Here is a 72,089-nt window from a genome sequence, read left to right on the forward strand (position 1 = left end):
GAAATACATTACAAAGCCAGAAACAGTAAAATATCTCATCAAAGTCAGCTACTGGCATCGTCTGTCTTTAGGCAAAATTCTCCTCCGGTTCTGGATGGACCTGTAAAACTCAAAACAATTTATCTGCTGCCAACATACAAAGGAATAACAGTCATAGAATACATATACTATTTCCATAGGGAGAAATTGGAAGGAATACAGGGGTCACCAGACCCATGCAATTCTGGAAACCTGAAGGGAAAAGACCATTAGATTACAAAGTCTGAGAATCATTTATCCTTGGTACTTTGGAAAGCAATAGTACCACCCTTTCCAAAAGTCTATGCAGAAAGAGGCCCACCTCTCTCTTAATGGAGCTTTGGGCGACATTAGGGAGACCACCTGTCATGGTCAGTTTCATGTGTAAACTTGGCCAAGTGGTGGTACCTGTTTGTCTGGTTGGGCAAGTGCTGGCCTGTCTGTTGCAATGAGGACATTTCATAGAATTAAGTCATGATCACGTCAGCTGCATCCACAGCTGATTCCATTTATAATCAGTTAAGGGGAGTGTCTTCTGCAATGAGTGATGCTCAGTCTAATCACTGGAAGCTTTTTAAGGAGAATTCAGAAGAGACAGGCTCTCTTCCTGCTTTGGCTGGCGAGCATCTCTTGTGGTGTTCTTCAAGACCCTCCATTGGAATCATCAGCTTCACAGCCTGCCCTGTGGATTTTGGATTCTGTGTTCCCATGGCCATGTGAGACACTTTTATAAATTCTATATTTGTGAGTGTTCCCTGTTGATTCTGTTTCTCTAGAGAACCCTAACTAATACACCACTTTTTTCTTGGTTCCATCCTCTCCAAGTATCAGGGCTACACCCAGTCTCTCTGCCATCTCCAGGGCATATGCTCGACTTTACAGCAATGTGGTGGCAACGAGGCTCTCCCCAATGTCCAAGGAATGCTTCCACTCTCTCCAAAGGCCTGAGGTGGCACAACTTTCAGTGTAAGGCCCACCCTCTGCCTTTGGGGAAAACTCACCCTCTCCAAGTGCTTGGGTGGGTCCATTCTTCTGTAGCATGGCTTCTTAATTTCAGACCTTACCTTCTATTGTTCTGCCTCTGAGGTTATTCTACCACCAATGTGTCTCTTTTCCACTCTTCTTAGTCCAGCCTGGCAATGATTCCATTTATATAGATCCCACAAACTCTTGTTGGTTTCCTATGATGGGCTTGGATCATGCTCATCAGACAAAAGGACTTTCCACAGATCTTTATTGGATTGCTCCATCTCCAATCCTGGCTTTTTCTGAAATGGATGACTGGTTCCATGTTTGGTTAAATCCTCATGTGGGCACTATTCTCTGGGTTCCCCCTTTCTGGAAGCTCAGAAGTTTCCAGAACACTAATTTCCATTTTCTTTGTGCCCAACTGTTCAGTTCTCAATTTATCTCTTTCTTCTCACATTTAATATAAGCTTCAAGGAGCGGCCAGGTTGCATTTTCCATATTTAGTTTGGAAATTTCCTGAGCTAAGTATCCTGGATTGTTACTTTTAAATTCTAACTTTCATCCAACAGCAGTACACAATTTTGGAAGATGTGTGCCACCTTAAAGCAAGGGTAAACTTGTTTCCAGTTTGCAGTGGCACAGTCCTCATTTCTCTCTAAAGCCTCATTAGAGATATCTTCAGAATCCACATTACTACCAACAGTCTCTTCAAAGCATTCTAGGCCTTCTCTATCAAGTTCTTTGCAACTCTTCCAGAATCTTCCTCTTATATATTTTAAAAGCTGTTCCAATATATTTGGTGTTTGTTAACTGCAGCAACACCCCACTTCTCCAGTACCCAATTATGTCTTAGTTTGAAAGCTGTCAGAATGCAATATACCTGAATTGGAATAGCACTTTAAAAGGTGAACTTATTAAGTTGCAAGTTTACAGTTTGAAGTCAGTGAAATGTCCAAATTAAGGCCAGGCTATGAAAATATCCAAATTAAGGCATCCAGGAAAAGATATCTTGGTTCAAGAAAGTTGATGATGTTCAGGGTTTCTCTTTCAGCTGGAAAGGCACATGGTGGCATCTGCTAGCTTCCTTTCCAAGAATCTTCAATGGCTTACTGGGGGCCTTGTCTTTTCTATGTCTCTGTTGGCTCTGGTGGCTCTAAAGCTTTTTCCAAATGATTTTCTTTTGAAAGTCTCCAGTAAGCAATTCCACTTTGAATAGATGGAAACACATCTCCATGGAAACCATCTCGTCAAAAGTTACCACCCACAATTGGGTGGGTCACATCTCTATGGAAAAAATCAAAAAGCTCCCACCCAGCAATATTGAATGAGGATTAAAAAACTTGGCTTTTATGGGGTACAAATTCAAACTGGCACAACTTTCCTTGGCTCTCTATGAGTTCTGGCTTGCTTAATATCTTGTGACATCTGCTGGGCTCCAAGCATCTCCAAACATCCATGCCTCTGTGCTCTGAAGCAACTGTTCTCCAAGCATCTACATTGGCTCACTCCATTGGATCTGAGGCTTCTGTCATTTCTGTAGGCCTGTCATTTCTGTCATCTATGTCATTTCTGACTCTTGTGAAAATATTTCTTTCTTTAAAAGATTCCAGTAAATTAATCAAGGCCCACCTTAAATGGGCAAAATCACAGCTCTATCTAAGCAAAAGGTCACACCCACAATTGGGTGTTACATCTCTGTGGAGAAAATTTAAACAAAAGCTTCCAACCTACAGTATTGAATTAAGAAATAGTAAAGAAATAGCTGCCTCCACAAGATTGAATCAGGATTAAAAAATGACTTTTCTGGGGTACAAAATACTTCCAAATTGATACTTGGAAAGACACATGAGGACATCTGCTATTTCTCTTCTCCTAGCATCTGATTTTAATAACTGTCTCCAAAATGTCTCCGGAAGTTTCTTTCTCTTAGCTTCTTTCTCCTGGGGTATTTTCTTTCTCTGTTTCCAAACATCTCTGGCTTTCTTTCATAAAGGGCTCCAGGAAAGTTTTAAGACACACCTTGAATTGGGTGGCTTCACATCTCCATGGAAACAACCTAATCAAATGGTACCACCCACAATAGGTCTGCACCCCAAGAATGGATTAGAAGACCTGGCTTTTCTGGGTTACGTGGTTTCAGACCAGCACAATGAATGCCATTCTGCTGTCTTTCAATTTTAGATTGTGACAATTGAGATTTCAGCACTACTACTGATTATTCTTCTTCTAGAACTTGCTACTTGTCATTAATCTTTTCTAATTCTACAACTAGTTTCCTAATCACAATCCTCAGATACTACTGGGCTGTCTTTCCATGGAAATTTTTTTATTTTCCCAAGAATTACAGACTTGCCCTTCTGCTCCTTCTAATTGACCCATACTTATGATCATGACATCTGTATCTCTTCACCAGTATTTTTTCCAGCATATCAGATATTACCAAATTCCTGCCATTCATATTCACTTCAATATTACTTTCTTGTGTCATACTCTCTGTTTTTAATTTTGAGTCCATTATCTCCCAATGAGTTTACTACTCTTTAATATTTATACCCAGCTTGTAACTTACTCTCCATGTTCTTAGTGATGTTCCTCATGTAAGTCTGACCTAGGAATATTGTTGTAGAAGGGAAATGGGTGAGTCACAAAAATACTTGCATTTTTTGCAAATATGCATTCAGGAATGCTGGGACAATTTTACATTCCCACTAGCTATTTAAACAGAAGTTGCTTTCATCACATTCTCAAAAGCTCTTAATAATACTCAGTAGATTTTTCAAATTTGCAGACCCACTTTACAAAACATGTTATCTCACTTTTATATTAATTTTCTTTTTCATGTTGATTTTGGAAATTGTCTCATATATTTATTGAATATTCATTTTTCTCTTCAATGAATTGCATTTTAATAAAATGTAAATAATTTATTTTTTGTGTAAGCAAAATTGTCTGTCTTTTTTTTCACCTTTTTAAAACAGGTGTAACTATATCTGTGACCACTGCCTATCCTTTCATTGTATGTTGGGTGTATAGGTAAGCCAGGTAATTTTCTCTTTAGTTTGTAAGTTTTCAGATAATAAAAATAATACTTCAAAAGCTTTATTGTAAGAATAATACCTGTGTAGCCTCATCTAACTTTAAACGTGATTCATATTATTACATTCAAACCTCTTGCTTGTTAAGCCTGATGTCATAATTGTATGAGACTTTTGTTGTGTTGATGGGGGGAAAGGAAAATGTTGAAAGAAGCATAACTGTGGTTTTTTTTTTTTTTCTAGGCTATTCAGGACTTTATTAAATAAATTACAACTAGAACCACAGGGAGCTTTTTTGACTCATACCTCACCAAAAAAAAATTAAAAAAAAAGAAGTTTTAGCACTTTTGCTTGCTGATGGATGCTCAAACCCGTTTTTTGATAACAATGGTGGTAAAACAGTCACAAAACAGGACAGGAACAGCTTTGAAGGAAATACAGATCTCAGAAGGGTACAGTTAACACTTGAAAAGTTCATGGCTGGCTTCACCACCTTCCTGTTTTCTCTGCTCTAGCTGCCCTCCCTGCCCACCTACCCTAAGCTATGGTTCTGATGTTGCTTCAAGTAGAGAATCAATCTTGGGTAGTAGCCATTTGGAGATGCACGGCTGAGCAGTGTCAGTGGAAGGTGTGACAGGGTCTATGAACCAACAACCCAGCCAGCAGTAGGTACTTCCACTGCATGGAGGCTGAACACCTTTTCCAAACCATTCCCCACATTCTTGATTCAACCCAACGCCTTAGTGATTCTGGTTTTACATCTATGGACCATAGGATCACAAGGATAAAAAAGCCTTGTGTTATGAAGACCTGGGTGGCCTATAAACCTGGAACGAACCCAGGATGAGGCTCTCACTAGCCCCCATAAAAGGACTCGAAGACAAAAGAGCTGGGAAAACTTGGGCAGAGGAAGTCTTCTCCAGACAAAGTGGACAGAGACAGAATGAGAAAAAACAGGAGCTCTACCCTTAAGTTTGCCAAGGCAATACTTTTTCCTTGAGAACAGGTATTGGAGTAGGAAAACTGGCAATTGTCTTTGTTCCCAGCACCTCCGGAGAAATCAGGTAACTTCTGTTCCAGAGTGGACAGAGCTGGTGTTGCTATTCTTCAAGGCAACACAGCCCGTCCCTGCTTCCTCACTTCACTTAGCCAGGGCCAAGTTTGTGGACTATAGCCGCTCCGTCTCCTGGCAGATGTTCTGCTCCACTGTGTCACACTCAGCTAAGAATGCCTGAACCTTTTTCACCAAGCCCTTCCTTTTCAGTCTACTGTCTTTGAAATTTTCTGGCAGAATCAGTGTGTCAATCTCCTCTAAGATCTTCATAAACTGCTCGATAGTTGCTTTTACTCTCCTATCGAGTTTGCTGAGAGCTTCAGCCTGCAAATCCTCGGCCAGAAAACCCTGCTGGATTCCAGTGAGTTCTTTATTCAACCCTTCCAGTTGGTTAGCTATCTTCTCCACAGATTGCTCCAAATCTTTCAACTTCTTTAATTCAACCTCTTCCTCCAGACTGTTCTTTTTCCCAATTAACATGACCCGGCAACCATTTGTATTCCAAGTGCTGACAATGGCTGTTCCATTTCCTTCAGAGATTTTCCCTTAAATATGAGTTTCTGGAGAGGCAGTGGAACCCCTGTGGTCTCTTCAACAAGTTGGGCCAGGTTTTGCACAATCAGTTCACTACAGCCTTGCTGTGGGGTAACGTGAAGGCCGTGCTTTTCATTGCTGTGGGTAACTGTCACGCTGAGCCCAGCGGCCGCTTTGTCCTCACTCCGGGTGCGGCGGCGCGAGGACGTACTTTCTTATTCACCCGCGGCCTACAAGCTCCGGCGGCGGTGCTCCTGGTGGATCGGTCATGCCCGCTGGCCCCACTCTGACAGGGAGCGCGCTGAGAGGGGAGATGGCCGAGCTCGGCCGGGAGTCCTGGTTGGCTTGGCTCCCAGCCTGACCGAAGGGCTAGGCGCCGGGGACCCCGCCGCTCCCCGTGGCCCCGCAGTTCCTGCGCACCGCGGCGCTCCGCCAGGCCCGCGTTTTCAGCATAACTGTGTTTTGCACGTGTATAGTTGTGGCCAGGGGATAGAATGTGATAGATTGTGTTTTCTAAAAGTGTCTACCACTATTCGTAATTTCACAGCTTTTCTAGAAGTTTAACTCTCCCTTCAAGAGAGATTCCATGGCCCCTACACCTGACTCTGGATAGGACATTGTGAATGCTTCAACAATTAGAATATGGCAGAAATGGTGTTTTATAATTTCTTAGGATTTCCCATAAATACATATGCACTTCTACTGTTTTCTTAATAATATTTATTTTAGGATATATGCTGCCACATTGTAAGGAAGCAAAAATTGCCCACATGGAGAGACTAAGTAGAGAGAGAAAAAAATGACCATGCAGTTCCCTAAAGCTCCAGAACTCCAGTGCTCCAATACCAGCCACCATGTGGTCACATGGGAAACTCTGCACTGGAGCCTCACAAATGAGCTCCTCCTGAGTTTCCGACACACAGAAAACATCAGGGATACAATTATTGTAAGCTACTAAATATTGAGGTGATTATTAATGAACAAGAATATTTGATCTTGGAAACCAGCATCCATCTCACATATGACAATCATTTTTTGCATTTATTTTATTATACCTTGTTAGATTTTATTTGCTAATATTTTGATTAGTTTTTTTTTATTTTTATTAATGGTTGAGTAATAGCATATATTTCTCAGAATGTTCTTGTGTGGCTTGGTAGCAATATTTCTATCCTCATAAAATAACTCAGATACTGTTGGTTCCTTTGACATTCAAAATACTTTGAATATCCATAGAACATTTATTTATGCATAGATATAGAGCCACTGTGGTCTTTATTTTGGTAGATTGTTATGTCTGAAAAAGTTTATTTTATTATTATAGTAAATAAATTTCACTTCATCTATTTTCATCTTTATCTTGAATCTATGTTGGTAAATAAAATATTTTATGTGTAGCTTCAAAATGTATTTTTAGCAACTATTTCACAATACTCTTTTTCTAAAATAAATCTGCTCTTATATCCTCTTTTCCCATTCAATATATTTTTGGCTATATTTCATTTGCTTAATGACACTTGCATAGGTTTTTAATGTCTGAAAACAATAATTGGAGATTGTTGAGTTTCTCTAATGCATCTTTTTTCTTTTTTTTTTACTATATCCATCACTTACCATTATTATTCTTTTTATGTCCTGAATTAATCCCAAGTTGTAAAAAGCACAGAAAATATTGAATTTCTCAGATCCAGAGTGAGCATACAATCAGCTCTGTGGTTTTACAGTTATATCTGTCTTTCCTTTGTGAGGTCATTTTTTTTTTCTGGCACATTTGATTCCCATGAATTAATATATTGGACCCCAAGACAATTTCAAGTTCAACGATTTACTAAAAGTTCTCACAGACCTCTGAAAAATAATTTATACCTACAGTTACGATTCACTACAGTAAAAGAATAGAGATTAAAATCAGCAAAGGATAAAGGTGCATAGAAAAGAGTCCAGAAAAGACAAAGTGCAATTTTTCAGTTTTCCTCTTCCCCTGAAGTCATGCAGGCAGGACCTATGTCTCCCAGCAATAATCTGTAACAATAGCCAATGATTATTGTCAATCAGAGAAGCAAATACATGCCTTGTTGTCCAAAGTCCTTATCAGGGGTAAATCACATATGAATGGATCACCTTGTAACTAAGCTTAATTAATCAGTCTCCAGTCCTCCAGAAGTTAAATTGATACAGCATGAAAGCTATCTGGTATGGCACAAAGCCCCAGTTAAACATACTTTCATCATGCAAGATATTCTAAATGCTTAAAGATTTTCTCCAGAAGCTGGTTAAAGACCAGTTATTTCTTTAGAATGAGCAAGTTTGAAGCATTCTGAGATTGCTGAATTAATTCTGCTTCACAGTTGGTAAACCATTCAAAATCTTAACCTGAATGTGAAGTTATTTAATACAGGTCATGCCATCATTTTCTCAAACTCATCTCCTAAAATCCAGAGGCCAAACCTGTAAATTTCACTGATGCCCCATGTCTCGACCTCTGAGAATATTTCTGTCTGTGTGTGTGTTTGTGTGTGGCTAGAGAGATTGGTAGGTTATATATTTATATAATTTATATATTTATATAGAGATATAAATATATGTATACACATAGATGGATGGATAGAATAAATATATATATTTTATAGAGATATAAATATATATATATACACAAATAGATGGATGGATAGAGATAATTTATAGAATTAAGACAGTAAATTTCATCCTCTACAGCAGGATGTTGGGACAAAATGGAATTTATGTTTTAATCGTCATCTACTCAATTAAGTTTTATTGTCTCCTGTTCCTCATATGTACACTAGAGATGATTGTTCGACCAAGTGCTCTGGAGTGGGTAAATGAGAAAACGTGAACATTTAGACAATTGTGCCAGATAGAGAGTAAATATCATGGGCATTGATTTCCTAAATATTCTTCCAATGGAACTCTACAGAAAATGGAAATTTTCATTGGTTGGGCCAATACTCTTAATATTTTAATTGTACCAAAGATTTTGTGATAAAATGCAAGAGTGTCAGGGAAAGTATAAACATGTAAACCTCATGTTGTTGCATGATACTTGAAGTGAAATGTAAGGGGAACAAGAAGCATAAGTGTCCTTCAGTGGACTGACTACCACTTCTGGATGAAGGCATATATTCAATAAACATATCCAACTACAAAACAAGAGAAGGTAAAAAAAGATGATGTGTACTACAACAGGTAATGCAGGAATTAAAAATGTGGCTATTTTCTAAGTATCCCTCACAAATTTGTATGATCTTTTTACACCCAGATACTAAAGTGTAAAATGGGAGAAAACTATTACCAATTATATATTGCTATTGAATGGTCACATAAGATAGAATATTCAAAGAGCTTCTCATAGTTCTTGCCACAAGCTGGTGTGATTACTATGGATTGACACTATTGATTATGATGTATTGTACTATCAGGCTAATAATAATTGGATGGGCCATAAGGCATGCATAGTCTGGCATTTTAACCTTTTACTCAGAGAAACATTGATCATTCCTAGTTCTCACTGCATTTGGAGATTCTCATGCCACCTTCCAGTGATAGCAAATGAGTCCATTTGACTCATTTCTCCAATAAAATATGACTAGTGGAGATATAAAGAACTGGCATACAGTTTTCTATGTTTTTTTCCTCTGTGCATCAGTCTCTGTACTAAGAAAATCCACTTTCTCGTGCTCAAGATGGTGATATTTTATAAATTTTAAACCTCCATTATAACTTCTTTCTTTCCAACAGAACTTCTTTTTCATATTTGCCTCATCTTCGTGTGTAGAGACTCTCCTTGATGTCAAAATGTACATTTTGATCTCTTTTCAAATGCAGACAATTATCAATATTTACAAATTCTGTAATTTTAGTTTACTTATTTGACAAGATGTATTTATAACTGCAAGATCAATACTTGCACCTTTGTGGTCATTCATGAACATGTGCAATATGTAAAAAAAATTGAGTTGGTGTTGATTAAAACAACTCTCTACTTTCTTGTTTCAACTTTTTACTGTAAACACTGGTACTTTTCACAATGCTTTTTCATGTTTTGGTGCTTTTGTGTTGATAATTTCACTCCATATCATGGGCCCATAGCAAAGTGCAAAAGTACAATCCAGTGCTCCTAAGCACAAAAAGACCGTTATGTGCCTCATGGAGAAAATATGTGAGTTAGATAAGCTTCATTCAGGCATGAGCTACAGTGTTGTTCGTTGTGAATTCATTCTTAATGAATTGATAATATATTCTGAAAACTGGTTTCTTTAAACAGAAACACACATCAGTCAAGGTTTGTATTGATTGGCTGATGGAAATGTTACCAGAGACTTGCAAAAGACTAACTTTTATTTCCCCTTATATCAGTGGTTCAGTACTCACTATTTCCAGTGATCCCAGAACTTTCTAGAACATAACCACCACAAATAACAAAATTTGACACTCTATGTCACATTTTTCACTGTTGACCTCCTTTTGCAAAATATATATTGGATCATTTTAAAAATATTTACTATAAGTTTGTTTACTTTTGAGCCAGTCTCTCTCCACTGTGGATGCTAAAAATTCCTCTGGAAAGTTGTGGAGAGGGTTGCAATGGCTTATATCCATATTTGTGAAGCAATTCATGAAGCTGACATGTTTGGATCTGAGATGAATAGTCACTTGGCTCCCAGTTTGTGTGTCCTCCTATTATTTCTTCCTACTTGCAAATATTTTTAGTAAATGCTCAAAATCATATTGCAGCATGAATGGGTTCTTATTTTTGCAAGAACTTTAAGTCTCCATCAAGGACAGCCAATTCACAAAACACCCCTGCTGACCCTCATTGGCAGATAATGTGAGCTACAAGTATAACTTTGTTCTATTAAGCCATCAAGTGTGAGGGTTACTAGTCACTGCAGTATAACCTAGCAAATACTGATTGATGCTCTTGACAAAAACATAAATCTTCCATTTATATATATGACATTGTCAAAAAGTAAATGACATTATTTTTTACTCCTTGTTGGAGTTAATGGATGTATGAAGAGGCATGTGATAATAAGTATAAATAGAAAATGCATACATTTCCTTAATCAATCTTGGAAATTCTGCGTGTGTATGTGTGTGTGTATATGAAACAAAAATTTTGTTTTGTTATCAGAATAATTTATCTGTATATTTAAAGGAAGCAGTGTAAAGTGTTTCTGACCCCCTCATGAGTGACCCCTCTGACCCCAAACTACTTCTCTTTTCACAGATGCATTTAAGTCATGATTTTATGGTCCACAAATTAAAATAGCTTTCCACAATTATTTTGTGAATGAATAAATGACTGAATGCTTTCACTTCTCCTACAATATAAATTATGGAATATCAAACATTATCGACAGAATATTCATTTCAGGTTGACCAATATTTAAAGAACAGTAAATATAGAAGATAAATTTTAGCCTAAAATATTTATAAAGATAATATTTTAAGCTTTTTAAAACAATTTTACTGAGAGAAATTAGTGGGTTAAACATGCCTGATTGTGCCTTCTTCTTTTCTCTTCACTGGATCAAGAGAAAAAGCCAATTAAAATCACACAAAAATCTCAAAAAGGAAAGATTTAGATAAGCTATATATTTGATTAACTTATCTCTTGAACTTATGCCAATTGTATATACATAATTCCAATCAATAACCTCAATTTAATGGTGAAAACATGAGTTTCAACAAATTACTTCATAATTTGAAAAGACAATGTTCTTTTCACAATTTTCCGTAGGGCACATTTTATTTGATCATTTCTAAGGCTGTAAATTATTGGGTTCAAGAGTGGGGGAATGATGCAATAGAACACAGTAAGGACCATGTCTTGTATGGTTGCAGAGATTACAGATGGTTTCAAGTAGACATAAAAGCCTGAGCTGAGAAATATTGAGACCACAAGGATGTGGGGAACACAAGTAGAAAAGGCTTTTGCTCTGTCTTCTCCATTTGGAAACTTGAACACAGTAGAAAATATGTGAATATAAGACCTGATAATGAAGATGAAACAGCCACCACCAATGCTTAGACCTGAAGCAACAATTAGGATCTCATTGCTTAAGGTGTCAGAGCAGGAAAGCCGTAACAGAGAGGGGATATCACAGAAGAACTGATGGACCACGTTGGACTGACAGAAAGGCAGCCGGAAAGTGTTGCCTGTGTGTAATCCTGAGTATACCAGTCCACTGAGTATGGAAGCCAGTGTCATCTGGACACAAACCTGAGGGCTCATGATCACAGGATAATGAAGGGGCTGACAGATGGCCACGTAGCGATCCTGAGCCATAATGGTGAGGAGCATCAGCTCCACGTATACAAAGAAAACCACTAGGAAGACCTGAGCTACACACCCTGCCTTTGAAATGGTGATTCTGTCAAGCAGAGAATTGACACATGAATTTGGGACAGTGACTGAAATGTAGCATGCATCCAAGATGGACAGATTCCTGAGAAAGAAGTACATGGGAGTGTGAAGGCTCCTGTCAAGGGTTGTGACAATAATAATGAGAACATTCCCAATGACAGTCACCAAATATATCAGGGAGAATGACATGGCATGCAGAACCCGTACTTCCCACACATCAGAAAATCCCATGAGGAGAAACTCTGTCACCGTGGAATTGGGCATCTCTGGGAAACAAGGAGAGCTTGTACCTGGGAAGCAAGGAGAAAAGCCCTGAATATATAAACATTCAAATTACGGGAAGATGGGTCTAATTCTTAATTTAATTTAGTCCAATGGTGCTAATATTTTGGAAGGGAAATTATGTGCTGCTACATTAATTAGCTTCCATAATATCCTATTCCTACTGTAGAAGTGAAGAACAGATCACAATCTAATTACTCATAATCAGCAAATATGAGTTTAATATATATATATTAAATGATATTTATTTCCATGGAAGTATGCAATTTTCTCATAATGAAATAGGTATATATTAAATTATATTTATTTCTATTGGAGTATGTAATTTTCTCATAATACAACAGATATGTACATATAGAGACTGTATAGATAGAGCCTTAATGATCTTTGAAGATAATGTTGCACACTAGAAAACTGGACTAAAATCTTTTGGATTTTTCCTAGACTTTCATTTTTATTTTGGGTGTGCAGACAATATTAGGGAAAAAAAGAACAAGTATTTTATGGACAATAATGTAAAAATTATCTTAATTTACCTTCTGCCACTAGGACATTCATTACTGAAATCAGATGGAATTTTTCTTACTCCAATATATGAAACAAATCACACATTCTCTTTACCTCTTTACTTCATTTACATCATAAAAATTTGCTCCACATTTTGCCATTGAATTCTTATTCATCAAGCTATTTTTTCTAGCCCTCTATCTCTCCTTTTAAAGAGAGAGATGTTCCTTCCATCAATAGAGCCAAGTATTCTTGTTTCCTCTTTCTCTTACAGCCTCTTGTACCTGTTCCTTATGATCCCTGATTATCCTCCTTAGTTTTCCACTTTTCCAAAAGAAGGTTTGGTTCCTCTTGCTGAAAAACAAAACAAAGCAATACAAAATTGAATCACAATTATTGCAACTGTAATTTTTTGCAGAAATAATTTAGCTTTTCTTTCATCCTAAATTACTAATTTTGCTCTGCCTTCTTTATTCTTTATATTGTTCAAGAACATTTCTGAACTTTCTTCTTTCATTTCTGCCCCTCTAACCAACTTCTGATAGATATAATTGCTGATTTCTTCAGTATTCTGATCTATTCACCAATAGAAATATTGAACAGTTTTGGCATTTGACTTACGATTGTTACTGGCATGCCTCCAATTCTCTATCATTCTTTTAAAATCTTTATTCTCACTCCTTCAAAATAATAGCAATAACAACAATAATAATAAATAGTAACAACAGCAATGACAATAATAATAATGGACAGTTGGAACAACGAACAACGAACTTGTCCACAGTTAAAATGACTGAATGCTACACTTTATTTGGAAAGAAAGATCTGCCAATTCTGCTCGAATTTTTATCAGATAAACTTATTACCTACCTCCAAAAACACTTGTGACCCTACATCTGTTCATGTTAAACTGTTCCCCCGAACATCTTTCTGCCAATCGACTCTGTTGTGAATTTATCAAATAACATGCACATGAGTTTTTCAAGGACTGTCTCAGTGAAGACCATGGCTACTTTTCATTGAACAGACTTATGATACTTTTCACAAACTGCTTCACATTGAAGGGAAATTGAGCAAATACTTTGTCCTACCTGTTGTTCTTCATAACTTGCCTAAGATTGTGTCTTATGAAACTTCGTGCCCTCCCTATGTGAAGTAAAGTTCTTTACCCATATTTGGTGCTAAACAAAGATTTTTAATCATTGACTATTGCCACTTCACTGTAATATTCACATCACTATATCTTTATCTGAACATCTTTTGTTCCAAAGGGTGAAACTGTTCAGCTCTATCATCAAGATATTATCTCTGTATGTTTAAATAATTGAGCTAACATAAATCATATATTTTTATATATTTTTGAGGATGATTGAACAGCTAGACAAAAAACAGTCTTTTTCTTTTTATAAAGTATTTTTATTGAGATGTCTTCACACACATACAGTCCATTCAGGTACACAATCAGTGGCTCACAATATCCTCATATAGTTGTGTGTTCATCACCATGCACAGCTTTAAGTGATAAAGAAACCAGCTCTGATTTCCAGTTTTCTAGATCAGCATATTGGCTATATCATTGTATGAAATAAGTTTTTTTCTAAATGCCTGGTTTTAATATCTTTACTAAGGTAGAAAGAATGGCCTTTCTCTCATAGCACATGGACAGGATTGAATGAGACAATCTGTATAATTCATATAGGACTGTGCCCAGGAAATTGTACACATTCTATATTCCCTAAATGTTCCTTGTCATTATCTTCAGAAATAAGTATAATGATGATATTGCAACTAAGTATTGCTTTGTACAATTTTCAAAACATTTCAGACACTTTCTAAATAAGTGTCATGTATTATTTCTAAATATCTCAATGATACTGAAAAGTAATATTGTATTCCTTTTTTTACAAAGGAATTTTTTTACAAAATACCAGTCCAACTTAACAGCTGCTGTTTTCACGATAACAGACTGCGTGTTTTTGTCTGGTTGTCATTCTTTTGCTGCATTCAATGGACAATTCAGAAACCTCTGCTGGATTTAATGACTCTATCAATTTTCAAATAAGGTTCTCATATTTTTATGAAGATGAGCTAATTAAAGTCTTCTGTAACATATGTTTCATCTTTATTACAATCGGTTCATATAGTAAGTGCGCAACATACTTTTAGATAAAATTGTAGAATATGTACAATTTCCTGGGCACAGTCCTATATGAATTATATAGATTGTCTCATTCAATCCTGTCCATGTGCTATGAGAGAAAGGCCATTCTTTCTACCTTAGTAAAGATACTAAAACCAGGCATTTAGAAAAAAACTCTTATTTCATACAATGATATAGCCAATATGCTGATCTAGAAAACTGGAATCTTCTATTGCAGAATCACCAGGACCAAGTCTACAGAAAAAAGAAGCATGAGATTTGGACCCTATCACCATCATTTACTATAAAAAAAAACTATTAACTCTCTTGAGCCCAGATGTATTTCCTTCATCTGTAAAAATAGAATAGTGTTATTTAGTGTTGTGAACAACTTAATTCATATATGATCATTAATTGATTTATTCATTGATTCCACAAATTCCTATCACTGGTGCTAGGAAACAGAAAGGGTCTCTACTCTTGCGAATAATCTCAAATGTATTATTAAAAGATATAGATTCTGATCAGTTAAGCATTTGAGGAAAACACATACTTTAGATAATTTTAAGTGCTTTAAAAAATTTTTGATTTCCCAATACATTGATTTGCCTGAAAGTGTGAACACTGGAATTTAAATCTTAATCAAAAAGCATGAAAGTAGTTTTTTATGTAATTTGCTAATCTTGAGAGAACTAAGATCATGTTAACAAATAATTGTTTTCAAATATCCCCCTGATTTTTAGGCTAGAATTTCATATTCAAAAGATTTTCCTCATTGTTAGTGAAAGTTAGTTTGGCTAATCTGAAGAATTTTGCACCACAGTAGAAAAACCTCCTTTTACTAAGTAACATTTAAAATAAAAACATTTTGATTATATTGAATAATGTCTTCCATAGTTCTACAAAATTGCTCGTAAGATATATTAAGTATAAATAAAGAATAGAAAATAATGTGTATGGTCTATCTCTATTTTTGTAAATAAAATGGAATAGCTAAAAATATATAGATTGAGAAAGAGAAAGGAATAGCTGGAGATAGACCAAAAATATATTAATAACATAAACACAGATGCACCCACAGGTCCTTAAAAGAACTTATCTCATTTTTAAATCCTTTTGAACTGTTTACAATTTAAAATAATCATTTTTAATTAAAAATATAAAAATATGTAACTGGTTTGTGAAGTTTCAGATTTCATTACATACTTCTCTTTATTAAAAATTAGTAACTGTGCATGTGTGTATATATATACATTTTTTTAAAGAAAACTTCAGAAGAATTCCCCGTAATTGCATGAATTAGCATACTTTTCAGCACTGCCATTCTGAGGATGTTTTCTAAGTTTAACTGGAACACCTTTCTAAAGAAGTCATATGTGTTTAATTGAAATAACCTTATGTCCTGCTCACAGATCAGTTCATTTAAGGAATATTAACTTAATCTCTTTGGTTTAGGGACAAAAAAATTACTACAAGCATTAGCACTAATTGCAAGATAACGTTGATGGAGTTACCCAGTTACTACACCCAGGGTATACACTACACAGAATTAAATTTGTATTTCATTACCATGTTAATTTGTGTTCAAATTTATATATAAAAAAACATATGCATCTCTATTTTGAATAAATTATAATTTTGTCCATATTAATCATTCCTATGTACCAGATTGTAGCAACCTAAAATGTCTTTGGGACAGCACAACTTCTTGATAATTTTACAAATCTAGAAATTAAAAGAGATTGAATTTGTATAAGTAAGCAAATCAGACTTTTTGCTGAATTAGTCATTCATCATCAGTAACTAGCCTGTTCATCCATAAGTTATCTAACATAAATATATAGTTGGTTTTATCAAAATAAGTCATGAAACCTGTAAAAATAAGAAATGCCTTTGATTCTCTTCCTTTATATTAGATGTTTGAAGGTTTCTGCAAATGGATTTATGCTTTCCACACTGGCATCACCTCAAATCTTCACGAATATATTAAGCAGTTAAAATGATGCAGACTACCTTAGGTTGAAGTCATTAGATATTTTGAGCATTGATTTACTACTTGTAATTTTTTTATTTATAAAGAAAATTCTGTTTTAAACATGATTTTCTATGTGACAAAGTAACATTCTACCAAGAACAGAAATTTCTGGACTCAAAAATCTGACTTTTCTCTCATCTCATCCACTGACTAGTTGCATATATTTAAGCATAGAAATGGTATATGCTTTTATATATATATACATATATATATATATAATTAGCATTTTATAAAGCCACCTTATATCCCAACTAGTACATACTTAGAGTGGTAGCTATTTTATAGGTCACTCTTCAATTAATTAATTATGTGATATATACAAGTGATCCCATTACTAATTATTATTCTTACCTCAAATTAATAAAATGATGATCAAATTTTACAGTCAAAACCATTCCCTACATTTACCTACTAAAAATGATCTGTCAGTAAATTTCTCCCCTCCGCTTAGATAATGATTTAGCATTTTTCAAAACTAAAGGGATAATTTTTATGAGTTCTTCCAAGTGAAAGCATGAATCCAATTAAAATTAAATAAATATTTATATAGCCTTTTGTTATGTATTATATAAAAGAGCAGTTTTTTTAACTTTAGATCATAAGTAAAAAAATCCATTGATTAATGATATAATTGGGTTATTCATGGTATTATCCATTTATCTATTCACTTATTGATTCAGTCTTTGAAGAAATCAGTATTGAGAGCCTGACATTTTTCAGGTTTCAATTAGGTACAAGGGACTCAACAGTGAAGAAGATATACCATGTAGTTTTTAACATTGTATTGAAATCCTGGAGCTCTGCATAAAATGTAGGACATTGAAAAAATTCTTAGAATTTGTCTAACTAAGAAATATTTTAATTCAAATATTCTACATTATATACTTTATATTTATGTTCCTTTATAATGCTCCTAAATTATTATTCTGCTTTTCAGGGTTAGTTTTCAGCATGTACAGTCCCTGAACACTTGCTCAGATATTTGCATGAGTCAATAAATGATGGTGGGTTTTTTCATTTTCAAATAATAGTTACCACAATGAAAACTATGCTTTTTTTATTTTAGACATTTTATCTGATCTAAAATACCATGTTTTTAAAAAATGGTATGAATGGCAGTAGGAATTTGCTCACTGGTTCACTGCCTTCCAGCTGACATTTTTCTTTACATTGAATTCATCATCTATTTTTATGGAGTGATTGGTTTAACTGCTTTTTTCATTGAACTATTAACCAGAATGAGTTGTGTCCATGCCTATAGACAGGCTTGTTTGAAATTCTAATTCATTTGCTTTTTTAAAACAAGATAGTAAGAGATTTTAAAGAAGTGAGGGGAAAGCAACAAGTTGAATGCAAGAACATGAGGTCAGTATACTATTAATGATGAAAAGTACTTACTATGTCTGTACCCTGGATACAGGATCAGTGCCTTTAGTGATGGCTTCTCCTGCAAGGTGATCAACTGTAGCTTAACTTGTTTTTCAAAGCACTGGCAAAAACATTGGTATTTCTTCATTTGAAATCTGCAGCAGGAATGTTATTGGCTAACCATGGTCATCAGGCCATGTTTATATTAATAGGTGGTAATTACTATGTCTTCTGAAGCAAGACTTTAGGGATCACACTCCTGAACGTCTAGTAATCACCAGACTGCTCTGGGGAGATCATTGCCTCTCAACAGCCAATCAATTGGACCCAATAGAAGTACATATGTATTCACTGTTGTTGTACATCTGGAAATACTAACATATATGAACCTCATGGAACATCTTTCAAATTAGTGATCTTTCCTCACTCATAGAAGTAAGAAAATAATGGAAACCTTGACTTTCTCATATTCAGAGGGCGTTTAAGCATTATGGAGGCTCTGTGGTTTGGAAAAAGTTCTTGATAAATATCAACAGAACTACTTCAGCTGCAAATTGAGCAAATTCTTAATTCCTTATTTCTTCACAACCCTGTCTTTACAGACGTGAGGCAGAAAAATTAGTATTCACACAGGTAAGCAAGAGTGTACATAGCTACAATAAAGGATAACATTAAAGTATGATGTACAAGGACCCACCATTGGGAAGGGAGTGGATATGGCTGTCCAGGGATTGCACTGGCATGACCACAGCTCCCCTAAGCTCAGCAGGACTATGAGGGCATCACAGGGGAACGATTCTGAATCAGAGGAACAGTGAGACTCTGTATTATCTAGGGTTTATCCACGACCCACTAGATGGCCACCTTATCACTCAAATAATGTCAGCTGAACACAAATTTGTCATGCACTTATTTTAGAAGCTATAAATAAATCAGGAGAGGAAACAAGAGAAAAATATCTCTGACATCATAGAGCCTTAATTTTTTTGTAGGGTGTAGGTGAGGAGGAAGAGATTTTAAATTATATAATAAGTAAAATATCATTTTAGAAAGTGTTATTTAGATAGATATTTTAGATCTGTCTAGATAGGTAGAAGGAAATTCTTAGTGAATGAGATTGCAAGTATCTCCTGCATCACTGGGACACATGAAGTTCTGCTTATACCACAAAGGCTAGAAATGTTTTAATCCTTAATTTTACTAACCCAGATAGGGGTTTTCAAACAACTGGCTTCCCATATCTACTGGAGTATGCAAATGTATTATCAATTGTGTTCGTGTCACAGGATTATTAAAAGGTTTAATTAAGTAAAGAACACTTTGAAAATTGTACAGCTAGATAAATTAATTATGAGCTCTATCCTTGCATTCTTCAACACTCATTATGCCTGTTATAAAATTATGTATTAGAAATAAGTCTGAGGATGACAATTTCATCATATTTCCACTCTAAAATATGAAAATTGATTAAAGTACTTTTGATATGTTCATTCTACTGAACTCCACTTACTCTTGCTTTTCATAAAATAAAATGTTTTTCTTCCCAAAATCAGATGTCAGTATGTGTGTTCCATAATTAATTGACAAAGATTTTTACAAAGAGGACAAATGAATAGGACATAAGTTAGTATGGAATAATAAGTTTATATTGACAATATTCTAGGCATTTTTGAGAATGTTCCTTTTTGTGGGAGTCTTCAATGCCTGGGTGATTGCGACTTCAACCATTTCTTAGCCACTTCTATTTTCATCATCAGTGACTTCAAGCATAAAAAACTGAATTAATCCAGTGAATTTTCATAGATTATATTCAAATTATATAAACAATAATGTCTCTATATATTCCTATAATCATGAACATCACACCTTAATCTGAGGGAAGTGTCAGCATCTTCCTGTAAACTGACAGAGTACAGCAGTGTCCTCATCATTACATTATATATTTTGCCTTCTACACTCTAGCAGGAGAAGTAAAGACCAGATAGGAATGATCGAAGAAAACAGGAATAGGGTTGCCTACTCAACATTGTAGAAGTCATAGCTGACGTAAGGAGACACAGCTCTGAACTGAGGTAGACTGACAACAAGAGAATGGACAATACGCAAAAATCAGTTTTTGCCATGTACAAATTTCAACAAAGTATGACTTTGAGTAGATTTAGTGCACTTTTTCATTGCTCTAGTATTGTTACTCATTTGGGATGGGAATCTTTAAAATATAATTATGCAGGAGAAAGTATAAAATAGGGTTTAAAAACAATGGGCCCTGGAGAGAAGGGCTCAAGTGTTAGACACTTGCTCTGAGGGGAATAAGCAGCCACCAGTCAGACAGACCTTATACAGATGAAAAGATGTTCAGCTGTGGTCAGTGTGAAAAATGCAATTAAAAATTCATGAAACATCTGTTAACCACTTCAAAGATTCACATACCTTCAAGGTGGGCCAAGCACTCTGTGCTTCCCTGTCAGAAAGCAAATGGAACAACCCAACAGAGCAGAATTTATCAAGAACTATCAAGCAAAATGGCATGTGTATTTACCCATCAGCCTAGAAATACAAGATCCAGGAATCTTCTGCTAATACTCATTTGCAGAAATAGAAAATTTTTTTCATTTCAGCCCAATTTTTGATAGCCAAGAACTAAAAATAATCCAAAAGCTCGCCTAGTAGGATGCTTATTAAGGAACTCCCCATAATGAAGTACTCCAGAGCTCAGTAAGAAAAAAAGAAAACTATGCATATATTTGAGGAAACTTCCCCAGATATTATGTAAGGACAGAAAAGTGGAGAATAGGATAAACAGATTTCTACTGTCAGCCACCTGTGCAGAGAGGTGAAAGTATGCATACATACTGGTTTATCTTTTTAAAATGGAAAGAAACTTTAGAAAACATTTACTCAAATTTAGTTTTGACATTGAAACATGTAATTTTACACAAATATAAAAATAAATAATTCTCAAAGAATAAAAATAAAGCAAACATGTTTAAGTGTAAGCCAAGCTAAAGTTAGAGTCTTTAAGAAACGCCTTCAAGTGACTTTAACATAGAACAATTTGATATATGTCCTTAGTGGAAAATAACCAGAGAAAGGGAAATGGAAAAAAATACTGGACCTTTTGATTGGATATTTCCATGGAGATGTGTCTCTACCCATTCAAAGTGGGTCACTTAGTAGAGTCCTTTAAGAGGGAACCATTTGGGAAAAAGCCTCAGAGCTGACAGACTCCACAGTGCCAACACAGAGAGACATTTGGAGATGCAGAAAGAAAATGCCCTGGGGGAAGCCATGTGAAGAAGCCAGGAAAGAAAGTTAGCAGACATCATTATGTGCCTTTCTAGCTGGCAGAGAAGCCTTGAACTTCATCAGCCTTTTCTTGTGTTAAGGTAACTTTCTCTGGATGCCTTAGTTTGGACAATTTTCTGGCCTTAGAACTCTGAACTTCTAATATAATAAATTCCCTTTCTAAAAGACATCCCATTTCTGGCATATTCCATTCTGGCAGCTTTAGCAAACCAACACAGTGTTATTGGGAAGTCAGATTTTCAAGTTAAAATAAGTTAGGTGAGGTTAAGAAAAAAATGGATAAAAAACAGGGTCCCGCATTTAATTTTAAAAATATCAGTATTAACTCATTATTATATTCTATAATTGAAAATATGTATCTCTTAGCTTTCTTTACTTATAGGGTCTAGGAGCAAGGCCAGCAGCAATGACAGTCTGTTAATATTTCACAATAAATTGACTCCTGGACATATAGCTAATACCAGGTCTGTGGCAGGAAGAGAATGCAAGCAGAGCCTGAAACACCACATTGCACCAGATAGGGGGCAAGGAAGCTATCAAAGATCACTTGAAACATGCAAAAAGTATCCTGAAACCAAATTGAAGGGGCTCATAAATGTAATAATATGAACCAATGCATTTAAATCCATTACTTACAGTCAAAATAATAATGACAATAACAACAATAATAATAGCAGCAACAATATGTTCATTAGTCTGCCTTGGAAGATGCTAGAAAACCAATTTCCTATTTAAAAATAATAATTAAAAAAATGATATTATTGGAGTATAAGCAATATTCACTCTTTAATGAAATATTGGATCTAAGCAATGATTTCCAAAGATTGATAACATTACAAAATGAGGCAGCCACACAGATGTATCTCTCAGTAGACATACTCAATATCTATGAATTGGTCTTGCTAAAACTCAAATTTGAAGTTTGTGGTGGCTTGGAGATGTATCCATTCCAGAGAAATATAGTCTTAATCTTAACTAAATCTTGTGGTTATGAACCCACTGTAAGTAGGTCCTTTTGATGGGGTGGCTTCAGTTAAGGTATGGCCCAATTGAATCAGAGGGGTCTTAATCCTATTACTAGAGAGAATGAAATTCAGAAAGAAAGTGAATAAATCACAGAGAGAGCACCAGAAGCTGAATCAATGGAACCCAGAAGAGAAGGTAGAGCCAGAATAGGCTATCATGTACCTGGCCATGTGACAAGCTAAGTACCAAGGATTATCCCCAGAATGACACAGTGTTTAGCAAGAAAGCATGATTTGATGACCTCCTGATTTGGACAGTCTCTAAGCCTCAAAACCATGAGCTAATACATTTCTCTTGTTTAAGCCAAGATATTGCATGGTATTTCCTTGAGCAGCCAAGGAAACTGAAACAAAGCTTATATAGAGAACTCTTTAGTGATGATGGGAATCATCTACTTCCTCTATACAATCCAGTAGGCACTGGCCACATGCAACTTCCTAAAACATGAAAGGAAATAAGGAATTGATGAGTCTGTACTCATGATTCTGCACTTTCTGATTGAACAGAGAATAATTTATTAGGTACACAGTTTTCGTGATTTGGGAGTTATGAATTATATGAGCTACATGAAAAGAGCAGATAGTTATGTCACACCTGTATTAATCATGGTTCTTTAGAGAAGTAGAACCAGAAGGAGAGATCTGTAAATATGAGATTTGTATTTACAACCACGGGAATGGAGAAGTCCAATATCTGTAGGGCATATTGTGAGGCTGGCAGCTCTGATGAAGGTTCTGGATGAACTCCACAGGAGAGGCTTACTGGCTAAAGAAGCAGTGAAAGAGCCTCTCCTTCCTTAAAAGCCTTCAATTGACTGGGTTATCTCATTGTGGGAAACACTCCTTAGTTGACTGCAGATGTAATCAGCCACAGATGCAATCAACTGACTTATAATTGAATACATCAGACTTCTGGTTTATCAACCAGACATGAAATATCCTTGCAGCAATTGTTAGACTGGTGTTTGCCTAACAGACAACTGGGCATAATCATTTGACCAAGTTGACAACAGAGCCTAACCACCACAGGGGGTAAGGTCTTGGTAATCACTGCCTACCAAAAGATCCTTAAGATATTTCCCTACGTTTTCATTTAAATGCTTTATTTTAGCTCTGATGTTTAGATCTTTCATCCATTTTCAGTTGATTTTTGTATAAGGTGTGAGATAGGGACCTATTTCATTATTTTTAAGACTTTTAAGGAAGGAGAGGCTCTTTCACTGCTTCTTAAGCCAGTAAGCCTCTCCTGTGGAGTTCATCCAGAACCTTCATCAGAGCTGCCAGCCTCACAATATGCCCTACAGATATTGGACTTCTCCATTCCCATGGTTGTAAATATAAATCTCATATTTACAGATCTCTCCTTCTGGTTCTACTTCTCTAAAGTAGATATCCAATTCTCCAAGCACCATTTGTTAAAGAGGCTACTCTGTCCAAGTCGAGTCAACTTGACTAGCTTATGGATGATCAAAAGGCCAATAGATGTGAGGGTTCAACCTCTGAAGACTCAATTCGATTCCACAGGCCAGTACACCTATCTTTATGCCATTACAGGCAGTTTTGACCATTGTAGCTTTGTAATATGCTTTAAAGTCAGATATTGTGACATTTCCCACATCATTCCTTTTCCTCAAGATATATTTAACCATTTGGGGCACACTGCCCTTCCAAATAAATTTTATTATTGGTTTTTCTATTTCTGCAAGTAAGCTGTTGGAATTTTATGTGGTATTTTATTGAATCTATAAATCAATTTGGTTGGATTTGACATCTTAAGTATATTTAGTCTTCCAATCCATGGACACAGTATGTCCTTACATTTTTTGATCTGTCATGATCTCTTTGAGCAGTTTCGTAGTTTTTTGTGTATAGGTCATTTATATCATTGGTTAAATTTATTCCTGAATGTTTGATTCTTTGGTCGCTAAAATAAGTAGAAATTTAGTTCTTGATTTCCTTCTCATATTGCTCATACATATTGCTGGCATACAGAAATACAAGTGATTTTTGTATACTAACCTTGTATCCGGACCCTTTGCTCTACTCATTAATTCCTCCTATTTTAGGATTTTCTACATACAGGATCAGGTCATCTGCAAATAGTGAAAGGTTTACTTCTTTTCCAATTTGGAAGTGAAATTTCTTTTTCTTACTTAATTGCTCTAGGTAGGACTTCCAGCACATGTTGAATAACAATGGTGGCAGTGAGCATACTTGTCTTGTTCCTTATATTAGAAAGAAAGTTTTCAGGCTTTCCCTATTGTGTATGACATTAGCTGTGAAATTTTCATATGGTCCTTTATTATGTTGAGGAGGATACCTTCTATTGCTGTCATTTGAAGTGTTTTCAACGAAGAAAGGATGCTGAGTTTTGCTGAATTCTATCTCGGCATTGGTAGAGATGACCATGTGGTTTTACTTCTTTAAGTTATTGATGTGGTGTATCACAATAATTGATTTTCTTAAGTTGAGTCACCCTGGCATAACGGGGATAAAACCCACTTTGTCATGGTGTATAATTCTTTTAATGTGCTGCTGGATTTGATTTTAAAGTATTTGGGGGATTTTTTTCTTCTATATTCATTAGAAATTGATTTGTAATTTTATTTTCTTGTAGTACTTTTGCCTGGCTTTGGTATTACGCTGGTTTTGGTTTCATAGAATGAATTAGAATAGTTTTCCATCCTCTTCAATTTTCTTGAAGAGTTTGAGCAGGATTGTTGCAAATTCATTCTTGAATATTTGGTAGTACTCACATGTGATATCATCTGGTCCTGAGCTTTTCTTTTGGGGAGGTTTTTTGTTTTTTTTTTTATAACTGGTTCAATCTCTTTACTTGCGATTGGTTTGTTGAGGTCTTCTATTTCTCCTTGCATCAATATTGGTTGTTCATGCTTTCCTAGAAAGTTGTCCGTTATGTCCAAGGTGTCTAGTTTTTTAGCATATAGTTGTTCATAGTGCACTCTGTGAGACCAATATTTATGCCCCCTCCCATTTCTGATTTTTTTAAAATTTACCTCTTCTCTCTTGTTTTCTTTGGCAGCCTAGCTAAATGTCCATCTTTTTTATTGAGCTTCTCAAAGAACCGTCTTCTGGTTTTATTGATTCTTTCTACTGTTTTCATGTTCTTTTTGTTTGCTTTGGGGGTTAGTTTGTGTTTTCTAGGCCCTCCAAGTGAGAGATTAATTCTAGAATTTTTTCTCTTTCTTCTTTTTTAATATTGGCATTTAGGTCAATAAATTTCCCTCTTACCATTGTCTTTGCTGCATCCCATAAGTTCTGATATGACATGTTTTCATTTTCTTTTGCCTTGAGATATTCACTGACTTCTCTTGTAATTTCTTCCTTAACCCACTGGTTGTTTAATAAAATTCCATAAATTTGTGAATTTTCCAGGTTTCTGCCTGTTCTGTAATGTTCTGTAAATGTCTGTTAAGTCTACTTCATTTATCATATTATTCAAGATATCTGTTTCTTTACTGAACTTGTGTCAAGATGTACTATCCATTAATGAAAGTGATGCATTGAAGTCTCCAAATGTTGTTGTAGAAGTTTCTACTTATTCTTTCAGTGTTGTCAGCATGTGCCTCATACATTTTGGGGCACTTTGGTTCAGTGGATTAATATTTATGATTTTTATACCTTCCTGTTGAATTACCCTTTTTATTAATAGATAGTGCCCTTTTTATCTCCTCTAATTGTTTTATATTTGAAGCCCTTTCAATTTCAAAATGTTTTTTCTATTTTTGCATGGGCAGGTACCAGGAATTGAATCTGGTATCTCTGGCATCAACATGATTTTATCCTTGTTCTTAAGTGACTCTCTTGTAGACAGCAAATAGACAAATCATTCTTTTTATCCATTCTACCATCTATTTTTTTATTGTGGAGCTTAATCCATTAACTTTCAATATTTTTACTTTGAAAGAAGGCAGTGCTTTCTTCTGCCATTTTGTCTTTTGGATTTGCATGTAATATCTTGTTTTTTTTCTATCTCTTTATCCCTTTACTTACCTTTACTGATAATTCTCATTTCTACACTCTTCTCCATACCTCTCTCTCCTCTTTTCCTATCTTCTTATAGTACTCCTTTATTATTTCTTATACAGCAGGTCTCTTCTTCATGAACTTTCTCAGTGTCTGTTTATTAGTAGATAGTTTAAACTCTCCCTCATTTTTGAAGGAGAGGTTACCAGATATATGATGCTTGGTTGGCAGTTTTTCCTCCTTAATTATCTTAAATACATCATATCACTGCCTTCTCATTTACATAATTTCTCCTGAGAGACCCACCCTTAGTCTTTTCTGAAGACCTTACAGCTGTGAAAGACCAAACTGGGAAAATAGATGCTAGGGTGAAACTGCTCCCAGAATTTGCCTTCCAGCAAAAAAGCCTGAGTTAATGAAAGGAGTATAAAAAATTATAGAGGTTTACAGTATGAGATGAAGTCCTGCCAGTGTCAGATGCTGCGCTAAGGAGATTTGTATCCTGGGGGACAGAGGGGACAGCCAAATTTCTGTAAGTGGGAGAACTCTGTAAGGACCAACAAGCAAAGTCCAAAATCAGAGAGAGGCCCAGCAAACCAGGGGAAACTCTGTTCAGTGCATTTTCACTGGGGAGACCTTCCTGATAGGAGGGCTGAAGCTCAAGAAATTGTTTCATCACCAGCTTGCTACAGTACAAGGAAACATACATCTTGGGCAGTAAATCCAAAAGAGAACATTTAAACATTTTTAAATATACATTGCGCATTAAAAGAGTACAAGACAAATAAAGAACCAGGATATGATGGCCTATCCAAGAAGAGGACAAAAACACAGAAAATACTAATGGAGAAGACCAGAACGTGGACACACTCACAAAGCCTTTAAAAAATAATGATTTTTTAGAATGCTTAAGAGAATGAAAGAAAATACAGAGAAAGAACTAAAGGATATCATGGAAACAACGAATGAACAATATGAGAATCTAAATTAAAAGATATAAATTTTTAGAAGAACACAAAGAGAACTACATGGAGTTGAAGACCACAATAACTGAAAAAGAAAAATGCCCAAGGGGGTTTAAGACCAGAACGGAGCATACAGAAAGAGAATTAGTGAACTTGAGCATAAGACACATAAAATTAGTTGGGCTAAGAAGCATGAAGATAAAAAAAAAAAGAAATATTAAAAACTAAAATAACTTGACAGCTAGGGAATACCATCAACCCCACCAATTTATGTGATAAGGGAGCCCTAGAGGGAGAAGAAAGAGAAAAGGACAGAAGGAATGCTCAAAGAAATAAGGCACAGCACTTCCCAAACTTAGCAAAAGACACAATATACAGTTTTAAGAAACCCAGAGAATGTCAAACAGGAAAACATGAAGAGAAATACACTCCATCATATATGGATTACACTATTGAATACAAAAAACAAGAAGAATGTTCTGATGGCTGCACAAGCAATGCAGTATGTTGCATGCAGGGAATCCCAGTAAGATTGCATTCTGATTTCTTATTAGAAACAATGGAAGCAAGAAGGTGGTGGGTTAAAATACTTAAAGTGCTGAAGGAAAATCACTGCCAGCTAAGAATTTTTTATTCAATGAGTCTCTTTCAAAAATGAGGGAGAAATTAGCAGATTCTAAGATAAATAAAGGCAGAAAGATCACACTACACCAAACTTTCTTTATATGAAATGCTCAGGGGAGTTCCTCAGATTGAAATGAAAGGACACCAAACGATAATTCAAGGAAGCATAAAGAAATAATGACCTGTGGTAAAGAAACCATTTGCATGAATATAATTCCAGTATTACTCTATTGCACTGTCTGGTATATAACCCCATTCCTTACATCCTACATGTGCAAAGATACAAATGCATAAAAATTAATAATAAATATAGGTATTTGGATAAATGTACAAAGATATTAATGGTAATACAAGTGCAAAAACAATAGTTGTGAAACAGAGGTCTAAAGGAAATTTATATATGCATGCTATTGAAATAAGTAAGTATGTCAGTTTGAAACTGTTGTAGACCCCAGAAAAGCCATGTTCTTTAATCTTCATTCAATATTGTGGGGTGGAATCATTTTTTATTGTTTCCATAGAGATGAGACCAACCCAATTGCAGATGGCTCCTTTTGATTATGGTGATGGGTCTCCACCCACTCAAGGTGGCATTGCTAACTGGAGTCATTTAAGAAGGAAACATTTTGGAAAAAGTTTCAGTGCCAACAGTGCAGAGAGAGGCCACACAGCCAGAGATCTCTGGAGATGCAGGAGGGAAATGCCCCTAAGTAAGCCCTATGAAATGAGAAAAGAAAACTAACAGACATTGCCAATGCCTTCCTAGCTGGCAGAGGTGTTCTGGATGGTATCAGCCTTTCTTGAGTTAAGGTAATCTCTTGTTTGTGCCTTAATTTGGGTATTTTCACAGTCTTAGACCAGTATACTGGCAACTTAATAAATTCTTTGTTTTAAAAGCTGTTCCATTTTTGGCATATTGTATACTGGCAGCTTTAAAGAACTAAAACAGTGGTACCAAACCAAATGAAATTGTTATATATTTAAAATGTTACATTTTAACCCGAGGGTAAGAATAAGGTAAATAGATGACTAAAAGGTATCCAAATAGAAATGAGAAAGCACTGAATATAGTTTACTCAAGAAACCAAATAAATATAAAATTAAGCGTTAATAGATGTTAGGGACAAGACAAGTAAAGACTTAAATGATAAATTTCAAAATGGCAGGAAAAGGTCCATGTTATCAGTACTGACTTTAAATATAAATAGATTCAATTCTCAAGCCAAAAGACAAATATTGGCAGGATGGATAAAAAAAAAAAACATGAGCCAACTCTATGCTGTTTGCAAGAGACTTACCTTCAAATCAAAGATACTAGTGAGCTGAGGGTGAAAAGATGTAAAAAATATATACCTTGCAAGTAGTAACTGAGAAAGCTGGGTGGCTCTACTAATATTATATAAAATAGACTTAAAATAAAATTAAAAGCAGTTATGTTTGACAAAAATGGTCATTACATATTGATATAAGGGTCAATTTAACAGGAAGATGTAATAATTATACATACACACACACACACACACACACACACACACACACATATGGTCTATCCTGGAAAATGATCTATGTTCACTACATAAGAATGTGAATTCTGTTTTTGTTGGGTGCAGTCTTCTATGTATGCTTTTTAGTTCTTGGGTTAGTATATCCTTTGAGTCCCATACCTCTTTATTGCTTTAGTGATCTTCTGACAAGGTGCTCTACCCATTATTGGGAGTGGTATTTTAAAGCATCCCACTGTTAATGTAGACCCATCAATTCCTTCTTTCAAATCTGTCAGTATTTGTTTAATATATTTTGAAGCTCTGAAGTTAGGTATATATACTTATACCTATAAGTATATATACTTATAATTATACTTATATATATAATATATATATAATTTGGATTTGTTGACTCCTTCTACTGAGGCTTTTTAATGCAAGAACACATTTAAATTTGTAGTGTTAATCAGTGGGACTCACTAATTTCTTTTCTGGTTTTCTTCTGAATATTATATATTATATATAATATATATACACATTTACTTATTAGTATTAGCTATGACTTTAATAAGCTTTTCCTTCTTTTGGAGCTTCAAAGTCAGCTTGTTCATATATGAGGCAATATCCATGACAAAATATAAACTGCCTTGGGAGTTCTGGGAAGATATCTGAATAGGGTAGATCTAGCTCAGCCCTGATCCAAGGAATAGTCAGAAAAGGTATGGGAGGGCAGTTGAGATGGCAATTCAAGAATGCAACTGACCTGGGAGAGCCTTCTATAGCATCTAGGGTGACACTCATTGTAAAAGCTGAGGAACTGAGAAGCAGAGAACCAGAGCCTAACATGCAAGCATGGAGCCCAAAGGAGAGTATGGATGGGGAGACAAGGACCAGAAAGGAAGCTATACTGCACTCCTTGAACACACAACCCTTACCAGCACAACCCCATCACCCCACACCCCATGCACCTGAACCCCATCAAACACTCCCTCCCTGCACTCAAAGCACCCATGCCCCACCAACCCCCAGTACATGTATCCACCCCACCCCAAGTGCAACCCAGCCCACCTATCCTGCACCTCTCCTGAACACTACCTCCCCCCCCACCTTGTTCCCTGCAGGCTGTCACCAGCACTTAAAGGCTGTGGGTTCATTCTTCCATACCCAGGCTACACCCACCTTCCACCCATAGTGTCACACAACTTCATTCTGCCCCCCCCCCAAGCTCTGCACACCAGTTTATGGCACTCTTAGACACTTGCTTGCATACTCAGTCCCCAGTCATGCCCTTCAGCTCTGGGAACATCAGTTTACTGTACCTTTAGACCCACATATGTACATGGCCCTCAGTCATGCTTCAGAGCTCTCAGAAAGTCCTGACTTGTGCAACCAAGTCGCATTCACCCCCAGCCCTTGAAGGCATACTGTTGACCTGCTGCCATGGCTCTGTGCATATGCACAAAGGGCCCCACACCCTAGACCAGTGCACACCAGGGTTATGCCCTCAGACCTGTGCACCCACACAGCTTCATTGTCCCTGGCCACTGGGTGTTCACATTCACAAACACCAGAATAATATCCCCAACCTGTGCCTATAACTGCATTGCAATGCATCCCTGCACTATTGTGCCCCACCCCATATCCTGCATCTTACTACGCATCCATCCCTCAAACACAATGCTTTAGACTACTGAAGGAAATCACTCCCAAAGTAAATCATTCAAGATCTTTACATGCAATGAAACAACAAAAGATCACTAAGCATATCACAATGCAGGAAGATATAGCCCAGCCTAACAACTGAACTAAATACCAGACGAAACACAGATGTTGGAACAATTTATCAAAGATGTTCATACAAGTCTACTTAATAAAAGAACTGGTATGATTTAATGACATAAAGAGAGCAGAAGACAGTAGAGGAGCATAAAGAGGAATTTGAAAGAATAAAGAGAAAAGTTGCAGATATCACAGAGATTAAAGACTCTGTTGTCCAAATAAAATCATACTAGAGGCACACAACACCAGATTTGAAGAGACAAGAAGAAAAAATAAGTGATACAGAAGACAGGATGACTGATTTTTAACACTCCAAACAGCAAATGAGGGTGATGTGATGGTGGCTCAGTGGCAGAATTCTCGCTTGCCATGCCAGAGACCCGGGTTCGATTCCAGTGCCTGCCCATGTTAAAAAAAAAAAAAAAGACAGAACACAGCATGGAAGAAAGACAGAAAATTTGAATTGGATCTCAGGGAAATGATAGATAAAACAAAGCATGCGTATATAAGAGTCATTGGTATCCCAGAAGGTGAAAAAGGAGCAAAGGGCTAGGAAGGTAGTTGAGGATATAAAGGGAGAAAACTTCCAAACCTTCATGAAAGACATAAATACACAAGTCAAAGAAGCCCAATGAACTTCAAACAGAATATATCCAAATAGGCCTTCCCCAAGACATACTAATCAGTCTGTCAAATGCTGAAGAGATGCAGAAAATTCTGAAAGTAGCAAGAGAAAAACAATCTCCTAAATACCAGGGAAACCACAAAAGACTGAGTTCAGACTACTCAACTGGCACCAAAGAGGTGAGAAGGCAGTGGTATGATATATTTAAGATCCTGAAAGAGATAGACTTCCAGCCAAGAATACTGTACCCAGCCAAACTGATCTTCAAAACTGAGGGAGATATTTAAATTTTTGCTGACAAACAAATACTGAAAGAATTTGACAAGAGACAGGCCCTACAAGAAATACTAAAGGCAATTCTGCCAGATGAGAAATAAAAAGGAGAGGGAGGTCTGGAGGATGGCACAAAATTGAAGAGTACTGGTAAGGGTAACTTAAAAGTTAAAAAAAGAAAGAGGGAAATGAATGTACAGATCTGACAAATAAAATTAAAAAGATAAGATGGTGGATTCAAGAAACACCTTTTCAGTAATAACTTGAATGTTAATGGACTAAATTCACAAATAAAAGATACAGATTGGCAGAATGGATTAAGAAGTATAGCCAAGCTACATGCTGCTTACAAGAGACCCATCTTAGATGCAAGGATACAAATAGATTGAAAGTGAAAGTATAGAAAAAGATTTTTATGTAAGTTGTAAGCAAGAGAAAGCAGGAGTAGCTATACTAATAGCTGACAAAATAGAATTTAAATGTAAAGGCATCTTAAGAGACAAAGAAAGACACTATATGTTAAAGTGACAGTTCTCCAAGAAGTTATAACACTCATAAACATACATACTCCCAATCAAGATGTCCAAAGTACATGAGGCAGACATTGACAAAACTGAAGGAAGTGATAGATGCTTCAACAATAATTGTAGGAGACTTCAATACACCACTCTCTGCTATAGATAGAACAACCAGACAGAAGATCAACAAGAAAATAGAGTAGTTAAACAACTTGATAAATGAATTAGACCTAACAGACATATATAGGTCATTGCACCCCAAACAAAAGGATATGCATTCTTCTCTAGTGCTCATGGAACATTCTCCAGGGTAAAAAATATGCTTGGGCACAAAACAGGTCTTTATAAGTTTTAAAACATTGAAATTATTCAAAGTACTTTCTCTGATCACAATGGAATGAACCTGGATCACAATAATCACCAAAGGATGAGAACATTCACAAATATATAGGGATTAAATAGCACAATCTTAAACAATCAGTTGGTCAAAGAAGAAATTGCTAGAGAAGTCAGTAAGTATCAGGAGACAAATGAAAATGAGAATACAACTTATCAGAACATATGGGATGTGGCAAAGACTGTGCTGAAAGAGAAATTTATTGCACTAACTGCCTATATCAAAAAAACAAGAAAGAGGAAAAATTGAGGATTTAACTGCTCACCTGGGGGAACTTGAGAAAGAAAAACAAACTAATGCTGAAACAAATAGAAGAAGAGAAATAACAAAGGTTAAAGCAGAGTTAAATGGATGTGAGAACAGAAGAACAATAGAAAGAAAAAATAATAATAATCAATGATATTGATGTACCGCTAGCAAGACTGACAAAGAAAAAGAGAGAGAGAGGATGCAAATAAGTAAAATAAGAAATGAGAAGGGATGCATTACCACTGACCTTGAAGAAATAAAATAAATTATAAGAAGATACCATGAACAACTATATGCCAAAAAACTAAATGACTTAGATGAAATGGACAAATTCCTGAAAACACACAAAGAAGCTGCACTGACTCAGGAAGAAATAGAAGATCTCAACAAACCAATCAAAAGCATAGAAATTCAATCAGTCATCAAAAATCTTCCTACAAAGAAAAGCCTAGGGCCAGATGACTTCACAGGGGAATTGTAGCAAACATTCCAAAAAGAACTAACACCAATCCTGCTCAAACTTTTCAAAAAAGTTGAGGAAGGGCGGGCCGCGGTGGCTCAGCGGGCAAGAGTGCTTGCCTGCTATGCCGGAGGACCTCGGTTCGATTCCCGGCCCCAGCCCATGTAAAAAAAAAAAACAAACAAACAAACAAAATATAATAAAAACAAGAAAATGTTTAAAGATGTTTCCCTTTCTTCCTCCCTTCCTTCCTTCTATCCTTCCTTCCTTCTCTGTCTTTCAAAAAAAAAAAAAAAAAAAAAAAAGTTGAGGAAAACAGAACTCTTCCGAATTCATTTTATGAACCTAATATCATTTTAATACAAAAACCAGGTGAAGATGCTGCAAGAAAGGAAAGCTACAGACCATTCTCCCTAATGAGCATAGATGTAAAAATTCTTAACAAAATATTATCAAATTGATTCCAACAATTTGAATTGAATTATACACCACAACCAAATGGAGTTTATACCAGAAATGCAAGGGTGGTCCAACACAAGAAAATCAATTAATGTAATATAGCACATGAACAAATCAAAAGTGAAAAATCACATGATCAAATCGATTGATCCTGAAAAAGCATTCAACAAAATTCAACAACCTTTTCTGATAAAAACACTCCCAAAGATAGGAATCAAAGGTGACTGCCTCAATATGATATAAGGAATATATGAAAAACCAATAGCCAGCATCAGACTCAGTGGAAAGAGACTGAAAGTCTTCACCCTAAGCTCAGGAGCAAGACAAGGATGCCCACTGTCACCACTATTATTCAACATTGTGCTAGAAGTTCTAGCTAGAGCAATCAGGCAGGACAAAGAAATAAAAAGGCATATAAATTGGAAAGGAAGAAGTAAAACTTTAATTATTTGCAGACAACAGATACTATACTTGGAAGATCCTGAGAAATCTATAACAAAGTTACATGAACTAATAAACAAGTTCAGCAATGTGGTGGGATATAAAATTAATGTGCAAAAATCAGTAATGTTTCTATACACAAGCAATGACCTAACTGAGGAATCAGTTAAGGAAAAACAATCTATTTAAAATATAAATTGCCTTGCCATTTATTGTTTGATAATTGCATATTTGAATATATTTCCTTTGTTTTCAGAAAAACTTTAATTGTAGTTAACATTACAGTAACAATTCATGAAAATTTCACAACTCAATCATCCTTCTCAACAGCTGAATAAACTGGCTATGATTTTATAGTATTTGCAGGTATATGCAGAATAAATTTCACAACAGTATACATGACATTTGTTGAGGATTCTACTTCACTAAACTGATCATATCTATATTCAATACGAATCACCTAGTGGCTTGAAGAAATGGGGAACTATTTATCTCATATTAGAAAATTCTGATAAATCTATAATAGTTGATGTAATAGCAGGAAAATCATTTACCAAGATTAAAACTAAATGTTTGATACTTAGAAATTCTTTTCAGAAAGATAAAATAGACCTTGAATTAAATTACCGTACTGTGCTCTTACTCATTTTACATAAAAAATTTTAATATATTCAAATAAGTATGTTAATTTGATATATTTTAATTTTATTAGCACAGATAACTATGCTGTCAGAATAAAATTATCAAAGAGAAACATTTTATGTTACATTTATGAGTAGAAACAATATTTTAACTATCTATTGGTGTTGAATAGATCAGTGATGTGTTTAAGTGTAATAATAAAAGATATCCATCTTGGCATGAAAACTAAAAAACAACAATAATACCTTAATGACACCACAGTTAAAGTAAAATGAATCCAGACCAAAATGATAGTTTTCAATGAAAAATTGTTTGCCCCTACTTGAAATTATAATTTTAAATAAATTATTTTTAAAAATTGTATTTATAATTTATTTAAATATAAAATTATTTAAAATAATTTTAAATAAATTAAAATAATAATTTGTTTCATCAGTTAGATATGACACATTTCAAGTGTTCTATAATTGCACATAGCAACTGACTACCATACTGGACAGATAATATCTCAATCTTTAAGAATCTTTCTAATTTTTACTACCTGCTCTGTTACAACAATTTTTTTATCATCTGATCTAGCTGGTATTGGGAGGGAAATTAAGAGACTTCCATTTGATTTTCCAATTCTCCAAGTTTCTTAACACACAAAGACTCATTGTGTTAATAGTACAATTATAAAAATGTGCTCTCATCAAACGTAGCAAATGTTCCATAACAACGCAAATTTTAATAACAGGGTTGTATATGGGAATCCTGTTTTTTATGTATGATTGTTCTGTAAACCCATAGGTTCTATAACAAAGAAAAACAATAATGTGTTGATTTTGCCCACCACGAAGAATGTATATTCCATTACATCTTTGTGGAATGGGAAAATACTACTGGGCAAACCCAGTTAATGGGTGCCCTCTAAGTTGGACTTTGGCCAGGACTCCATTTCTTACTTGGCCTTTATACACACTCTAACTGAAGGGCACAATATTACTTCTTTTCTCTGAGTTTCAATATTAACTAGGATATTTTAATAATTTCAAAATGTTTCATGTTCTTTTTTTCCTAATGCACAGTTAATTAAATACATGGGTGTAATAGGTTTGGGATGAACTGAGAAAATAATTACCATGTACATCTCCCTTGTCATTGCCAGGCACTTTCTCCTGGGAGCAAAATCCTCTACTTTCAGCCAATGATCTCCAGTTTGGAAACCTGACCCAGTCCAAGAAATTGATCACAAATTCCAAGCTTTTATTTCACAACTGATCTTATCCTCTAGAATATTTTTTATTATTTAATTGAGTTGCTTTATGATTTATATTTATGGTAATTATTGATAGTGTAGGATTTAAATTTACCCACTTACTACTTTTTCCTATTTCTTGTGCTCCTTACACCTTTTCTCCTTTTTTTTTTTTGCCTGATTTTGGATTACTGAAAAAAATTCTAAAATTATTTCCCCTATCATCTTATTAGTTATACCTCTTTTCTAATTTTAAACAGTTTCCATAACATTTACAATATACATATTTTATTTAGCATAGCCTGTTTTCAAATAACATTATGGCCCTTCAGATATAGCATAAGAAAGTTACAGTAATATACATCTGCTTGTTCTTCCCATCCCTTGTGATATGGTTGTCGTGTAGTTTATCTCTATAATGTTATGCATTCTGCAATAATTGCTATTGTTTGTGTTTGGGGGCAATTATACCTCAGATTAAAAATTAGAAAAGGAAATTGAGTGTATATACCTGAATTTATTCCTTTTCAGAAGACCTTTGTTTAGTTGTTTTTTTTTTGTAGACCCTGATTTCTGTCTGCTCTCATATTCTTTCTGATATGAAGACTCTATTTGATTTTTTTTTTTTGCTGGTAATAAACTCTCACTTTTAGTTTGAAAAATTATTTTACCTTCATCTTTGAAAGATTATTTTTGTTAAGTATAGGTTCATGAGTAGAGGGTTTTTTCCTTTTCTTTTCTTTCAGAACTTTAAAGAGGTGCTCATGCAACATGTCTTATTTCTTCTGGTTACTTGCAAGATTTTCTCTTTAACTTTGCATTATAACAGATTAAGTGCATTATGCTTAGAACTGTGATTTGATAGCTGCCATTTTTTCTTCATTTTGAAATTTCCTGGAAATTATTTCTTCAACTATTTATCATGCTACATTTTTTCCCTCTCCCTTCTCCATCAGGAATACGAATACCAGTATATTAGGTTGTTTGATAAAGTTCTAAAGCTCTGAGTGTTCTCTTCTTCTTCTCCTTTAATTATCAGTTTGAGTAGCTTCTATTGACCTGCCTCAAAATTTACTGATTTTTTGGAGATACTGCATCCGATAATGATGTCATATAAAGTTTTTGTCTTCCCTAATACCCTCTTTTTTCATTTTATGGGTTTCCATTTCCTGTTTATCATAGACTTAATGTTGACATTGGAATTGTCTACCATTCTAACTTGCCATTGCCTTTCTGTCAAGGTCATTTAACTGATTAATTACTGCTTAAAGTTCTTGTCTGATAGTTCCAACATCTGTATTGTTTCTGAGTCTGTTTCCCTTCCTTGATTTATCTCTGATGGGGAGTTATTTTTTCCTAGATATTTAGGAGTCTTGTGTTTTTTATTTGAATTCCATATGTCATGTGTAGAACACTAGAGACGGTCGTCAACAGTATCAAGACGTCAACAGTATCAAGCAAAGGGTTGCTTTCTTTTCTGCCAGGCTGTTGTTTTTAGTGTCAAATCAATCAATCAGTGTTCAGCTGGGTCAGGTTTTCTTGTTGTAATGGCTAACCTTTAGTTTTTATTCTATTAAAGTGTGAACTGGGGTGCAGGAGAGATTTTCTAATACTCCTTTCTCAGCTTCTTCCTGACTCTCTCTATACCTGCAACAGACTAGAGATTTCTCTCCATGCACCTTTTCCTCTCCCAATTATAAACTGCTGTTGCCTCTTGCTTCGTGTTTTACTATGCTGATGGTTGGTAGGGGTACTTGGGATTTTCTATTGTCTCCTTATAAAATCAGCCTAAAGCAAACCTTGAGTGCCTGGTTCTCAGATTATCAGTTCCATCACTCCCACCCTTCCACATTCCTGCTCCCTCCTTTGCTTTTCCTGGAAACAAACTCCACTTTGCAATGGTGGCAAGGCTTTTGTGAGAGAGATTTTTCTGGCTCCTTTCCCAGAAACAGTAGCTGTTAATCCAATGCAATTGATATAGAAATGTAGGCTAATGTTGCCAGATAAAATAAAGGATATGTTAAAATTGAATTTCAAATGCATAATAAATAATTTATTGTTTAAGAATGGAACAATATTGCATGTGATATAGTTATACTACAAAATTATCCTTCTTTGATTTTTAATTTTTTTTAGGTACATGAACTGGGGACTGAACCCAGGTCTTCTGTATGGAAGGCAGGCATTCTACCACTGAACTACCCATGCACCCTCCTTCCTTGATCTTTGTATAAAACAGCAGGGCTACATTAGGCCTCTGATTGTTTTGTGCCCCTAAATCAGTCCTCTGGGGACTGATGTTTTGGTCCTCTGTCCTTCTCCTAGTAGCTTTTTGTCATATCTGTCCAATTTAGGAATTTTGTTCAATGTGAGTGGAGTTCTGGGTTGGGGCAGCAGTAGTAGGTGTTCCTTTCCTCTGTGATTCCTCCAATCACCCCCAGTTGCATATGAGCACCTGGTGGAAGATCCCAGAAGCAAGACAGCAAGTGAATCCATGCACCCCTGTTTCTGAGGCTCCCATATATTCTATGTCATCATGCTAACCCATTTCATCAGCCTTTAGTAGTTCGTAAAAATTGCAACAGCTTTCTTATATCAGCTGACATAACTTCCTCCTATTCCCTGTTGAAACGACCTGAAATCCCTGTTTCTCCCTACTGTTTTGAGGGAAGTTGACTCAACTTGGATTTCAGGCAACTTGGTCACACAATCTCACCTCTCTGATGTGTTCAAGAACCACTCTGGTTTTGTAGTTTTTACAGGTTTTCTTCAATATTTGAGTGGGATTAATGCATTTTTCTAACTTTCAACAAGCAAGGTAAAAATGGAACAACTCCTTTTATTTAAAGGTCCAAACTAAATGTTACTCGTATTTCTGACCATCTATTTTGTCCTTAGGAATGCCAAGTTCTATTATTATTTTCCCATAACTCTTTAAGTGTCAGACCCCCCCCCCAGGGCACTTTTCAACTTAGCCTTTCATTATGATAATTATAATTATCTGATCTTTTAGTGTAGTCATTTGTCTTCTATTATTTTGATGATCTATCATTTCCTTTGCTATCAGGATAACCTAATTCTGCAAAGGCCTTTCTTATAGTTAACACCAGAGGAGCTGCCTTCACTGAATATTATTGTGATGCTGATGCCACCTTTATTAGTCCAATTCGATAAATGTTGTAATTTCTTAAACTTTGTGTAGAATATAATCGCCTGATTAATAGTCTGCTGTTGCGTATTATATCCACTCCAACATTTCTATGCCTCTGAGCCCCTTAATTCCCTTTTCCACTGTTTTCCACTTTAATTTTGCCATTTCTACCTCCTTATTGTGAGTCATAACATTTTCTGTGTTTCTAGGTGATATTTAAGTATCCAGTTTCTTAGGGGAGTGTTTACCAAACTACATTTGGGCTTACTTGATCAAACCTCCTTAGGATTCAATGCCACTTGGACTATACCAGCCCATAATGGTAAACGCTGGGAGAATATTATGGCTAACATGGGTCTATACTGCATTTCTTCATTTATCAGACTCATTGACCCTCCATCTGGATAATGTCACAACAACCCAATTTATCAATCCACTGATGAGACTGGGAAATGGTTGTATATCCTGAAAAGGCTTATGATGTTTTGGAGGGAGAAAACTTTGTATAGCCTCTGATTCAGTGCTAGATATCTGCTACATATTGATAGGAATTGTAGGGAACTTCATCCCATTACAATAGTGCAAATGAAAAAAGAAATTCAGGCACAAAATCACAAATGTCTCCATCACATGTGTGATGATTAGGTTCTGGAATCAACTTGGCCAGGTGATGGTTATCTGGTCAAGCACTAGCCTAACATTACTGCAAGGATATTTTCTGGCTAGTTGATAAGCCAGAAGGTTGGTTTATTAAATCTTCAGTTAGTTGATTGAAACTGTGGCTAATTACATCTAAAATCAACTAAGGGCACATCATTCACAAATGACATAATCTAATCAATTGGATATGATCCACAAAGTTGAAGACTTTGAAGGTAGAAGAGAGAAGTTTCACTGTTTCTTAGCCAGTGAACCTCTTCTGTGGATTTCACTGAGACCCTTTGTATTAGTTAGGGTTCCCTTGAGAAACAGAATCAACAGGAAACACTCGCAAATATAAGATTTATAGAAGTGTCTCACATAACCATGGGAATGCAGAGTCCAAAATCCACAGGGCAGACTGTGAAGCTGACGATTCCGATGGAGGGTCTGGATGAACTCCACAGGAGAGGCTCGCCGGCCGAAGCAGGAAGAGTGCCTGTCTCTTCTGAATCTTCCTTACAAGGCTTCCAGTGATTAGATTAAGCATCACTCATTGTAGAAGACACTCCCCTGAGCTGATTACAAATGGAATCAGCTGTGGATGCAGCTGACACGCTCATGATTTAATTCTATGAAATGTCCTCATTGCAACAGACAGGCCAGCACTTGCCCAACCAGATAAACAGGTACCACCACTTAGCCAAGTTGACACATGAACCTGACCATGACACGCTTCATGGGAGTTACCAGCCTCACAGCCTGACACATGGTTTCAGAACTCTTGCATTCCCTTGATTGCATGAGACACTCTTATAATTTTAAATTTACAGCTATCTCCTGTTGGTTCAATTTCTCTAGAGAACCCTGAATAATACAGCTGGATATTAGGAGTGCTTCTTGAGAAATGGGATCTTAAATGTGGCTTTTACAATTAGATTTGTATTCTGATTAGATTCAAAGGCAGTAATGACTCTGTTTCTAATAAACAAGATGGCACTGAGAGTCCATGGCATGAGGTGACAATAAAGACACACAAAATGTCATCATTTGATTCTGTTATTTGTACACTTAAACAAGGCAAGGCTCTGAAGGAGGATGTTTTTGACACCTTAATGGAGTTTTGTAGAATTGAGAAGTGTAATTAAGTTGGCTGATTGTTCTTAGATACACTGGATACAGTTATGAGGGACAAAAATAAGATGGAGGTCTCAAATTCACAACTTAAATGCCATATGAAAGATGTAAAAGTTTCTATATGTTCCTTAAAAGAAAATTTTATTTCCTCTAGTCAAAGACTTGAGATCTCTGAAAGTCAGACCGAGAGTCTGACTGTGCAAGTAGCAGATTTACAATGCCAACTATATTCACAAACTTTCAGGGTATCTGCTATTAAAGTAAAGATTTGATTGGAAAATAATGGAATCCTGAAACTTGAAATGGGTACATTTGGGTTGAGTATAATGGCAGAATCCATGGATTCTGCTGAGACTTTGCTAGATAGACATTTAATGAACTGCTCTGAGGAAACAGCCACCCAAACTCCAGCCTGTCCTGAGGAAACAACTTCCAGCCTTCCAGTCTACCCTAACGAGTCCACCATCTAACCTCCACCTAAAGGGATTAACATTTCAGTGCCTGCTAAACCTGTAATGTCCACTGGATAAATAGTCCTCATTCCTCTGTCTGGAGAGATTAATCCTAGTTCACCAGATGAAACTGCAATGGAATGCCCTGTGGCTTGAAAGACACTTCTGATTCTTTTCATGTACCATCCCAACCACCTCTCTTTTCTTCCAGACCTATAATTGTACTAAATTCCCAAAAGGACCTTAAAGGTGAGATACAACATGTGGTCCATGAGGGGCCCACTATACTCCAAATGAACTGCATGGGTTTTCCAATTTATATAGACAGAAATCAGGGAAATATGTGTGGGAATGGATATTAAAGGTATGGGATAATGGTGGAAGGAATATAAAGATGGATCAAGATGAATTTATTGATATGGGCCCACTAAACTTCATCCAATTTTATAGCTCAAGGAGATAGAAAAGACATTAACAGTTTGTATGGGTGGTTTGCTGAAACATGGATCAAAAGTTAGCCAACAGTACCTGAGGTAAAAAGCCAGAGCATCCCTGGTATAATGTTGATGAGGGGATCCAAAGGCTTAGAGAGATTGGAATGTTAAGGTGAATGAAAGACATGCTCACACATACCAAGATTGTGCAGAAGACACACCTTTTACCAGAATTGTGAGGAATAAATTTATGAGACTAGCTCCATTATCCCTGAAGAGCTGTTCAGTAGTTCTACTCTGTAGGTCAGATATTACTGTGGTGACAGCTATCACAGAGCTAGAATTTTTTATCACAATGAGGATGGTTTGATACTGAGTTTGCAAAACCCATGTGGCAATGGTTAATTACCATAGACAAGGTGGACAGTATAATGGACAGCAGACTCAAAGCAGTAGTCAAATTAATCTGACATGCAGAGATTTAAGGCATTGGCCCATAGATCATGGAGTACCTAGAAGTAAATCAGGTAGCAGTCTACCACACTCCTGTGTGAGCTGTATAAGCAGAGTTCTAGTTCAAGTTATAAGATATCAAGATTAAGACTGAATGTAACACAAGGACTTGTACCCTATTGTGGAGAGAGTTATTGCATTTCCTGTTGTACACAGGAAATTGAGTATTTTTAGGCAAAAGATATGTCTGCTATTGTGTTCTGTTTAGAAATTAAGCATGTTTCAAGGTTTTGTGTATAGCTACCACATTGACAAGGGGGGAACTGTGATGGTTAGGTTCTGGTGTCAACTTGGCCAGAAAATGATGCCCACTTGTCTGGTCAGGCAAGCACTGGCCTGACCATTACTGCAAGGATATTCTGTGGCTGACTGATGAACCAGAAGTCTAATTCATTAAACCATCCATCAGCTGGTTGCACTTGTGGCTGATTACATCTATGATCAACTAAGGGCAAGCCTCCCACAAGAGATAATTCATTCAGTGGATGTGAACAAATCAATTTAAGAATTAGAAGAAGAGATAATTTTCAGTTTCTTCAGCCAGTGAGCCTTTCCTGTGGATTTTATTGAGACCCTTCATTGGAGTTACCAGCCTCACAGCCTGCCCTACAGATTTGGGATTCTTGCATTCCCATGGTTGCATAAGATACTTTTATAAATCTTATGTTTACAGATATCTCCTGTTGGTTGTTTCTCTAGAGAACCTCAACTAATACACCAGGGGTCTGGTCTGCTCTCTTTCCAATCCAGGACTTGGATTGATATGGCTGGCCTTTATCATTCCACATTGAATGGCAGCTAGATGTTTGTCTCCAAGGGTAAGGCATCTCCTTGCAGCTGAAATAATCCCAGAATTGGTTGACAGCTGGGATCTCTGTGACAATAGCTCTCCCATCAATTACATAATAAGTAATGGGGGTAAAAGAATCCAGGTAGCATATCTGTGTTAAGAGTCTTGAGGACAGTGGTGACCATAACAGAAGTATTCTGTGGATACAAACAACATGATCAGTGACATATAGGATAATTATTGCACAGAATGGAAAGCAAAGAGTTGATGATGGATTCTAAGCATTAAAGAGTTAACACAGCAGACATGAATCTGCTTCCTTAGAAAATCTTTCCTGAAAGGCTGACCTATGGCTGATGGCTGGGAACATGGCTCAAAGAATGTCCCCAATAAAGCATTAAGCTATATAAAATTCTTCATGTGGTGACAATGTTTGGGCAAAAATATGGTAAATATAGACACCTGAATTTCTTCTGCCAGTCTGGAGTTTTGCTTTTACTTTTTAAGGGTGAGTGTACCCATTCTCCAGGGAAAACCTTGGAGATTGAGACTTTAATGGACTTCCCCAAAGAGAAATATTGTATACTTAAGCTACTACACTCTTAGTGAACTCTCATGGATGGAAAGAGAATTAGGAAAACTGCCCATGGATTTTTTCAGACTCTGCCTATATATCATATCTAAATCACTGTTGGTTAGTAAAACTATATACTGAATCCTGTGAGTATTTCTCATGAATCTTTAATTGTGTAAGCAGTTTTGGGGATCCCCAAAACAAGGCTATTGACAATAGTGACACCAAACAAGAAAGTTTTGAAATTTTGTTCCTTCAGCACTCAGGGCATGGGAATGAATAGTTTGTGCATTTGTTGGGCAATTGTAGTCTTAGGGAAAAGAAGAGTTGGCAGTATTGGAAATAGAATTGTGTGACTATTGAGTCCTAAGTACTAAGCTACTAAGACATGTAAGTGAAGTAGGAAAGGATTATAAAAGGAGAGGCAATGAATTAGAGACCCCTTTGGGATTAAGGAAAATGTATACTATAAGAAAAGGGATTTTTTGTATGGATGGTTGTAAGAGAGCAATATTTTAAGAATGAAATTTAAGATTACTATTCTAAATATGGGATCTTTTCAAAGTGATTAAGCCACAAGTTATTTTTGCAATGAGCTCTCTTTTTTTCATTATGTGTAAACTTACAGAAGAGGTGCAGTCACTTAAGGGTTTCATATGGTGGGCTTATTGGCAGAAAGGATTAGTTTTGGTAAAAATGGAAAGGCATAGTGCAAAAAGAATAAGGCAGACTTAGTCTCTGTCTTAGGAAAGAAAACAAACTCTTTAAAAATCTGAATTATTTTTAAGAAGTTATAAAAATTTTGGCATATATAAGAATCACTAAATATTATATATATGTCCAGTATGCTCTCATCAAATCCATCCAGAAACAATCCTGGAAGTAATAATTACTGGTTGCAAAATATTTTGTGGATAATGAAAATTCAAAATATACTTTTCAAATGATTAGTACCATTTTATTAAAATAAGTTATACCATGTTAATGCTTGCTTAATTATATTATTTTATAATTTCCTGGAATATATAATTTAGACTCCTCGGTTTCAAGTGAGACAATTACAATGAGGCATCTAGACTTTTATTTCTGTCCTCACATTGCCTCATTATGAACCCAAAACTCACTCTCACAAGAGTTCCTGATGAATCTGGCAATGTAACAATTCTTACCCAACTCATTTTGAGCCTATAGTAATTCTTCCAAAATTCTGTTTCAAACATTTGTGTCCAAGAATATTCCTTTTTATTCAAAACTAATATCAGTTATGGCAAATCTACAAGGAATCCACTGTAAGAATTTCATGTTATCTCAGGTTCTCACAAGTATAGATTCTCTGGGAAAGCTTCTCAGGCATTCCATGGACAAAAATAGTATACACACAGATTTGGAAATAAGCAATGATGAGTCAATAATGGACTATACAATCATCAAAGAAAGTACCTCCAGGAGATACAATCATAAACATATATGATAGAGTTAAATACATGATAGATATTTCAAGAAATTGCAGTTATTAACATGTCAAAAACTAATAAGTTGGGAGTGCAAGGGTAGTTCAGTGGTAAGAATTCTCCCTGGCCATGCAGGAGACTTGGGTTTGATTCCCGGTGAATGCACTTCACAAAATAAAGAATCTAATACAAACAAACAAACAAACAAACAAACAAAATTCAACAAATGATGCTGCAGTAATGGGATACTCACATGGAAAAAGAATGAAATGTGACCCTGCCATACAACATACCAAAAAAATAAAAAAATGAAAATGAAAACCAATATGTTGACATTAGCAATGAATACACTGGAAATGATTTTAAGGAAACAAGTTCCTTATGATAGCATCAAAAAGAATAATATTCTTAGTCATAAATTTAACAAAATAAGTACAAGACTTGTACATCAAAAATAAGAAAACATTTCTGAAAGAAATTTAAACAGACCTAAAATATGGTATCCGAGTTTGCTAGCTGCCAGAATGCAATATACCAGAAATGGAATGGCTATTAAAAGATGAACTTGATAAGTTGCTAGTTTACAGTTCTAAGGCTGAGGAAATGTCCCAATTAAAGCAAGCCTATTAAGATGTCCAAATTAAGGCACCAACATGAGGTTACCTTCATTCAAGAAAGTCCAATGAAGTTCAGGGTTTTTGTCTTAGCTGAAAGGGTTAGAGTTAGTCTCTCAGCTTTCTTTCCTGGCTTCTTGCTTCATGGAACTCCCACAGGGGCATTCTCTTTCCTCATCTCCAAAGGTCGCTGGCTGGTGTACTCTGTGTTTCTCTTGATTTTGTGATTCTGTTTGGCTCTGCTGTGGCTTCCTTATGGCTCTAAAAAGGGATGTTCTCCCAAATGTTTCCTCTTTTTAAATGATTAATGGGTGGAGTTACAACTCCTTGGAAGCTACCCCCCGCAGTTGGGTGGGTTGCATCTCCATAGGATGCAACAATCAAAATTTTCCAGCCAGCAATATTGAATGAAGATGAAAGGACATGGCTTTTGGGGGGTCCACTGCAGATTCAAACCAGCACAAATGGCAAGATATCAACTATTCATGAATTGAAAGACTGCATATGTTTAATATGTCCCCAAAATTGATCTACAGCTTCAACAAAATCCCTTTGCAGTTTTGCAGAAATGGACATAGCTCCTAATACTCATCTGGCAGTTCAAAGGATACATAAAAGCCAAAAAGTTTTGGAAAACTTCAAAACTTAGTACAAGTCCACAGTAATCAAGACAGTGATGTACTAGCATAAGGATAGAGACACAGATCAATGGAATTGAATTAAGATTACAGAAATAAATACATATATACATGCTCATGAGTTTTTACAAGTTTACCTAGACATTAAATGGGGCAAAGATTATTGTTCTCAAGAGATGTTGCTAGGACAACTTGATAGCTAGATGTAAAAGAATAAAGTTGTAATGCTACTTTATACCATATACAAAAATTTAATCTAAGTGAACCCAGGACATAAATGTGAGCTAAACCTATAAAATTTTTAGAAGAAAAGGCATAATACATTTTGTCACTTTTATTAGACAATGGTTTCTTAGATATAACAGTAAATGCATTAAGCAATAATATAAATAATTTGTGCACTGGACTACAACAAACAAAAAATTTTGTCATTCTAAGTACTCTATCAATAAAATTAAACTATGTGTTGAAGAATGGAGGAATGTACTTGCAAATTATTTATCTCATAAGGATCTGCTATCCAAAGTCTATAAAGAATGCTTACATCTCAATAATTAAATGAAAATAACCCAATTTTAAAAATGGGCAAAAGATTTGAATACATATTTTTCCAAACAATGTATTCAAGTGGCCAGTAAACACATGAAAAATTGTACATCAATAGGCAATAAGGAAATGCCAATCAAAACTACAAAGACATAGCACTTCACACACACTAAAATGACTATAACAAAACAAAAGCAAACAAAACAATAGCAGAAATGACAACAAAAATGGAAAATAACTTGCCTGTGAGAGGATGTGAAGAATTTATATAGTCAGAATATAATATTGTGATGCCACCATGGAAAACATCTTTTTTTGTACTTCCTCAAAAATTAAACATAAAGTTACTACAGACTCACCAATTCATTCCAAAATATAACCGAGAACTGAAACATGTATGTATGCAAAAATTTTAATGTTAATGCACATCTATGCATTTCTAATAATAGCCAAAAAGTGAAAAAATCTCAAATGTAGATCAATTTATGAATAAACAAATGTGTTATTATATTACATTGAAATATTCAATAATATGAAGTAATTAGCACTGATACACGCTTTACAATACACAAAACTTGAAAACATGATGGTAACTAAAAGAAGCTAGTTACAGAGGAACACATATGGTATTATTGCATGAATTTGCTTATCTAAAATATCCAGAATAGGAAATTCATAGAAATAGAAAGCAGACTAGTGCTTGTTAGGGGCAAGTGGCAGGAGGAATAGAAAATGACTGCTAATGATGAAATCTTTGAAGCAATAAAAATGCTTAAGAATTAGATAGCTGTGATAGCTGAACAACTCTGTGACTATAATAAACAATTAATTGTATTCTTCAAAAGGATGAAGTTATGTATGTGGACTTTATTGAAACAAGCATCACATTGACAATATTCTACATACCCAAAATATGTTGCAATGCTCTAAATGATGCCACAGGTTATAATCCATAATATGTATGCTTGAAGGATTAAATCCAGTAAAAATGCAGTTATACAGAAATAAAAAATTAAAAGAAAAAATTAATTGCAGTAAAATTATGTAGAAAGAATTCAAAGCAGCCTTAGTGGAGTAGAAAAATATAGTCTTTAATTTTCAAAGAAGGAGAGGATTTAGAAATGAAAGATGTTATCAATGATAGCAGTTTGGATACACCAAAGAGCTTATAAAAGTATAGGAATCAGTGATTCATTAAGGTAATTGGTGAGAAACAGATTCAGGAATCCTAAATGATCTCCCAGAAAATCTTCAGCAGTTTTGAATGTAATGGATCAATAATTTGGGGTATAATTTATAGTGAATAAAAATATGGATAGTTCTTTCAGCTATTCAAATGAATTCTGGATATTAAGGCAATAATTATTATATAAAAGCAAACACAATGAAGATGAAGATTTTATAGCCATGCCTAATAGAAGTATTATCTAGAGCCATTAAATATCTGCTTTCCATAAAGATAAAAAAAATTAGGAATTTTAAAGAATTATTTTATTTAAAAACAAGATTTGATGCACAGTATGCTGATACTAAAATCCCCATTTCTTCTTGCCTGTGAATTAAGTTGAGAAGAGCCAGGAGTAGAATAATCAATGCCAAGCAGCAGAGATAAATGAAACTGAAGTCTATTACTAGAAGGTAAATATAAGTAAACAAAGTTGATACTGAGGATCAAGCACAATACCTCCTCTTGGAAGCAGCAATTAACCTTAACATTTAAACCTGGCTTGAAAGGCAAGCAGCCTAAGATCAGATACCACTCATGGCTAACAATAATAACCTAAGAGATATTCACAAAGGTGAAGCTGCCTATAATGATAGCCAGGTCCAGCTCATTCTAAACATGATGATTAAACAATGTTTAGGGTAAAAAGTTATTTTATATCTGAAAATGTGGGAAAAAAGAAAAACTAGGAAGAATAGGTTGATGCAAGTAATTCCAAGTTTCTGTATGGAGCACTGACCAGAATAGACACTGTAAAGATGTTCACTACAGTTACTATAAAGTTCCTTTTCCCAAAATCCACTTAAGGCCCATGTAAACCACCTTGTTTCAGAGGCTATAGATGAGAAAGTACAGCATGAGGGTGAGGATGGCATTGAAGGCTGACAATTTTGTCCTGGTCAAGGGTATGGTTTGAGGCTGGTTTCATGTACATGAACACGACAGTCTCATAGTAGAGTCCAACCACAGCCAGGTGGGAAGAACAAGTGGTGAAGGCCCATCAGCAGCTTTCCTCAGCATTCATGCAGGTGACACCTTGAAGAACTTGGGAATAGGAAATAATAATTGAAAATGAGAATATTAGCATCACTGCACAGTAAAAGAAAATCAGTCTTTCAAAGGAAAAATAGTTCAAGGTAGAGGTAGTAGGGCAATGATATCACAGAAAAAGTGATGAATTTTCAGAGACCTACAGTAAGTTAAAGAGAGGACAGGTACAAACACAATGATACTATCAGGAGACCCCAAAATCCAGGAAGCAACAGTCATGAGTACACATAGTTTCTGATTCATGAGGATGGTGCAACATAAAGGGTGGCCTATAGCCACACAGCGGTCATATGCCATGACAGCCAACAGGAAATATTTGGCCCAAAGCAGGGACACATAAAGGAATACCTGGGTTCCATAACCTACCAGAAAGATGGATTTCTTGCCAGAAAAATAGTTGAAGGCCATCTTGGGTACTCTGGTGAGGATGAGCATGAGGTCATAATGGACGGTTAGCTATGGAGGAAGCCGGGTGTCCAGGTAGGTAAGGGGAACCATAGCAGTGTTTCCCATGAAGGTCAGTGTGAAAATGCCCAGGATCCAAGAGAAGATGGAAGTGTGGGGGGTTATGATTGAAAATTCCCACCAATGTGTATTCCAAATGGAAGGTCTATACCTCCACCTCATAATGGCTATTTTTTCTTACCTGGAAATTCCAGAGAAGAAGGCTCTTCATTTATTATTTCAGGAAAATGCATTTGAATGCATAACATGAATAAGACTCTCTATTAGGCAGTGCCCATGATGCATACATAAAACATTTTCACTAATCTTTACTCACATGCCATCATGTTACAGTAACCATTATTTGAATTGATCTCATACTTTAAAATTTCCTCCATCATCCAATGTTCACGGAGATCAAATTAAGAAGTTTTCTATTTTACATACATATCAACTAAAGTTTATATGAGCTTATGGATGATATGCAGTTACATAGTCATTAAGAACTTAGATTTAAAGCATCTATACACATTGACTGCTAAAATTCATGAAACTCCTTTATCATAGAGAATATTTGTTTACTTTTGCCTCTGTTCTTCTAACTTGTCTCTAGATTGCTGCTCTCCTTAAGAAATATACAGCTCTTATTCAATGGTTTCCCCACTTCACACCCACTTTCTCTCCCTGCATCTCACAAAGTCAATGAATGACCATGTGGGATCAGTACACCCATCTGTGGAGCCTATACATCATAATTCAGAGAAGGGTTAATGCGCTACATCTTATTCTCTATGTTTCAGAAAATTAACAGAGCCTTAATTATTAATGAAAGCACCCTTTAAAATAATTTCTTATATAAACAAGACACCCTCTTCTCTTCTAAGAATAATTTTGTGTCTCCAAGCCTGTGTGGGGAGGCAGCAGTAATTTTTTTGAAAACTTAATTTCTTCCTACCACAATGAAACCTTATAAATCAATCGTGAAAAATATCTAAGAAACAAAAGTAAATCCATTCTGTGGTTATTAAAAGCTTCATTTCAGAAAATTAAGACACAACACATCAAAATTTATAGGATGCATCAAGAGCAGTGCTGAGAAGGAATTTAATTGCCTTAAATGCTTATATTTAAAAAGAAGAAAGAGCAAAAATTGAGTAATTAATGGTATACTTGTAAAAGCTAGAGAAAGAATAGCACACTAACCTCAAAGCAAACAAAAGTAAAGAAATAATGAAGATTAGAACAGAAATAAATGAAATTGAGAACATGAAAAAAAATCAATGAAACCAGATGTTGGTTTGTTGAGAAAAATCAATAAAATTGATGGACACTTAGGTAGGGTGACAAAAAAGAGAGATAGAGGATGCAAATAAATAAAACAAGAAATGGAAGAGGAGGCATAACCACTAACCCCACAGAAATAAAGGAGGTAATAGAGAGGATACTATGAGCAACTATATATTAATAAATGAGACAACATAGATGAAATTGACAACTTCCTAGAATGGCATGAACAACCACCACTGACTCAAGAAGAAATAGATAACCTAAACAAATTAATCACAAGTAAAGTGATTGACTCTGTCATCAAGAAACTCCCAAAAAACAAAGTCCAAGACCAATTGATTTCACATGTGAATTCTAACAAGCATTCGAGAAAGAATTAGCACCTTTTTGCTCAAACTCTTCAAAGAAATTGAAGAGGAGGGAATACCATCAAACTCATTCTATGAAACCAAAACTAACCTAATAGCAAAGCCAGACCAAGGTACAATGAGAAAAGATAATTACAGACCCAACTGTTTAATAAATATAGATGCAAAATCCTCAAAAAATACTTGCAAATCAAATCCAACAGCACTAAAGAATTATACACCATGATCAAGTGGGATTTATTTCAGGTATGCAAGGTTGTTTCATTTAATTAATCAACATTAATGTAATACATCATATCAACATCAGTTAATGTAATACATCAAATCAACAATTCAAAGCTGAAAAATCACATGCTCATCTCAAGTGAGGAAGAAAAGACATTTGACAAAATTCAACAATCTTTCTTGATGAAAACAATTTAAACAATAGGAATAGAAGGGAATTTACTCAGCGTGAGAAAAGGAATACATGAAAAATACACAGCTAACAACATCCTCAATGGGGAAAGACTGAAAACTTTCCCTCTAAGATCAGGAACAAGCAAGGTTGCCCCCATCACCATTGTTATTCAACATTGTGCTGGAAGTTCTAGCCAGAGCAATTAGAAAAGAAAAAAAAATAAAAGGAATCCAAATTGGAAAGGAAGAAATAAAACTCTCACTGTTTGCAAATGACATGATACTACATGTTGAAAATCCTAAAAAAAATCTACAGCAAAGCTACTAGAGCTAATAAATGAGTACAGCAAAGTGAAAGGGCCCAAGATCAATGCCCCAATGTCAGTAGTATTTCTATACATGACTGATGAATAGTCTGAGGAGGAAATAAAGAAAAAAATTCAATTTACAATAGCAACCAAAAGAAAAAAAATATTTAGGAATAAAATGAACTAAAGATGCAAAAGACCTCTACACAGAAAACTACAAGAAATTGCTAAGCGAAGTCATGAAGACCTAAATAAATGGAAGGGCATACTGTGTTCATGGATTGGAAGACCAAATATAGTTAAGATGTCAATTCTACCCAAAATGATGTATAGATTCAACACAATGCCAATTAAAATCTCAACAACTTATTTGAAGAAATAGAAAAATCAATAACTAAATGTATTTGGAAGGGCAGGGAACCCTGAATAGTTAAAAACTATTCTAAGAAAGGAAAATAAAGTGGGAGGACATATACTACCTGAATTTAAAGCATGTCACAAAGCTACAGTGGTTTAAAAAAAAGCGTGGCACTAGAACAAAGATAAATATATCTTCAATAATAGAAATTGAATTGAGAGTTCAGAAATAGACCCTCTCATCCATGGACATTTGAACTTTGATAATATGGTCAAGCCAACCCACCTAGGACAGAGCAGCTTCTTCAATAAATAGTGTTTGGAAGACTGAATATCCATTTACAAAATAATGAAAGAGGATCCCCATGTCACACCCTATACAAAATTAACTCAAAATGGATCAAAGACCTAGTCATTAGAGTGAAGACCATAAAATTTTTAGAAGAAAATGTATGGAAATATATTATAAACCTTGTAATAGGAGTCAATTTCTTAAACCTTACCCCAAAGCTTGAACATTGAAGAATGGAATAGATACATGGGACTTATTCAAAATTTAGCACTTTTGTGTGTCAAAGAAATTTTTTAGGAAAGTAAAATGGGAGCCTACACTATGGAGGACAGTATTTGGAAACCACATGTCTGATAAGGGTCTAGTGTCCAGAACATATAAAGAGATTTTTTTTAACTCAACAACTAAAAGACAAATAACCCAAATTAAAAAATGGGCAAAATACATGAACAGAAACTTCTTAGAAGAGGAAATGGAAATGACTAAAAGGCACATGAAAAGATGCTCAACTTTACTGACTGTTAGGGAAATGCAAATCAAAATCACAACGAGATATCATCTGAAACCCAATGGAATGGACATTATAAAAAACAAACAAACAAAAATGACATCTGCTGGAGAAGGTGTGGAGAAAGAGGCACACTTACCCATTTTTGGAGGAAATGTAAAATGGTACAAGTGCTGTGGAAGGCAGTTTGGTGGTTCCTCAGGAAGCTAAGTATAGAATTGCCGTCAGATCCAACAATCCCATTACTAGGTATATAGTCAGAAGAACTGAAGACAAGGACACAAATGGACATTTGCACACCAATGTTTATATCAGCATTATTTATGATTGTCAAGAAATGGAAACAGCCCAAATGTCCATCAATGGATGAGTGGCTAAACAAGCTGTGGCATATACATAGGATGGAATATTATGCAGCTCTAAAGACAGAATAAGGTCATGAAGCATGTAATAATGTGAATGAATGTTGAGAGCATTATGTTGAGTGGAATGTAGCCAGAAACAAAGGGACAAATACTCTATTATCTCACTAATATAACCTAACACTAATGAGTGAACTTTGAGAGTGGAAGTTAAGAAGGCAGGTTATCAGGAGATAGAAATAGGGTAGAGATCATGCATTTGGTGCTGAAGGAATGCAGATTGTGCACAGAGATGATTGTAAAAATTCAGAAATGGAATGTACAATACTACACAATTGCATCACAAGAATATAAGTACACTGAACGAAGCTGAATGTGAGTATGATTGAGGGAGAAGGTATGGGGGCATGTATGAAACCAGAAAGAAATATAAACAATAATGACTGAGACAATATAACTTAAAAATGCCTAGATTGAACAGTGATGGATGCTGATTAAATGTACAAAGGAAAAAAACATTCTTGCATGAGGGAGAAGAAATGAATGTCAACATTGCAAGGTGTTGAAAAGGATGGTATACAGAAAAATACACAATCAAAGCAGGCTAAAGTCTATAATCAACAGTAACATTGTAATATGTGTCCACTGAATGTAACAAAGGCATTACACCAGAACTAAAGTCAATCGACAGAGGGCATAGGGTGGGGTATGGATTCTTTGTGGAAGAAAAGGACATGTCTTCATATGGATTATGGTGGCAAAGCCATGTCTATTTACTTAGGTGCGATTGTATGGTGTGCAAATAAAACTGTTTAAAAATGAACAAAGAGAAGCAAATGCTAGAGAAAATGCAGAGAAAGAGATGTACCTATTCATTGTCAATGGGAAACTGACATGTGCAGCCCCTTGGATGGCAGTGTGGTGGTTCCACAGGAGGCTAGGGGTGGGTTTGCCATATGATCCTTCAACTCTCTTGCTCAACATATACCTGGAGGAACGGAATGTGGGTACCAGAATGGACATCTGCACATGGATATTTATGGCTGCAGTGTTTGTGGTTCACAATCTTTAGAGGTGGCTTAAGGATGCAACTACTGAGGAATGGAAAGGGAACCATGGTGTATACATACAGTGGACTACTGTGTGGCTGCAAGAAGGAATGAAATTGTGAGGTGTACAACTAGGTGGTTGGAATTTAAGGACTGTGTGTTGAAAGAAAGATCAGAAACAAAAAGACAAATATTATCAAGCCTTACTCATATGGACTAACTATAATATAAAAATTGAAAGCATGGGTTATTAAGCTGGAGCCTATTGTAGAGGGTCCTAAATTTTAAGCTCTTACAGCAGTCACATATATTCATGTGTTGTATTCTTGCTGCACAAACCCATGAAGAAAAAGTTTTCTAGACTCACAGAGATAAGAGCTTCAAATACACTATCTTTCTTAAAATTTTCATTATGCCTTTTTTTCTATATTTTTAAATGTTTATAGCTGATTTTAATATGATCTTATTTGCTATAAGCTGATCATTATTTTTTATACAAAATAGCTCTTACCTGATGATCATTCACCATTGTGAGGGCTTATTCTAGTTGTTTAGGCTTTATTCCATTTAGGGAAAAAATACTAAGCACATATACCTTTCAAAAATGTTTTGTGGAAATGAATTAAATTGTTAGAAATTCAATAATTGATTCTTCTTCATCCATGATCCATGACTTAATAAGATGCATATCAATCTTTCTATTTACTATCAGCAAGTTATAAAATAATGTATAAAAATTAAAAACAGAGTAGATTCTAGATTATTGGTTTCTAAGCTAAGCCTTAATGATTTGTGTATCCTATACCTATCATAGCACTCTATTGATGATGTAAAATTTCTTTTAAAATCCTTTTGTTAATGGTTTTTCTCCAGAAAATATTCTGATTTTGTAGTGATGTAATAAACTAACTTCTGTCCGTTATTCATAATTACAGACTGATTTATAAAAAAGGTAAAATAAACACTACTGACATTTGGTTTGTTTCAATGACAAAGATCAAAGACATGAATTTTTTACTCTATGAATTAAGAGATTATGTCAATATTCCAAGAGAAAATGTTCATCCCCAGATACATCTTTTGGCCACAGAGCTGTACCTTAAAGAGTGAACTATGCTATTGTGTTGCTACAAAAAGAATGAAAGTGTGAGACATAAAACATTGGTGATATTTGGTAAGTCCTTATAAGTGAGAAACAAAAAAGCAATTATTGTATAGTCTCATTTAGAAAATACTTTTAAGAAAACAGGGCCTAGATTGTAAGTTTGTATAGCAGTCACATTTAGTCTGGAATGGTCATTGTTATTTCTGGATTTTGAGAGGCTGTTTTATTTATGTATAACCTGGTATTTGAGTTAAGAATGAAGCTGATCATTTCAGGATTAAGGCAATTCAGAATACAGGGATAAAGAAGACTTTATCTATGTTTTAGAGCTTCATCTACTTTTTGAGACAAAAGGAATATTTATTTTTTCCAGAACCTAAATTTTCTGTAGCACATAATCTAACTCAATCTGTCTGGATAGATTATTTAAACAGTTCAACACAGGAATTCTAGAATAAGAATGAGGACCTTTAATCCTGTATAGCTGGATGTAATGTCTGGATACACCCCAGAGCATATTAAGCAGATAATTAAAAAGTATTGGCTAAATCCTTTAAGAGATGGGAGAAAAAATATGGAACTTTCAACTTTACCACTAGGAAACTCCTGATACTGTGTCAAACATTACTGATACACAAATCAATAGGCCAAGTCCTTCATCTTAAGACTTACTCCTGTGAAGCTTATGTACATAGCAGAGATGCCTGGACTGTCTATAGGCATGCCTAAGAGTTACTTCTGGAGGATTTCTTTTGTTGCTCATATGTGGTCCCCCTCTCTCTAAATCCAATTCCGCAAGTGAAATAATTGCCCTTCCCCATATGTGGGACACGAAATTGAGGGGTAAAATTATCCCTGTCAGCATGGGAGATGATTCCCAGGGATGAGTCTGGCCCTGGCACTATGGGATCAACAATGACATCCTGACCAAAATGGGGAAAATAATTGTAGAAAATAAGGTATCAGTAGATGAGAGAGTTCAAATAGAGTCTGGAGGCTACTCTGGAGGTCACTCATATGCAAACTTCAGTCAGACATTGCTAGCTACCACAATTTGACAAACCTCAACCAAAACCACTCCTGCCAATCCAAAAGGACACCTAGGATGTTACCCAAGATTCTACAAAAGTTCCATGCACTAGGTAATTTTCAAGCTTTTGGCTATTGTGAATCATGCTGCTACAGTTATTGGTGAATCAATATCTATTTACAACCCTGTTTCCAAGTACATTTTGCATATTCATAGAAATTGTATTTCTGGGTCACATCTGGTACTTTTATATTTAACTCTCTGAGAAACCATCATATTGTTTTCCATGGTGGTCACACCAGTTTGAATTCCATCAACAATGCACTATAGTCATGTTCTCTGAATCTGCTGTAACACTGGTTATTTTCCATTGTCTAACTAAAATTCATCCTTCTGAGTGTGAAGGGTGTGCTGGTTTGAAGATATAATGTAGCCAAGGAAATCCGTGTTTTAATCCTGATGCAATCTTGTGAGAGCAACTGTTTCTTTTAATCCTAATTCCATGGTTGGAATCTTTTGATAATAATTTCTCCTCAGAGATGTGACGCATCCAATGTGGACGTGACATTTGATTACATGGAGATGTGACTCCACTCATTCCATTTGGATCTTGATTAGTTTATTGGGATCCTTTAAAAGCAGAAACATTTTTTGAGAGTCAGAAATGTCAGAGCTTAGAAGAATGACAGAAGTGACAGAACCATCACAGCACAGCTGACACAGAAGTGGGCATGTGGAGAAGAAAGAAACAGATATTTGAAGATGCTCACAGCCCAGCAGACCTTGCCATGAGACTAAGCAAGCCAAAATCTGGAGTGAGGCAAGAGAAGCCAAGAATTGGAAGCCAGACCTCATGAAGCAAAGTGAGGAACTCAGCAGGAACAGAGGCTGAAAGCAATGGAGCCCAGGAGTAAGGGACTGGCAGATGCCAGCGAGGTGATTACCCAGCTGACAGAGGTGTTCTTGAGCCACTGGCCTTTCATAGTGAAGATACCTCTACTTGGTGCTTTAATTTGGGCACTTTCACTTCCTTAGAACTGTAAGCCTTTAACTTAATTCTCCTTTTTAAGAGCTGTTCCAACTCTAGTATACTGCATCTGGCAGCTTGCAAACTAACACAAAGAGTATATCATTATGGTTCTTGATACGTGTTTTTCTTCCCCAAATATTTATTTTTCTTTTAAGAGAAATGGTGGGTTACAGGGCAATCATGCATAAAACTCAGAGGTCCCCTATACCACCCTGTTATCAACACCTTGCATTGTTGTGGAGCATTTGTTACAATTGAAGATAGCCCATTTTTACAATTGTTCTATAAACTATAGTACATGGTTTACTTTAGGGTTCACTACTTGTGTAGTGTAGTTCCATGATGCTTTTAAATTATTTTGATATCATATATACATAATCTAACATTTTCCCTTTTAATCACATTCGTATATATACATATATACAATTCAGTGCAATTAGTTATGTTCACAATGTTGTGTTACCATCATCATCACTCATTACCAAAACATTTACAACATTAAACATAAGAACCCTATACTTTTTAAGTCTCAACCTCACATTCCACATCCCCATGCCATTCCCTAGTGAACTTTATTCTGGATTCTGGCTCTATGAGTTTGCTTGTTGTAATTATTTCAAATCAGTGAAATCATAGAATGGTCATGTTCATGGGTCAACTTGGCCAGGCCAGTGGTCATCTGATCAGGCAAGTGCTGGCCTGTCTATTTCTATGAGGGCATTTCATAGGCTTAAATCATAATTATGCTGGCTGCATCCTTAACTGATTTGCATTTGTAATCAGGTAAGGGGAGGGTCTTCTGCAATGAGTGATGTTTAATTTAATCACTGGAGGCTTTTAAGGAGGATTCAGAAGAGACAGTCACTCTTCCTGCTTCAGTCAGAGAGCCTCTCCTGTGGAGCTCATCCAAACCCTTCATCGAAGTCTCTAGCTTCACAGCCTACCCTATGGATTTTGAACTCTTCCATTCCCACAGTTGTCCAGCCAGACTCTCCTGAGAGTTCGTTGAGGAACTTCATCCATTACCAGCTTGTGGCCTGCCGTACAGACCTTGGACCCTTACATTCCCACAGTTGCCAGCTGGCCTCCTCTGAGAGTTCACTGAGGACCTTTGTAGGCATTACCAGCTTGTGACCTGCCCTACAGACCTTGGAATCTACATTCTCATGGTTATGTGAGACACTTTTATAAATTTTATATCTATGGATATCTCTTGCTGATTCTACTTCTCTAAAGAACCATAGTTGATACAGTGTGTTACAAAGCAATCATGCATAAAATTCAGGGCTCCCCTATATCAACTTATTATTAACATCTTGCATTGGTATGGAGCATTTGTTACAACTGAAGAGAGCACATTTTTACAATTATACTATGGTATAATTGTGCATGGTTTACATTAGGGTTCTCTATTTGTATAGTGTAGTTTCATGATTTTTAGAAGTTATTCTGATACCATATATACATAGTCTAACATTTTTTCTTTTAATCGCATTCAGATATATATTTCATTGCTATTAGTTATGTTCACAATGTTGTGTTACCATCACCATAATTCATTACCAAAACATTTCCAACATTCAAAATAAGAACCCTATACATTTTAAGTTTCAACCTCACATTCCACATCAACACCCCATTCCCTGGTGAATTTTATTCTGGATTCTGGCTCTATGAGTCTGCTTATTGTAATTATTTCAAATCAATGAAATCATAGAATGTTTGTCTTTTTGTGCCTGGTTTATTCGACTCAACATAATGTCTGTTGCATGTTTTAATACTTCATTCCATTTCATGACAAATACTATTCCATTGTATATATATACCACATTTTATATATCCATTCATTGGCTGATGGACACTTGAGTTGTTTCTTTCTTTTGGCAATTAGGAATAATGCAACATCAGTGTATACCTATCTGTTTGATTTCCTGCTTTCCATTCTGTTGGGAATATGCCTAATACTGGGACAACTTGGACATATGGTAGTTCTATATTTAGCTTCCTGAGGAACCAGCAAACTGTCTTCCACAGTGGCTACACCATTATACATTGCCACCAGCAATGAATGATTGTTCCTATTTGTCTGCATCCTTGATATTTTCTAATTTTTAACATCAGCCTTTTATTGGGTGTGAAATTTTATCTCATCATGGTTTTGATTTATATTTCCCTGATAGCTAAGGATGTTCAGCATATTTTAATATGCTTTCTGGCTCTTAGTATATTTTCTTTGGAGATATATCTATTCATGTCCTTTGTCAATTTTTAAATTGGGTTGTTTGTCTGTTTGTTGTTAAATTGAAGGATTTCTTAATATATTCTGGATATTATACCTCTACTAGATATTTTCTAAATACTTTCTTTCATTATGTAGGTTGTAATTTTATTTTCATGATAAAATCCCCTGTAATACAAAAAATCTTCTAATTCTGATGAGGATCCATTGGCCTATTTTTTCTTTTATCACTTCCATTTTGATTGTAAGAAGCCTTAGGCTAACTCAAAGTCCTGAAGATGCTTCTCTACTTCTCTTCTAGGAGTCTGATAGTTCTGCTTCATACACTTAGTTCTTTAATCAATTTTGAGTTTATTTTTGCTCAAGGTATGAGATTGGAGTCTTCCTTCTTTATTATGCAAATGTAGATCCAGTTTTCCCAGCACCAGATGTGGAAGAGACTATTCTTTTGCAATTGAGTGTTTTTTCCCCCTTGTCAAAAATGAGATGGTCATAAATGTGAGTGGTGATTTCTGAGCTCTGAATTTGATTCCATTGATCTTTATGTCTGTGCTTGTCAAAGGACCATTCTGTCTGTTTATTTTGGGGGGGTGGGGGATGGGTTTTGTATGGTCCAGTAATTGAACTGGAGTCTCCCGCATGAGAGGCAAGCATCATACCACTGAACCACCCGTGCACCCCCATTCTGTTTTAATTACTGTGGTTTTGTTATAAGAGGGAGCACTCTGACTATACTCCTGTTTTTCAAAATGGCTTTAGCATTTTGGAGCACATTACCCTTCCATATAAATTTGATGTTTGGCTTTTCCATTTAAGCAAAGAAAAGCTCTGAAATTTGTATTAGGGTTGCATTGAATCTATAAGTTGTTTTGGGTAGAAATGGTATCTTCATGATATTTAGCTTTCAGTCCATGAATTGAGAATTTCCTTCCATATGTTGAAGTCTTCTTTGAATTTGTTAGCATTGTTTTTTGTTTGTCTGTTTGTTTGTTTGCTGTGTGCAAGCCCTTTGCATTCTTGGTTAGATGTCTTCCTAGATATTTTTTTTAGTTGCTACTGTGAATGGAATATTTTTGTTGATTTCTACTTCTGATTGTTCATTATTGTGTTTATAAACACTACTTATTTTTGTGTTGATCTTTTTCACTTTTTAATGCATTTTATTGAGATAACTTTACATATCATATAATCATCCAAAGTATACAATCAGCAGTACACAGTATCATCATATCATTGTACATTTATCACCACAACTAATTTTTAAAAATTTTCATTGCTCCAGAAAATACAAATAAGAATAAAATAAAAATAAAAAAGAACACCCAAAACATCCCAAACCCCTTATCTCCTCCCTAATATTTATTTATTACTTAATCCTTATTTTCTTTACTCATCTGTCCATATACTGGATAAAGGAGGTGTCAGTCACAAGGTTTTCACAATTACACAGTAACACTGTAAAAATTATATAGTTATACAATCATCTTGTAGAAGCAAGGCTAGTGGAATACAGTTCAACAGTTTCAGATATTTCCTTCTAGCTAATCTAGTACACTAAAATCCAGAAAAGGTTACCTATATAATGAATAAGAATAACTTCCAGAATGACCAATGTCTCATGTTGCCATGGAAATTTACACCCCTGTTTATCATGTCCTACTCAGGAGGGAAGGCAGTGGGTTTATCTTTCAAGTTGGCTTGAGGGAGAGGTCACCTCTGGGCAACAAAAGAGATTTTCTGGGGGAGACTCTTAAGCATAATTATAAGTAGGCTTAGCTTCTCTTCTGAAAGAACAAGCTTCATAAGACAAGCTTCAAGATCAAGGGTTTGGCCTAATGAGTGGAAGTCTTCAATGTTTGTGAGAAAATCTGAAATTCCCAAGGTGGGGAAGTTTAATATTTCCACATTTTCTCCAGTCCCTCAATTGGCATTTGTATCTAGGATGTATCAAGGTATCACATTAACCTGTACAGATAAACAAGATCTCACTCCATATTCAAGTTTCCATGTAATTGTGTTGTTCAAATAAGCTGGTGATGTAAGTTAAATTAGAGCGTGTACTACTGAAAATATAAATTTTGCACCAAAGAAACACTTCTTCCTTTGGTCCCACACAGGCATTGAAATTTTGACACATAATCAATATCATCCTTTACCCTTTAGTCAGAGTTGCTTTAGCCCTAACCAGATCTGTTTCATTCATATTTCTAATTGAATTCTGATCTCTTTTTCAGCTTTTTTTCACAGTTGCTGTAAGGGGTAGTGTTGACTTTCAAAACTGCAGAACTCAGGTGTCACACAGGTACCCAAAATTCCAGGGAATGACCAGGTTGTACACAAACAGATCAGCATCTCAGAATTTAGAAATAACCATTACCACTCAGGAATAGACATGACTACTACAAGAGCTTCCAAACCAGGAATGTCACAATAAGTCTTTCCCTGATAATCTATGCTCAACCATTCAATTCTTAGCATCTACACATTATAGTTAGTTCTTATTAGTGAGGCTTCATAAGGTTTATCATTTTGCTTCTGGCATATTTTATTCACTATACTGTCCTCAGGGTCCATTCACCTAGTTGTGTGTCTTGTAACTTCATTCCTTCTTTCAGGTTCTCAATATTCTATTGTGTGTACAGACCACACTGTTCACTCTTCCATTCATCAGTCATGGTACACTTAGGCCAGCTCCATCCATTGCAAGTTGTGAGTACTGCCACCATAAACACCATTCATGTCCCTGCTTTCAGTTCTTCCAAGAATATACATAATAACTGGGCTGATAGTTCATCTAGGAATCCTATACTTAGCTTCCTGTGAAATCACCACACTGGCCTCCAGATGGGCTGCTCCATTCTACTTTACTACCAACAGTGAACATGAAGCAGAATATTCCTCTCTTCACATTTTTTCCAACACTTGTATATTTCTGGTATTTTTAAACAATTTTATTCACATACCATATAATTCATCTTAACTAAACAATCAAAACTTCCCAATACAGTCATTTATTTATGCATTCACCATCACAGTCTACATGAGGGCATTTCAATTTCTTATGCAAAGAAAGACAAAATAGGAAGAAAAATAAAAATGATGAATAAAAATCAAAATAAAATAAAAAGGGGAAACACCAACACCAAGAAACCCATACCCCTCCCTTATATTCCCTTGTTACTAACATTTAGATTTGGCATTTGCCTTTGTTACATTTACTGAAAGCATACTACAAAGTTACTGTTAACTATAGACTCAAGTTTGCATTGATTGCCTTTTTTCTATATGCCATTCAATTTGCAACAACTTGAAATGTTAACTATTCATTTATTCTCCCTCATATGAAAGCATTCTTATTTTTGTACATTTAATTACCATCACTGACTACTCTAGATTTCTCTAAGTTATACAGTCCCAGTCTTCATCTTCTATTTTTCCTTCTGGTGATACTCAAGACCCTAGCCTTCCTGTTTCAACCAAACTCACATTCATCTTTGGTCAGTGTACTACATTATTGTGCCACCACCAGATATTATTGTGCTATCCATTTCTGGATCTATACAATCAATCCTGGTGAACATAATGCACTACTTCAGCACCAAATGCCTGATTTTTATCCTCTTTCTCTCTCGACAACCTATGTTCTGTTTAACTCTCAAAGTTCACTCATTAATGTTGGTTCATTTTAGAAAGATTGTACTGTATTAGTCATTTTTGTTTCAGGCTTATTTCACTCAATGTAATGTTCTCAAGTTTCATCCATGTTTTTGCCTGATTTATGTATTGATTCTGTCTTATTGCTGTATATTACATTGCATGTATATACCATAGTTTATTTATCCACTCATCTGTTGATGGCTATTTGGACTGTTTCCATCTCTTGGAAATAATGAATAATGCTGCAGCTGTAAATGTTAGTGTGCACACATCCATTCATGTTTGTGCCTTCAGTCCCTCTGAATATATCCCTAGTAATGGGATTGCTGGATCACATAGAGCTTCCAAACTGCCTTCCAGAGTGGTTAAACCATTATATATTCCCACTAACAGGGAATAAGTGTGCCTCTTTCTCCATAACCTTTCCAATACTTGTCATTTTCTGTATTTTTGATAAGAACCATTCTAGGAGGAGTGAAATGATATCTCAGTTTTTCATTGACATTTCCCAAATAGACTGTGAAGTTCAGCATCTTTTCATATGTTTTTGAGACATCTGTATTTCCTGTTCAGAAAAGTATCTGTCCATGTCTTTTGACTAGTTTTTATTGGGTTGTTTGTCTTCTGTTGTGTGGTTAGATCTCTCCATATATTCTGAATATTAATTCCTTATCTGATATGTGGTTTTCAAATATTGTCTCCCATTGTATAGGCTGCCTTTTTTATTTTTTTGAAAATGTCCTTTGATGCACAAAAGTTTTCAGTTTTGAGGAGATTGCATTTATCTGTTTCTTCTTTCATTGCCTATGCTTTGGATGTGTTGTCTAGGAAACCACCTCCTATCACTAGAGCTTTAAGATATTTCCCTACAGTTTCTTCTAAAAGTTTTATTTTCTTAGCTTTAATGCTTAGGTTTTGATCCATTTTGAGTTAATTTTTGCAGAAGGTATGAGACAGTGGTCTTCTTTCATTCTTTTGGATATGGTTATCCAGTTCTCCAAACACCATTTATTGAAGAGGCTGCCCTTATCCAGTTCAGTTGGCTTTACCATCTTATCAAAGATCAATTGTCCATAGATGAAATGTCCTATTTTTGAACACTCATTTTGATTCTCTTGATCAGTATATTTATATTTATGCCAGCACCATGTTGTTCTGACCACAGCTGACTTGTAATATGATTTGAGGTCAGGTTGGGTGAGACCTTCCACTTCATTCTTCTTCCTTAAAATATTTTTAGCTATTTGGGGGCACCCTGTCCTTCAAATAAATTTGGTTATTGATTTTTCTATTTCTGCACATTAAGTTGTTGGAATTTTAACTGGTATTGCATTGAATCTATAAATCAATTTGGGTAGAATTGGCATTGTAACTATATTTAGCCTTCCAGTCCATGAGCACTATATGCCCTCTTATTTATTTAGGTCTCCTTTGATTTCTTTTAGCATTTTTTTGTAGTTTTCTGTGTATATATCCTTTTTGTCCTTGGTTAAATTTAGTCCTAAATATTTTATTCTTTTGGCTGCTATTGTAAATGGAATTTTTATCTTGATTTCCTCATCAGGCTACTCATTATTAGTGTGTAGAAAGGCTGTTGACTTTTGGATGTTGATCTTCTGCCTTGCTAGTTTGCTGTATTCATTCAATAGCTCTAGTAGCTTTGCTGTAGATTTTTCAGGATTTTCTATGTATAGTTTCATGTCATCCACAAACAGAGAAAATTTTACTTCTTTTTCAATTTGGATGTCTTGTATTTCCTTTTCTTGCTTAATTACTCTTGAAAGATCTTTCAGTACAATGTTGAATAATAATGGTGAGAGTGTGCATCCTGTTCTCTGTCCTGATCTTAGTGGGAAAGCTTTCAGTCTTACACCACTAAATAAATAATGTTTGTGAGATTTTTATATATGCTTTTTGTCACGTTGAAGAAATCTCCTTCTATTCCCAGCATTCTAAGTTTTTATAGATAAGTGTCTCAGATCTTGTTAAATTCATTTTCTGTATCAATTGGAACATCAAACATTTTTTCCTTCATTGTGTTTATGCAGTATATTACAATTATTGATTTTCTTATGTTGAACTACCCTTGCCTTCCAGAATTAAATCCCACTTGATCATGGTATAAATTATTTTACAATGCTGTCGGATTCAGTTTACTACAATTTTGTGGAGAATTTTGCTTTTATTTTCATTAGAGATACCGGGCTATAATTTTTCTTACTTGTCTTATCTTTACCTGGCTTTGGTGCGAGGGTCTTGTTACCTTGTTGAATAAATTAGGTAGTGTTCCCTCCTCTTCAATTTTTGGAAGAGTTTGAGCAGAACTTAAGTTAAGCTTCCTTGGAATGTTTGGCAGAATTTCACTATGAGGATGTCTTGTCCTGAGATTTTTACTGGGAGGTTTATGATTACTGACTCAGTCTCATTAATAGTAATTGGTTTTCTGAGATCTTATTTTGGTCTTGAGTCAATGTAGGCAGTTTGTTTCTAAGAATTTGTTAAAAAAATTGTTACAGACTGGTTCATAGTATCATCTTATTATTCTTTTAAATTCAACAGGATTAGTACTAATATACCCCTTTTAATTTCTATTTTTCTTATTTGTATCCTCTTTTCTTCAATATCAGTATAGCTAAAAGTTTTTCAACTTTATTGACCTTTTCAAAGAACCAGATTTTGCATTTGTTAATTCTCTTCATTGTTTTTGCATTGTTTTCAATTTTATTTATCTTTCCTCTAATCTTTATTATTATTTCCTTCTGCTTGCTTTGTTTTTAATTTTTCCTTTCTTCTAGTTGTTACAGTTTTCAGGTTAGGTCTCTGATTTGAAGTCTTTCTTCTTTTTTTAATGAAGGCATTTAGAGCTATAAATGTATCTCTTAGTATTGCCTTCACTGCATTCCATGTTTTTGTACATATAATTTTCATTTTCATTTGCCTTAAAATATTTCCTAATATCACTAGTGATTTTGTCTGTGGTTGTTTAAGAGTATGTTGTTTAAGGGTACACAGGTGATTCAGTAGTAGAATGCTCACCTGCCATATGGGAGACCTGGATTCTATTCCCAGTTCATGAACTGAATAAATAAATTAATAATTACTTAATTTAAAAATATTTGTTTAATTTCCACATTTGTGAATTTTTCAATTTTACCTCTCTCATTCTAGCTTCGTCCATTGTGGTTGGAGAGTATACATGATATGATTTCAACATTTTAAAATTTATTTAGACCTGTTTTGTAGCCTAAAATATAGTATATTCTGGAGAATGACCCATGTTCACTTAAGAAGAATGTGTCCTGTTTTTGTTGTGTAAAGTGTTTTCTAAATGTCTTGTATGCCTAGTTGGTTTAGTGAATCTATTATTCTTGAATTTCATCATTGATTATGTGATTACATATTCTACTCATTAGTTTTTAATGTTTTATTGTGAAATTATTGAATTTGGTGTATTAAAGTCTCCTACTGTTAATGTAAAACCTTCAATTTTTCCTTTCAAACCTGAAAGTATTTTTTTCATATATTTGGGGGCTTAGCTGTTAAGGTCATATATGTATTGTTACATCTTCTTGTTGCATTGTTCCCTTATCATTACATAATAACTATCTCTGTTCCTCATAAATGTTAACTTAAAGTATACTTTATCTGATACTATTATAGCTACACCTACTCTTTCTTTATTTTTTATTGTGAAATATAATACACATACAAAAAAGCAATAAATTTCCAAGTAGATTACTCTCTTTTGGTTGCTACTTTCATGATATGTTTTTTCCATGCTTTCACTTTCAACTGACTTGTATCTTTGAATTTAATGTTACTGTCTTGAAAACATAATGTTGTTCCTGCTTTAGCCATTCTGTCAGTCTCTTCCTTTTGACTGGAGAGTTTAATCCATTTAAAGTCATTATTGAAAATTCAAGAATTTCTATGCCATTTTGCTCTTTAACCTTCTATATATCTTATAACCTTTTTTGCTCAATTCTTCTGTTCATGCCTACTTTTTTATTTATTGTTTTTTTGTGATGAATACTCTCTCTTTTCTATCTGGAAATACTAGTTTATTACTGAATAGCAGTTTTAAAAGTAGATATATTTCTCTCATTCTTGAATTTAGGTCAAAACGTTATGCCCTCTACCATTAAGTATAATGTTAGCTGTGTGTTTTTCATGAATTACCTTTATCATGTTGATAACAGTCCCTTCTATTCCTACACTGCTGCATTTTCATCAATAAAGAGTGCTGTATATGTGAACTGCCTTTTATGCATATATTGAGATACTACTTACTATATTCCATCATTCCTTTTATGCATTGTATTACCATGGCCAATTTTCCTATGTTGAACCATAATATTACATTACTGGGGCAACCTCCCCCTTTTATTCATTATCTATAATCTTTGTAAAAGTCTTCTTGGGCTTGTTTTGCTGCTATATTGCTAAGTATTTTTACATATATAGTCAAATGTGAAAATTTTTTTTTGTAATAGTTTCACCAGGCTTTGATATCAGATAAATGCAGACTTAAGAGAATGAATTTAGCTGTGGAATAACGTGAAAGTGATTGAATTTCTTGTATGTTTTATTTGAGAGTACTATGTAGATTATTACATTTAGTGTCATATGTATATTGCAATTAAGTTGTTTTGGTTCCAAATCGACTTCAATAGGCTATACCTACACTGTACCTATATGCATCATCTTGTCCCTTTTGTGTTTCCTTATCATAAGTTACATCTTTATGCTACAAATTCTATCTACAAAGGCTTAGTCATGTTATTTTACATTTGATTTTTAAACTAACATAAAAATATAATGTTATAAAGGGAAAATAGTACTGCTATTTGTATTTACCTATATTGTTGCATGGCCTGGAACTCATTTTCCTCTTCATATAGCTTCTAGTTAATATCTAGTGTCTTTTCCTTTCAAAATGAGAACTAATTTTAACATTTCCTGTAAGACAAGTCAAGAGGTGATGAACTCCCTCAGTTTTGGTTTGCCTGAAAGTGTCTTAATTTCTCCCTAATTTGACAGAAAACATTAATATTTATAATAAACTTGAATGACATTATCTTTTTCTTTCTGCACTTGAAATATGTCCTCCCTCTGCCTTCTTGTTTACATGGTTCCTGTTGAGTAACTGGATATTAATTTTATTAGGATCCATTAAATGTGGTGTTTTGGCCCTTCCTGCTATTGTTAATATTATTTATTTATAGTTTGGTTATTGTATGTCTTAGTGTTGGTCTGTTTGGGTTCAATGCCATTGGCATTCATTTAGAATCATATAACTGTATATTAGTATTTTCATCAGATTTAGGAAGTTTTTAGTCACTAATTTTTAAAATATTTTTCTGGCCCTTTAACTTTCTCTTCTACTTCTTGAACTAATATGATTAATATATTAGTTTCCTAGACAGCTTCCCATTTATACTTTAAGATTTTTCTTTTTTCATTTCCTATCTTTATGCTCTTAAACATGGATTTTTTAATTGTCTTATCTTCAAGCTTTATGATCCTTTATTTTGCCTTCTCCAACCTGCTGTCAACCTACTATTGCATATTTTATTTTATTCATTGTATTTCTGAGTTCAAGAATTTCCATTTAGTTCCTTTAAATTTCTATCTCATTACTGAAATTCAAATTTTGTTTATATACTGTTTTCCCTGAATTCCTTTAGTTCTTTGTCCATGTTTTCCTATAGTTCATAGATATTAGTAAGAAGAGTTTTTACAAGTTATTGGATTAGATATTCCAGAGACTGAGCTTCTTTAAGAATTTTTCCATCAAATTTTCCTGCACATGTGTTTGGGATGTATTTTCATATCACTTTATATGTTTTGTAATTTTTTGTTGATAACTAGATATTCTGAGTACTATGTTGTGGTATGACTGGTAGTCTAGATTTCCTATTCTTCAGACAAACAAGACAGGTATAAGAACAATAAAGAAAAGAAAGTCTGAGGGAACAAGCCAGGAAAGAAAGAGAAAGGGAGCAAAAGCAAAAGTAATACTAAAAAATATATACAAAAAATCCACAACAACAACACAAAAGCAATATATTGATTCTTTGTGTCTCTGTCAATTCTGATGCAGGACCAGATATTGCTTCTGTAGAGAGCTCCAAACCAAGGGTAACATCTGTCCTAGGTCCTCAGGCATTACTAGAATTCACAATACAGTAAAGAGAAAGGCAAAAAAAAAAAAGCCTAAGCAAAATAGAAAATATATTTGTAGGATGCCAGAAGTTGCTACTGCTGGAATGGCTAAATCTGCTATCTGTGCCGAACCCTTAGAGATCTGTCAAGTCATGAATAGCCACAGATGGAAGAAAGTAAACATACAAAGAAGGTGGAATAAATCTTTAGGTCCTGGTGAGTGCTGGTGAGAGACCTGAAGTTGCTGGTGCCCAGAGTGCCAAAATTCAGGCCAACTTCTGTGCTATTTCTTCAGTGATCTCTCAGACAGGATTAAAACTTCATTTCCAACTTGGCAAAAGGTTTCCTATACCATCCTTGGTCCCAGCTGTCAGTTCCCAGAAACTGACTGCGTTTCTATGGCTTCAGGGCTAAGTGATGGGGTCTGTTCACTGTTTCACACTTTTACTTAGAAAAGTGAACTCTAGATAGATGTAATCATTAGCATCAATTCACCATTTTAACTTTCCTTTACACTCTATATGCCTTTTAATAAATCTTTGAGGAGAAGCTAGAGTAAAAGTTCAGCTCCATACATGATTTCTATTCTGCTATGCAGCCCATCTATTAACTTTTCTTGTTCCATTTTTTTAATGTTTACTTTTAAATCAAAGTATACATTCATATGGTTTAAAGTATTAAATAAATCCACAATTCTTTATTTAAAAGGAAGACCCTACATAACCCTCATCTTTGTCCTTCTCCCACAGTAGGCCATTTTCAGAGTCTGACATTTCTTTTATCTGGACTCAGACACCTCCACTTCAGCACCATGAGATATTTGTCAGACTCCTGCCTGAGCCCTGAGATTTCTACTAATGTCTCCTATTTACAGAGGTGATGACTTCCTTAACTTTTGTACTTTGCATCAAAATTTGATCATAAATTTCCTGTTTTCTGTTGCATGGTTTTCTTAACAAATTATTATTTTTGCTTGCTATTTGTGAGTGGGACCTTTTGATTAGGTGGCTTCCATGGAGATATATTCCTGCCCATTCAAAGTGGATCTTAATCCACTTACTGGAGTCCTTTAAGAGGGAATCATTTTGGAAAAGGTTCAGAGCCAACACAGACAGAGAACTTTGCAGATGCAGGAAGAAAATGCCACCAGGGAAGTTCTTTGAAGCCAGAAGCCATGGGACCAGAAGATGCTAACTACATACTTTCCCAGATTGGCCTTTCTGGAGTCAAGTTATCTTTCTCTGGATGCCTTAGTTTGGACATTTTATGGCTTTAGAACTGTAAACTTGTAGCTTAATAAATTCCCTTAAAAAAGTCCAATCCATTTCTGGTATATTGCCTTCTGGTAGCATTAGCAAGTTAAAATAGTATTCAGTATAAACCATTATTGAATTTATAAGACAGTAGTTAAAGAAATTTACTGAAGTGTCAAATAAGTACTTTCTTTTAAATGTACAAAATTTGATGTCAAGAG

The 72,089-nt window shown here is 35.2% G+C and overlaps 1 protein-coding gene and 1 pseudogene across 1 annotated transcript; both read right to left on the reverse strand.

Annotated features, from left to right (window-relative positions):
- Positions 1-4,990: 4,990 nt before the first annotated feature.
- LOC143668727 (BAG family molecular chaperone regulator 1 pseudogene) lies at positions 4,991-9,391 on the reverse strand (annotated as a pseudogene).
- Positions 9,392-11,323: 1,932 nt separating this feature from the next.
- LOC143668728 (olfactory receptor 14C36-like) lies at positions 11,324-50,591 on the reverse strand. Its single transcript, XM_077143281.1, has 3 exons — positions 50,382-50,591; positions 13,072-13,141; positions 11,324-12,288 (listed from the first exon to the last, which is right to left on the reverse strand). The coding sequence occupies exon 3, from the start codon at positions 12,260-12,262 to the stop codon at positions 11,324-11,326; it is 939 nt and encodes a 312-aa protein (XP_076999396.1). The 5' UTR covers positions 12,263-12,288; positions 13,072-13,141; positions 50,382-50,591.
- Positions 50,592-72,089: the final 21,498 nt, after the last annotated feature.

Source organism: Tamandua tetradactyla, chromosome 25 (assembly GCF_023851605.1).
Source record: "Tamandua tetradactyla isolate mTamTet1 chromosome 25, mTamTet1.pri, whole genome shotgun sequence".
Lineage (NCBI taxonomy): Eukaryota > Metazoa > Chordata > Mammalia > Pilosa > Myrmecophagidae > Tamandua > Tamandua tetradactyla.

Excerpts from the sequence above, each read along its gene's own strand:
- LOC143668728 (XM_077143281.1), bottom strand. The coding sequence starts at position 12,262 with ATGCCCAATTCCACGGTGACAGAGTTTCTCCTCATGGGATTTTCTGAT.